The sequence below is a fragment of the Panthera pardus genome, unplaced genomic scaffold, assembly GCF_024362965.1.
Source record: "Panthera pardus isolate Hobbes unplaced genomic scaffold, ASM2436296v1 HiC_scaffold_27, whole genome shotgun sequence".
Lineage (NCBI taxonomy): Eukaryota > Metazoa > Chordata > Mammalia > Carnivora > Felidae > Panthera > Panthera pardus.
Window position 1 is genome coordinate 33,164,344 of NW_026526843.1, and position 72,089 is coordinate 33,236,432.

General features: G+C 41.9%; 1 protein-coding gene and 1 long non-coding RNA gene across 2 annotated transcripts; both read right to left on the reverse strand.

The window, feature by feature from the left end:
* Window positions 1-9,854: 9,854 nt before the first annotated feature.
* Window positions 9,855-12,192, reverse strand: LOC128773929 (uncharacterized). Its single transcript, XR_008418423.1, has 2 exons — window positions 11,670-12,192; window positions 9,855-10,567 (listed from the first exon to the last, which is right to left on the reverse strand). It is a non-coding gene; the product is annotated as an uncharacterized LOC128773929 (long non-coding RNA).
* A 12,268-nt stretch (window positions 12,193-24,460) lies between these two features.
* LUZP4 (leucine zipper protein 4) lies at window positions 24,461-57,679 on the reverse strand. The gene is given in 7 exon segments (XM_053891341.1): window positions 24,461-24,548; window positions 28,395-28,491; window positions 28,494-28,632; window positions 28,805-29,617; window positions 33,526-33,644; window positions 34,780-34,911; window positions 57,615-57,679. Coding segments are annotated over 7 exon segments (1,401 nt in total). The 5' UTR covers window positions 57,628-57,679.
* Between the last annotated feature and the right edge of the window lie 14,410 nt (window positions 57,680-72,089).

Here is a 72,089-nt window from a genome sequence, read left to right on the forward strand (position 1 = left end):
GTCTCTCTCTCTCTCTCTCAAGAATAAACTTTCGGATGCCTTCGGAAAAGGCTGTTTAGAGTAGGGACCTAACCACAGGAGGAACAGAAAAGGTTTCCATGATGGGGTTACACTTAAGAGGAGCGTTGAAAGATTATAAGGAAACAAAGATGGGTAAATACTCCCCAAAAGAGAAAGCGACATAGACAATATCCTATGCTAGGGAGCCCCTGAGGGATTTTAAATAAGGAAGTAATAAAATCTGCTTGGCCCACTGAAAAGATCTACTTAGTCGAAATGGAGAAGGTCGATTGGAAGGGGCCAGAGTGGAGACGGAGAGACTGGCCAAGACACTATAATGAACGTAGGCCACTGCGTCTCAGGTTTTGATTGCGCATAGAAATCACCTCAAGATCTTGTTAACAGGGGCGCCTGGGTGGTTCAGTCATTTAGGCATCCGACTCTCGGCTTCAGCTCGGGTCACGATCTCACAGTCTGTGAGTTCGAGCCCCAACGCTTTCAGCGCAGAGCCTGGTTGAGATTCTTTCTCCCTCTCTCTCTCCCCTCCCCGGCTCGTGTTCTCTCTCAAGAATAAATAGGTGAACATGGGGCGCCTGGGTGGCTCGGTCGGTTAAGCGTCCGACTTCAGCTCAGGTCATGATCTCACGGTCCGTGGGTTCGAGCCCCGCGTCGGGCTCTGTGCTGACAGCTCAGAGCCTGGAGCCTGTTTCAGATTCTGTGTCTCCCTCTCTCTGTGACCCTCCCCCGTTCATGCTCTGTCTCTCTCTGTCTCAAAAATAAATAAACGTTAAAAAAAAAAATTTAAAAGAATAAATAGGTGAACTTAAAAAAAAAAAAAGATCTTGTTAACACGCAGATTGTGTTTTAGTAGGTTTGGAGTGGAGCCTGGGATTCTGCATTTCTATCATGCTGCTGCGTGGCCACAGACTATATTTTGAGTGACAAGGGCCTAGGCTAAGGAAGATGAGACCCTGAACTAGGGAAATTAAAGTGGAGCAAAGAGCTAGCAGCAAAAAAAAAAAAAAAAAAGACAGAATCCACAGGAATTGTTCATTCCTAAGTGTACCATCCCCATTTTCCAACTGATCCTTAGGGAGGATTAAGGTAGCTCAGATTACATACCTGGGCGGCCTGGCTGGCTCAGCCGGTTAAGCGTCCGACTTCAGCTCAGGTCATGATCTCGAGGTCCGTGAGTTCGAGCCCCGCGTCGGGCTCTGTGCTGACAGTGCAGAGCCCGCTTTGGATTCTCTCCCTCTCTCTCTGCGCACCCCCCCCGACTTGTGCACACGCACATGCATGTGTTCGCACGCACACACATGCACTCTCTCTCTCTCTCTCTCAAAAATAAATAAACTTAAAAAAAAAAGATTACATACCTAATTAGCTACTAAAGCGGTGACCAGGACCCAAACCTGCCAACTTCTCACCCCACTTACTTGGCCACCCAAAAGAAGTGACACAATACGGCTACAAATCACTAGTGTTCCAAGTAAAATTGAATGATTCCAAGTAAAATAAAATAAAAAAAAAAAAACAAATTTCGTTCACATTGGTTCCATCTGAAATTTACCCAGCTTAACTATTTCTTCAGCTTTTTGAGCCTGCCACAGTTTGTCTAGCATCAGGCAGAAATACATATACCAAAAAATGATGTATTTAACTCTCCTAGGTTAAAATACAACAGCATTTTGTGGTGTGTTTTTAGTTAAGAGTACTATGATATCAAGGAGTTATGTCACGGAGTCACTGGGTGCTCCCATCCTGAGTTTGACTGAGCGAAGTGTTTACAAGGGGGGCAGGGGTGGGATCCGACCCAGCTCTCAAAGGGTGGGAAGGAGTTAGACAGGCTGAAAGAAATGAGAGACGCATTTGCACGGGTAGAACAGCACAAATAAGATCCAGACGCAGGACAGGGCACCCGGCTGGGTCAGTCGGAGGAGGATGCAACTCTTGATCTAGGGGTCGTGGGTTCGAGCCCCACGTTGGGTGTAGAGGTGACTTAAATCAATAAAACGTGGGGGGCGGGGGGTGGAAAGATCCAGAAACAGGAAAATACATAAAGTGAATCGCATATATGAATTACATGGTAAGCCTCTGCTCACTTTTCCAAAAAAAAAAAAAAAATCAGTCATCACGATAAAGGAGAACCACAAGTGGCCTTCTCCGTACCAGTTGGTTAGGAGAGAAGAATTCCCATTGCAAAATAGAATGCTGCCATTTGAGGAAGTGAGGTGGACGTAGGGCTGGAGGATATGACGTGAGGTGACACCAAAGAGATGAATATCATATCCGTATATCTATCCATCTGTCTGAACGGGCACATGTTTAATGACTATCCCACCGCCGGGGAAAGGAGGGGCTCTCTAGTTATTCTGTTCATACCCTGACCACTGCCCCATCCCCATGCCCAAGAAACATTCGCAAATGCAAGGGCTGTATGTTTAACCATTTCAGGAACTGCCGAACTGCTTTGTGCACCATATTAGAATCCCACCAGCAAAGTATGAGGGCTCCCATGTGTCCACATCCCCATCTGTCTTTTTTTTTAAGTTTATTTATTTATTTTGAGAGAGAGAGAGCATGTGTGCACACGCACGCGAGACTTGGGGGAAGGGCAGAGGGAGAGGGAGAGAGAGAATCCCAAGCAGGCTCTGCTCTGTTAGCACAGAGCCTGATGCGGGGCTCGAACTCGTGAACCATGAGATCATGACCTGAGCCAAAATCAAGAGTCGGAGGCTCGACTGACTGCGCCGCCCTGGTGCCCCTATCTTTTTGATTATACCCATCCTACTGGCTGTGAAGCAGTGTCTCACTGTGGTTTAGTTTTGCATTTCCCTGCCGGCCGATGATGTGGCATACCTTTCTAGCTGGTTCTTGAAAGCTGACTACAGGCATCTGTTTCAAACCCTGGTGACACAGAGTTACCCTATGGCCCAGCAGTTCTACTCCTGGGTACGTGCACAAGAGCATTCGAAACATGTTCGCACACACACAATTATACAGGAATGTTCACGGTAGCATTATTCATAATAACCAAAAAGTGGAAACCACTCAAATACCTGTCAGCTGATGAATGGATAAACAAAATGCAGTATGCAGTGCACCTGTACCAGGGAATGCTATTCCGCCATAAAGAGGAGTGAAGTGCCGATATCTGCTCCGGGATGGATCGATCTTGAAAACATTATGCTCAGTGACAGACGCCAGACACAAAGGTCACAGGATTCCGTTTATACGAAATATCCAGAATAGGTAAATCCATAGAAACAGAAAGCAGATTCCTGTTTGCCAGGGGCCGAGGGGAGGGTGAATGGGGAGTAACTGCTTGATGGATGTGGGGTTTCATTTCGGAGTGATGGAAACGTTTTGGCGCTTAGATGTATGCCACTGAATCGTTCACTTTAAAACGGTTAATTTCATATTAATTTCACCTCAAGGCAGAAAATAAAGACCCGCGGGAAGCTGGCTTAAGCACACCACTGCCTGAATACTTTGTTCCTCCAAAGTCCGGAAGATCCCACCGCCGCCACCGAGGCAATGACTGGCAACTTGAAAGGAAAGGGCGTGAACCCTAAAAGATCGAAGTTCAACAGTATCTCAAGTGTATTCTTCTATATCACCTCTCTGTCCACCTTCCTACTCACATTAATTCTTTAAATTTCTTTAAGTTTATTTATTTAGTTTTGAGAAAGAGAGAGAGAGGCAGAGAGGGGCGGGGAGAAAGAACATCTCAAGCAGGTTCTGTGCCGTCAGTGTGGAGCCTGACGCGGGGCTCGAACCCACGAACCGTGGATCACGACCGGAGCCAAAATCAAGAGTTGGACGCTTAACCGCCTGACCCACCCAGGGGCCCCCATATTCATTCTTATCGTGCTCCTCACAACAATTTTATATATGGGGAAATTGAGAACTGGGAATAATAGCCAAGATCATACACAGCCAGGAAGTGGCAGAGATGGGATTTCAACTTTGGTCTACCACAGCCCATGCTCCATTGGGCTCTGAGGCTGTTAGCTCAGAGCCTGCTTGGGGTTCTCTCTCTCTCTCTCTCTCTCTCTCTCTCTCCCTTTGCCCCTCCCCTGCGAGGGCATGCTCTCTCTCTCCCTCTCTCAAAATAAATAATAAACATACTTTTTAAAGAATGATATGGGGGCACCTGGATGGCTCAATCACTTAAGCCTCCAACTCGAGATTTTGGCTCAGGTCATGATCCCACGGTTTGTGAGTTTGAGCCTTGCATTGGACTCTGTGCTGGCCGTGTGGAGCCTGCTTGGGATTCTCTCTCTCTCCCTTTCTCTGCCCCTCCCCAGCTTGCTGTCTTTCTCTCTCTCATAGTAAATACATAAACTTTAAACAACAAATAAATAATGATATGGCCAAGACCATGGGACTTCTGACTCGAGGCTTCCTTTGGCCTCATTTTGAGAAAATACAAAGAGGAACTTAAATATTTCAGGGTTCTGTAAGGAGCTGAGATATGTATTGCTTTCAGGGCCCTGAAAGGCCATCTTTTCTAAAGACCTCACCAGATAATTGAAACTTCCACAAGAGAAGCGACTTGCCTAAGATCACACAGTTGGTGAAGTCAAGAACCAAGACTAGGTGACGAAGTAACTGGGAGAATTTTCTCCTCATCCTCAGCCTCTCCATTTCCCACTCTTTGCTTTCTGGTATATTCCTTATTTACAAATTACCTATAATGATATTTTACCAACTTGTTATTTATTGCTGGAATATTTTATTTGTTAATTTTTAAAAAATATATATATATATATATATTTAATGTTTATTTTCAGAGAGAGCGCAAACAGGGGAGGAGCAGAGAGAGAGAGAAAGGGAGAGAGAGAGAACCCCAAGCAGGCTCTGCGTTCTCAGCACAGAGCCCAACGCGCGACTCCAACCAACGAACCTCAAGATTACGACCTGAGCCGAAATCAAGAGTCGAATGCTTAACCAACTGAGTCACCCAGCCGCCACTATTGCTCGGGTATCTTAAAGCCAGTCCTAGACAGCAAAGGTATATATTCTTAAAGAAAAGCAGAATGGTATAGCAAAACACAAATAAACACAAAGCTACACTGGGCTGAAGGTAGGAGGCCTACGCCTTGTTTAGTTCTAAATAGCCAACTTGTTTAAGCCCTTAGTCTCAGACCTCTTTCCCTAAGAAAGAAAAAACAACAGGGGCACCTGGGTGGCTCAGGGGGTTCAGCATCCGACTTGGGCTCAGGTCATGATGTTGCCGTTTGTGAGTTTGAGCCCCACATCGGGCTCTCTGCTGTTAGCACAGAGCCTGCTTCACGGATCCTCTGTTCCCCCCTCTCTCTACCTCTCCCCCTCCCCAAATAAACATTAAAAAAAAAATAAACAGACGGGGTGCCTGGTGGCTCAGTCAGGAGAGCTTGAGACTCTTGATCGGGGGGTTGTAAATTCAAGCCCTACGTTGGGTGTAGAGATTACTTAAGAATAAAATCCTTGGGGCGCCTGGGTGGCTTGGTCGGTTAAGCGTCTGACTTCGGCTCAGGTCATGATCTCGCGGTCCGTGAGTTCGAGCCCCGCGTCGGGCTCTGTCCTGACAGCTCAGAGCCTGGAACCTGTTTCAGATTCTTTGTCTCCCTCTCTGTCTGCTCCTCCCCTGTTCATGCTCTGTCTCTTTCTGTCTCAAAAATAAATAAACGTTAAAAAAAAAAATTAAAAAAAAAAAAAAGAATAAAATCCTTAAAAAAAAAAAAACCAAAGAGATAAATAAACAACCTGAAGATCATCTGTCTGAATCAAACTGAGAAATCTGTGTTAGGCTGTTTTTTAGAAATATCCATTTTCTGAAGTATCCAAACATTCCACAGCTTGTTTAACCATAAAGTCTCTTTCTTCTTCCCTTCCCTTCCCTCCCTTCCCCTCCCTTCCCCTCCCTTCCCCTCTCCTCCCCTCTCCTCTCCTCCCCTCTCCTCTCCTCCCCTCTCCTCTCCTCTCCCCTCTCCTCTCCTCTCCTCTCCTCTCCTCTCCTCTCCTCTCCCCTCCTCTACCTCTCCTCTCCTCTCCTCTCCCTCCTTCCTTTTTGTTTATGGAGGTTTGCAGTTTTGTGGAAGGCTGTATTTTAGAAGTTTTATGCTGCCATCTGCTGGGTGAGGAGGCAGCACTCAGCTGGAGCAAGGAAAACTTTCTGCCAGACACACAGCAAACAACGAACAGGAAACCCACACAACTGAAGGCACCAGACGCAAAACCCAAACAGCAACTTAATACTTTCATGGCTCATTAGTTTACTCACAATGTATTATTTCTGACCTGAGTGAAATGTGATTATTTCTGAAAATTTGTAAAATCCGGAAAAGTAGTAATACCAACTTCCTGTAGTTCCCAAATTCTAAAAGATGATGGTGCATTTCCTTCCCAATCTTTGTTTAATACATTTTTTTTTTTTTTGCAATGCTCTTTCAGTCAACAAAGGTTTATTAGCACCTTCTATATACTAGGCACTTTGTTAGGCACTGGAGATTAAAACAGTGAAGAAAAGAGGCACCTGGGTAGCTCAGTCAGTTAAGCGTCCCCGACTTCAGCTCAGGTCATGATCTCAGTTTGTGAGTTCAGGCCCCCGCGCTGGGCTCTGTGCTGACAGCCCAGAGCCTGGAGCCTGCTTCTGATTCTGTGTCTCCCTCTCTCTCTGCCCCTCCTCTGCTCATGCTCTGGCTCTCTCTCTCTCTCTCAAAAATAAAATAAAAACATTAAAAAAAATTAAAACAGTGAAGAAAAAATCAAGAAAGTCCCTGCCCTCATAGTGGTTACATTCAAGAGTAGGGGCAACAATAAACAAATGAAGATATCATCGAATGTTATATAATTATAAATGCTGTAAAGAAAAAGAAAACATGATGGGGGGTGGGGGGCACCTGGGTGGCTCAGTCGTTTAAGTGCCCAAGTCTTGATCTCAGCTCAAGTCTTGATCTCAAGGTCTTGAGACAAGCCCCTCATTGGGATCCTCTGGGCATGGAGCCTACTTAAAAAAAAAAAATTTTTTTTTAAAAGGAAGCATGAGGGGCGCCTGGGTGACTCAGTCGGTTGAGCGTCCGACTTCAGCTCAGGTCATGATCTCACAGCTTGTGAGTTCGAGCCCCGCGTCAGGCTCTGTGCTGACAGCTCAGAGCCTGGAGCCTGCTTCAGATTCTGTGTCTCCCTCTCTCCCTGCCCCTAACCCACTCACATTCTGTCTCTGTCTCTCTCAAAACTAAGTACCCATTAAAAAAAAGAAAAAGAAAAAGAAAGCATGATGAGGGGGCAGAGTGATTGCAGTGCTGTTTTAGATAGGGTGCTCATGGAAGGTTCCTCTGAGGTGGTGGGAAAGCGGTATTTGAGCTTCTCAAATGATCAGAGGGAGGGAGCCATGCCAATGTCTGGAGGAAGAGTCTTGTAGGGCGAAAAGTGTCCTAGGCTGATGGAAACGCAAGTGCAAATAGTCTGAGGCAGGGAGCAGCCTACTGTGTTCGAAGCATAAGAAGGAAGCTGGTGTGGCTGGAAAGGTACGTCGGGGAGGAAAATTGGAAGGAAAAAAGATTAGAGAGCGAAGCCAGGGATCAAATCACAAAGGGGCCAAGTCACGTACAGATAACCCTGTACCCCGTTTAAACCCATTTAACATAGCAGAGCTGTAGCTTCAAGGATGGGCAGGATCCAACAAGGAAGCCCAAGAACCTCCCAGAAAGAGTCCTTCAACCTGCACTCGTATCCACTGGATAGCGTTTCAGAGTGGAAGTGGAGAGGAGGGGAGAGTGCAGGTACTGACATATGTAGAAAGTAATACGCAAAGGGGCGCCTGGGTGGCTCAGTCCATTAAGCGTCTATCCATCTTGGCTCAGGTCGTGATCTCACAGTTCATGAGTTCGAGCCCCACGTTGGGCTCTGCGCTGACAGTGTGGAGTCTGCTTGGGATTCTCCCTCTCTCGCTCTGCCCCTCCCCACCTCTCTCTCTCTCTCTCTCAAAATAAATAAACTTAAAAAAAAATAGTGGGGCGCCTGGGTGGCGCAGTCGGTTAAGCGTCCGACTTCAACCAGGTCACGATCTCGCGGTCCGTGAGTTCGAGCCCCGCGTCAGGCTCTGGGCTGATGGCTCGGAGCCTGGAGCCTGTTTCCGATTCTGTGTCTCCCTCTCTCTCTGCCCCTCCCCCGTTCATGCTCTGTCTCTCTCTGTCCCAAAAATAAATAAAAAACGTTGAAAAAAAATTAAAAAAAAAAAAGTAGTAAGCAGAAAGATCAAAACAGAAGAGAAGGAGATGGGGTAGGCTCTACAATTTCTACCTGGTTGCAGGTAGGAATTTTAGTGACCACTGAGGAGCAGCGTATTGGACGATCTCACAATTGAGCATGCATCACACAGATTGCTGAGGCCCGCACCCGGAGTTTCAGGTTCAGTAGGTCTGGGGGTGAGACTGGAGAGTTTGCAACTTCCTAAGTGATGCTGACCACGCTGGTCTGAGGACCTCCCTTCAAAAATGAATGCTATGGGGGTACCTGGGCGGCCCCGTCCGTTAAGCATCCAACTCTTTGATTTCAGCTCAAGACAGGATCCCAGGGTTCATGCGATCCAGCCCCGTGTCCTGCTTGGCATTGTCTTTCCCTCCCTCTCTGCCCCTCCTCTACTCATACTCTGTCTCTCAAAATAAATAACTAAATAAACAAACATTAAAAAATCACTGCTATGATTGTTGCCAAATGAGGCAAACGTGGAAAGTTCAGCCTGTCTCTTGGTTCATGTACTGAGAAATACCCAGAGTGTTTATCTCTTGGCACGGACCAAACCGGTTGTTTATGCTCCTGTACTTCTAACGTTATTCAAGGCAGAGAGGGAGAGATGTGTGAATTATATGGCTGCTGTTCAATACAGAAAAGAGACCATTTTGGAGCTGGGAAAGTATTACGAAGTTCGTTGACTTATGCCGTTTCTTTTCACCCGATATTATCCATCAGCAAGCAAGACCCTGAAAACAGTACATCTATCCCACATTCTCTGTTGATGAGAGTATGGGAAAACAAGCCTTTTCATCTTCTGTACAGCGATTTATTAATATGTGTAACATTCTAAATCTGTACTCTTTAACCCAGCAATTCTACTTCTAGAAAATGGTCGTATGGAACAAATTGGAGATCTGCTGCAAAGATCTAGCTCCATGGATGGTCATCACAAGTTTCATTTACAAAAACTCAAACTAGATGCAGCCCGAATGTCTAGCAATGGGAAACTGGATACCTACCGCGGAAAGAAAGCTTTGCTACGGCAGAAATCTTTGTGTCAACAAAATACATATGGAGGTAGAGATCACAGTTGTTATGCATGTGGGTTTTTATGGTATTTTGTGTTTTCTAAAATTTCTTCAATGAACGTGTATTGTTTTTGTGATCTGAAGAAACATTCTTTCTCAAATCACTTGCTGCAAATTACAGTATGAAGCTTCATGCACATCGTCATTCTCCATATTCAAGGTTAGACCCTCGGAGCAAAGCTACCACAAAATGTAGAGACCTTGGGTCAAACTGATCATGGCTTTGCTTTTCAACTCAATGTTTCAACCATCTGTTAATTTGGTTCAGAAAACAATGGTATAAATGAGTCCGACGAGAATACAACTATTCTTATATTTCCATATTGCATTTCATTTTCTTTGCACAAATAAATGTGAGGGCAAGATTTATTAAGTGAGGCTGAAAGTCTTATAGAAGTGGGAAATAATAATAAACCAGTATTTTTAACAACGGGCTTAGCTGGACACAGCTGACATCCAAATTACACTTCGATAGTCCGTGTGTATCATTATTCAGGATCATTGGTACTTTGGACTCCAAATATCAATGGAAAGACAAAAAGCCACATTTGTATTTAAACTTTATTACCTTAATACATTCACAGAAAATTACAGTAGAACAATTTGAAATTCTTATAAGTTCATATCAAAAGCAAAAGCATAATTTCCCAGAAAAAGTGAAAAGGCTTGGATACCAATTTATCTTTTTCATGAAGAGTACAGTTCAATCTTACTAACTTTTGAGGCAGAGAATATTTTATCATCAAAGATGCTCATCAATAATCTTGCTCTACTGTTGAAATACAATCTATTTAGGATTCCCAGGTGGGTTCTTGAGCTCAAAGAACAACTTAAAATCAAAGCAACAAAAAATAAAAAAGAAAAGAAAAGAAATATATTCTCTACCATTGAAGACAAGTCATTCTGAAAACCTAGCTGTCTTCCCAACATGTCTCATTCTAAATCATCTTTCCTACTTGTTACTCATTTCTCCGTTCTTTTATGCACACAAAGTAAACATTTTTTTTCTCTTATGTAAACATTGTTGACAGGTTATTTGCATCAAAGCGTACTTAAGAAAAGATACATTAACAAGAGAAGCAAAAAGGTAAATACTGAAAGCATATGTCTATCGTCTAGCATAAACTCACTACAATATCCTTGTTAACAGCGAACCTTTAAGAGGAAAGGACTTTTTGGTCTTCAGAATTGACAACTGATTCTGGCGTTTTCTTCGTTGTCAGCTTAGAGAATCTTTCATTTAGTGAAAGCTTAGTCTGTGAAGGAAAGAAAAGCTATGGCTTTAGTGGTTTAGCAATATTTAAAAATACTCACGAAACTTGATTGTTAAAGTAGACAGGGGGTGGTTGGAGGAGACTGCGAGCGACCAGAGACAAGATTGTGAGTTTGAAGAAACTACACAGCACTCTGCTCTGCGACCCTAAAAGCATGAGAGACTTTGCCTGCTCTGAGGTAGACCACCAAGGCCACCTCTTGGGTTCTTACAGGCTAAATAGTGTCATCAAACGGCTTTAATTGAAGAGGTAGTGAAGAAAGCAATTACCCATAGACTAAGTGGGTAAGCTTCCACAGGATGAGGGTCAGGCTTGCTTCCATGCAGTGGAGACTGAATGCCTTAACTGTGCCCAGGAATTTGGTAATCTGCCTTGTGAAGACACCCCGGGGGCTAAGTGACTTCCAAGTGGTATTATTAGTCTATAACCAGCTGGAATACCTCGAAGATCTCCCAAGACTTAACTTCCAGTTTCTTCCTCGTATAGACGGTCACAGAGCCCACGTTTCTTTCTCCATTTTCAAGCAATACCCTTTTACCACCACCCCGAAACCTAAATCAGAAGCCAGACTGATACTGCTCTGAGGCATAGGCAGTCTATCCATTACTATATATTGCCCATTTTCCAATTCTGAGTCATATATGCTTTTATGCAGAACACAATTAATCAGAACATGAGTGGAACAAGGTCCTCTGGTTAATTTCACATTAGCATTTTTGTTTTTGTTTTTGCTGTAGTATATAGTTTGGTAAACACATTATATCCTTGGAAAGGTGCCTCAACCATGTTGAGCCTTAAGGCCACTACAGATGTGAACACACAGTAGACTGAACTAAATCCGTATCTGACTCGAAGTTCACTTTGAGAATGAATAATTGAGGTCAGCTTGTTTTCTTGACCTTTGTGTCCTTAGCAAAAAAATACAGGGAAGAAATTTCTTGTGTATCAAAGGGCTCCGGACAGGCTTTGTTTAACTACTTTTTTTTCCTATACATAACAGATAATCCTTATATATATTTAAACTACACATGGATTCTTTAACATCTCATGGGCGAAGCTTATGGTGCAATTCTATTACATTTACCTGATGACCAGTTGCTTGAAAGTTGAATTTCAGGCTTATTTCTTTGGGCTCCTGCAGAGAACTATTGGTTGAAGTATTTTTATTTCTTAGGAGTAAAGCTTTAGCACCACATCTCGTGTATCTGTCAATTAAGTATAATATTTAATAAAAATGTATTTGACAGGCACAATTAGATGAGCAACTTTGGGCCATTCAACTTAACCTCTCTAGGTCTCATTTCCACCAGCTACATAATGAAGACGTTTTACTCAAGAATCTTCAAAGTTCCTTTTAGCATTAAGGTTCCAAGTATTGAATTGAGGAATCTTTGCATAGCATCCAAGAAGATCCCTTATATGCATTAATCTAGCCTTTTTTTATGTTGTTTCTTCAAAACCACAAGACGAGTTTTTCTACTCCTCAAATGCCAAAGCAGCTTTGCTATTATTATTTCAGTATGGTCATACCTAGAAGCATTTGGGAACAAAAGTAGCCACAGCCTCTATATATAAAGAAAATGGATTAGTAGGTGCCTGGGGCTGGAGTGGGGAGGGAGGTAAGGGAGTTAAGAGGGAGTGACTACTAATGGGTACAAGGAGTTTCTTTAGGGGCTAATGAAAATGTTCTATAATTAGATTATTGTGATGGTGACATACTCTGTTAATATACCACAAGCCACGGAGTTGTATACTTTAAGTGGGTGAGCTTTATGGTATGGAAATTATACCTCAATAAAGTTGTTACTTAAAAAGTAGCTGGGGGTGCCTGGGTGGCTCAGTCGGTTAAGCATCCAGCTCCCGGTTTTGGCTCAGGTCATGATCTCACGGTTCAGTTCGTGAGTTCCGGTCCCGCATCAGGCTCTCTGCTGACAGCACTGAGCCCGCCTGGGATTCTCTCTCTCTCTCCCCCACTCTGCCCCTCTCCTGCCTGTGTGTGCTCTCTCTGTCTCTCAAAATTAAAATAAACTTTAAAAAACAATTTTTTTTTAAGTAGCTGGAAAAGGTGGATACACAGAAATTAACAGAGGCAGCAGCCTGGCTGTCTCAAGAGTAGCCACCCTCTGTAAGAGGCAGAGAATAACTAAAGCCTGACGGCTAGGGGGTTATCTCGATATTATCAGTTAAGTTGGGGTAGTCAGTGGTTTTAAAATAAGTCAGGTGATTTTCTTCACTGTTGCTCTTTTTTCCTGGTTATAAATATTGTTCTTGCTGGGACCCAACGGGACCAAAAACAGTGTCTGACTTGGAAAAAAGAGAGAGTGTGGGGCGCCTGGGTGGCTCAGTCGGTTAAGCGTCCGACTTCGGCTCAGGTCACGATCTCGCGGTCCGTGAGTTCGAGCCCCGCGTCGGGCTCCGTGCTGACGGCTCGGAGCCTGGAGCCTGTTTCAGATTCTGTGTCTCCCTCTCTCTCTGGCCCTCCCCCGTTCATGCTCTGTCTCTCTCTGTCTCAAAAATAAATAAACGTTAAAAAATAATTAAAAAAAAGATAAAAGAGAGAGTGCTCTGAGTAATTAAATAGATATTGGTTTCCTAATTAACTTTTAGTCACATGTTCTCTTTCCTTTTCCGTAACATTCCACAGAACGTGTAAATGTTTTTTTTATTTACTGAACACAATATATCCCATTGCTAATTTTAAAAGCACATAAGTGTAACATTCTAAATGCGGCAGGCAGAATTCCAAAAATAATCCCCAAAGAACTGCACCAGAACTGCGACTGTGATGAGATAGCACATCCATGAATATATTACTTTATCTGGCAAAAGAGACCTTGTAGATGTAATTCAAGTTCCAAGTCAATGGACTTTATTTTTTTACTTTATTCATTTATTTTTTTAGTTAACTCAATGGACTTCTAAAATAAGGAGATTATCCTGGTTTATCTGGGTTGGCCTAATCTAATCACACGATAAAAGCAAAAGACGGGGCAAAGAGTAAGAAGGAGGGGCACTTGGCTGGCTCACTGGGTAGAGCATGTGACTCTGGATCTTGGGGTTGTGAGTTCAAGCCCCACGTTGGGTATAGAAATCACTTAAAAATAAAAATCTTGAAAGAAAGAAAGAAAGAAAGAAAGAAAGAAAGAAAGAAGAAGAAAGAAAGAAAGAAAAGGACATGACATGCTGTTGCTGGTTGGTAGATGGAGGGGCCGCATGCAAGGGAATTCAGGCTCCCTCTAGAAGCAGAGTGACCCCTGACTGACAGCCAGGAAGGAAACAGAAAACCTCATTCCCACAACCTCAAGGAACAACTAGAAGGAGGTTGGAAGCAGATTCTTCCCCAGAGCCTCCAGACAGGAGTACATCCCAGGGCCAGCAACTTGATTTCAGCCCCATAAGGCCCTAGGTGGAAAACCAGCCCAGCACCCCTGGACGTCCGAGCTACAGAATTCTGAGATCATAGATGAGTGTGGTTTTCAACGGTTTGTGGTCATTTGGTTAAGCAACAACAGAAAACTAATAAGCTAGGCTTTTAAAGAATTTAACCTCGTCTTTACTTGCACTTGTGGAGAGACAATATACCAGAGTAGAAGGCCCACGGCTTTGTAGCCACGCAAACCAAATTTGAATAAATTATTCAAAATCTGAATTACGTTATTAGTCGTATTGCTTCAAGGAAGTTAATATACTCTCTGGAGCTTATTTTATTCATCTGTAACATGGACATGTTCGTACCTACCTCACAGGATTGCTGGGGATTAAATTATATCACAAACGTAAAAGTGCTTAGCACAGGGCCTAGCACATAATCGGCACTCGGTAAATGCTATCTATTATCATGAATCTGCTCCTACGTCCGCAGCTCTTTGAGCCCTTCCGCAGATGCTCCTGGTTAGGCCCATTTTAAAGGTGTATAACAGGACTCCTTCTTTCATGGCTGTAGTTCTGAAGGGTTACACAAACGCTCCTGACAATTTCACCTGGCAAAGCCCTGCATGCTTGAAACCAAGATCATCTGGAACACTGAAATTTACTTAGCATGTCTGGTATATATTATAAAGGGCAGGGGGTTTTAATTTTCAGATTAAATAATGAAAATTCTTCATGGTACCGAATTCTTCAGTCTTCAGGTGACAATTCTTGCACGCGTTAAGTAGAAAGGATATGACACCAAGACATGTATATTCGCCATAGGAAAACGAAGCCAGGACATCTCAGACATAACCGTAAAATCAAGCCTGGCCGTTTTAATCACGAATTTTCTGGTTCGATATTGGGATTATCAAACAGATTGGTATGGATTGTTCAGGATCATTCTAGAAGCCTCTCCCTGTAAGCTACCTGTATTTATCTTTGTTTCATCTTTTCCCCTAAGAAGAGTTAAATTTATTGTACCGATGTCTATCTGCAATTACCTTTCACGTCTTCGATCGCTTTCGCGGGATCTGCGGCCATTTTCTGGTGATATCTAAATGGGGAAAGTGGAGACAAATCATGCAAAAGCCGTCCTTCCTCAGCACCAGATGCTTATTTTCTTTATTTTAAATTGACTGACATTTTCAGTGACAATATTCTTGTTGCTTGATCCTCCATCTAACATTCAATTTCAGATTTTTCTCCCCTATTCACAGATGCAAGAAGGTCAAAGCCAGTGGGTCCTTAGAGATCAAGCAGTCCAACCCCCTCACATAACAAATTAGGAAATGGGGATTTGGAAAAGTCAAATGCCACAGTACTGGTCTGGATCTAGGGGAAAGATAATAATTGTAGATAAAATCCACAAAGCGTGTCCTTATAACCTTTACAGAATAAGCCTGTAATATTGACTGTATTTAAGATAGGGGGGGCCTGGCTGGCTCAGTCAATAGAACGTGCAAGTCTTGATCTTGGGGTTGTGAGTTCAAGCCCCATGTTGGGTGTAGAGATTACTTAAAAAAAATTTTTTTTGAAAGATAGCTAAAACCAGACAAAGACCCCACTAAGAAGGAGAATTACAGGCCCATATCCCTGATGAAGCTGGATGCAAAAATTCTCAGCAATATGCTAGCAAATCAAATTCAACAGTACATTAAAAGAATGATTCACTATGGTCAAGTGGGATTTATTCCTGGGCTGCAGGGCTGGTCCAATATTTGCAAATCAATCAACCCAATATACCACATTAATAAAAGAAAAGATAACCATATGATCCTTTCAATAGGTGTGGAAAGAAGCATTTGACAAAATAAGGCATCCTTTCTTGATAAAAACTCTCAAGAAAGTAGGGATAGAAGCAACATGCCTCAACATCACCAAAGTCATATATGAAAGGCCCACAACTAATATCATCCCCAATGGGGAAAAACCGAGAACTTTCCCTGTAAGATCAGGAACATGACAGGAATGTCCACTCTCACCACTGTTATTCAACATAGTGTTGGAAGTCCTAGCCTCAGCAATCAGACAACAAAAAGAAATAAAAGACATCCAAATCGGGAAGAAAGAAATTGAACTTTCACTCTTCACAGATGACATGATACTCTCACATGGAAAACCCGAAAGACTCCACCAAAAAACTGGTAGAACTGATACATGAATTCAGCAGTCACAGGATATAAAATCAATGTACAGAGATTAGCTGCATTCCTATACACCGATAATGAAGCAGCAGAAAGAGACATCAAGGAATTGATTCCATTTACAATTTGCACCCAAAACCAAAAGATACTTAGGAGTAAACCTAACCAAAGAGGTAAAATATCTGTACACTGAAAACTATAGAAAGCTTATGAAAGAAACTGAAGGAGACACAAAGAAATGGAAAAACATCCCATGCTCATGGATTGGAAGAATAAATATTGTTGAAGTGTCGATACCACCCAAAGCAATCTACACATTCAATGCAATCCCAATCAAAATACCAACAGCATTCTTCACAGAGCTAGAACAGTCCTAAAATTTGTATGGAACCAGAAAAGACCCCGAATAGCCAAAGCAATCCCAAAAAAGAAAACCAAAGCTGGAGGCATCACAATTCCGGACTTCAAGCTGGATTACAAAGTTGTAATCATCAAGACAGTATGGAACTGGCACAAAGACAGACACATAGATCAATGGAGTAGAAGAGAGAACCCAGAAATGGACCCACAAATATATGGCCAACTAATCTTCCACAAGCAGGAAAGAGTATCCAACAGAAAAAACCCCGTCTCTTCAGCAAATGGTGCTGGGAACACTGGATAGTGAGATGCAGAAGAATGAACAGGTACCACTTCCTTAAACCATACACAAAAATAAACTCAATACGGATGTAAGACCTAAAACCTACAGGAGAAAACAGGCAGCAAGCTCTCTGACCTTGGCCACAGCAACTTCTTACTTGACATGTCTCCGGAGGCAAGGGAAATGAAAACAAAAACAAGCTACTGGGACCACATCAAGATAAAAACTTCTGCACAGTGAAGGAAACAATCAACAAAACTAAAAGGCAACCAATGGAATGGGAGAAGATATTTGCAAATGACATATCAGATAAAGGGTTTGTATCCAAAATCTATAAAGAACTTACCAAACCCAACACCCAAAAAACAAATAATCCAGTGAAGAAATGGGCAAAAGACACAAACAGACACTTCTCCAAAGAAGACATCCAGATGGCTAACAGACAGGAAAAGATGCTCAACATCACTCATCATCAGGGAAATACAAGTCAAAACCACAATGAGATACCACCTCACACCTGTCAGAATGGCGAACTAACGACTCAGGAAACAACAGATGTTGGCAAGGATGCAGAGAAAGAGGAACTCTTTTGCCCTGCTGGTGGGAATGCAAAGTGGTGCAGCCACTCTGAAAAATATGGGGGCTCCTTAAAAAATTAAAAATAGAACATCCCTAGGACCCAGCAATTGCACTACTAGGTATCTATCCAAAGGATATAAAAATGCCGATTTGAAGGGGCATATATATCCTGTATACAGCAGCACTATCAACAATATCCAAATTGTGGAAAGAGCCCAAATGTCCATCGACTGATGAATGGCTAAAAAAAAAATATATATATATATACACACACGCATATATATGTACGTATATATATATACATACATACATACATACATACATACAATGGAATACTACTTGGCGATGAAAAAGAATGAAATCTTGCCATCTGCAACAACGTGGAATTAACAGGAGTGTTCCAAGTGAAATAAGTCAGTCAAAGAAAGACAAATATCATATGATTTCACTCTTATGTGGAATTTGAGAAACACAACAAATGAACATAGAGGAAGGGAAGGAAAAATAAGATAAAACACAGACGGAGAAAAACCATAAAAGGCTCTTAAGTACAGAGAACTGAGGGTTGCTGGAGGGAAGGCGGGTGGGGGGATGGGCTAAATGGGTGGTGGGCATTTAAGCAGGGCACTTGCTGGGATGAGCACTCGATGTTATATGCAAGTGATGAATCGCTAAATTCTACTTCTGAAACAAACAAACAAAAGAACAAAAAAAAGCTGAGATGGAGAATTGTATCATCCCAATAATTTTAGAAAGTCTTACCTGTATCCCAGACATTTCATGTGTAAGTTAGGATTTTTTCCAATAGTTACCTTAAATCCCTTAGCCGTGTAATTACTTTGTAAGTGACAACAAAGTTTACACCTACATGTGGTCAATGAAACAAACCAAAGCATAATGAAAACATTCCATTCAAACATGAATTGGTCCAGATCACTCCACAACTGAACTGGTTTCAGTGCAGCCGCTTATATGTAACCGGTGTTTGGTGATCCAACTGTTTTTATATCAAATTGTAACCACAATTACAGTTCGCAAGCAGATTTGGTGCTAACAGCCTTACAAACAATATAATAGCAGCCAAAAAGCCCATCGAGCCAGTAGACTATAAAAGCACCGTAACAGGGGCTCCTGCATGGTTCAGTCAGTTAACCATCTGACTTTGGCTCGGGTCGTGATCTCATGGTTCGTGAGTTCGAGCCACACATCAGGATCTCTGCTGTCAGTGCAGAGCCCGCTTCAGATCCTCTGTCCCCCTCTCTCTCTGCCCCTCCTTTGCTTGCTCTTTCTCTCTCAAAAATAAATAAAAACTTTTTTTTTTAAAAAGCACCATCACACATGTAGTTATTCTTCAAAGTTAATGGGTACAGATCAAATATCCTCTTATCGGAAAGTTCGTGTTTAGGTTGGAAGCACCTATTAGTGTTTACACGTAAATATGCCATGGAAGACAGCCCTGAATTCGATACGGATGCGTGTCTAATGGCAATGACTCCAGGAGTTAAACAGAGTCTCACATAGGCTCACCCATGTTCTATCAGCAACGCCAGTTAATGGGGTCTTTGCCAAGAACTAAAGAAGGATAAGGATGCCTCCAGAATGAAGCTATGGTTTATATGCAAACCAGTCACAATCACAGCAGATTAGTCCGGAGCTTAAGTAGGTATAGAGAAGCCAAAGTAGAAGACAGAAGAATAGGAGGCAATGGGGGGAAAGGAACAGGAATTAGAACTTGAAACTATTGTAAGAAAGGGATTTGAGCTAAATGTGATTATTTCTGAAAATAAATTGGTCAATGCCAGCTCTTTCCATAAGGTCTTTCCATACATACTTCTACACTGCCCTCGATATAAAATCCATACTCCAGCGTGGCACGCAGGCCCTCGGTGATCTGGCTCCTGACACCCTACCTCTTCACGCTCACCTCTCAACAGCTCTGCCCACACACTTTCCACTTCAGCTCAGTGATTTTTCAAACTAATTTTTTAAAGTGGTAGAAAACCGGGGCGCCTGGGTGGCTCTGTCACTTAAGCGGCCGACCTGGTCTCAGGTCATGATCTCACGGTCCGTGAGTTCGAGCTCTGCGTCGGGCTCTGTGCTGACAGCTCAGAGCCTGGAGCCCGTTTCAGATTCTGCGTCTCCCTCTCTCTCTGACCCTCCCCCGTTCATGCTCTGTCTCTCTCAAAAATCAATAGAGATTAAAAAAAAAATCTTTAAAAACAAAAAAAATAAAGTGGTAGAAAACCTAGTTCTAACAAAATCTTAATTTGGTATCCCAATATGCAAAAGCCTGAAAAGCAAAAGTGCCTTCGTTGGCCCCTAAGGCACCTCTTCAAAACCCCTAGACCTCTGCAGTACAAAGTCGGAAAACTGCAGTCTGGTCAAACCAAGCTAATTGCAGTTTACCAAACATGCCGTGCTTTCTTTCACCTCTGTACCATTAATTTTTTTTCTAGGGGATTGGGGAGAGAGGCAGAGGGAGAATCCCAACTAGGTTCCATGCTCAGCGGAGAGCCAGATGTGGGGCTCAATCCCACAACCTGAGCCCCACATTGGGATCATGACCTGAGCCGAAATCAAGAGTCAGACACTCAACCGACTGAGCCACCCAGGCGCCCCACTTCTGTAACTTTAATCATGTTGTTTCCTCTGATCGGAATGCCTTTCCCATCATTTCTGCTTTGCTTACTTCCACTCAGCCTTTAGGATTCAACTCAAACACTCTCTCCCCTCCTATAATTTCCTTAGCTGGTTTGTACCTTGCACCCACCTCTAAGTATTTTTGCTATGCTTCTCTCTCTCTGTCTCTGTATGTGTCTGTCTGTCTCTCTCCCTCCCTCACTCTTTCCTTCTGTCTCTTCCCTCCTTCCTTCTCTCTTTTCTCCCTTTCTTTCCTTCGTTTTCTTTCTTTCTCAAGTACATAGCACATTTCTGAAATGTAATGAGAGCTCAAAAGTGTCAAATAAAGAAATTAAATACCACAAAGAGAAAGAAAGGACCAAAAAAAGGACATTGAATTTGACAACAAAGAAGCACTAAAAATCTTTTGACAGCAAAATTCGTTAGAAAGGTAGGAACTGAAGTCAGATTCAAGAAATGAATGGGCAAACAAAAACACTTACGAGGTTGTAGCTGTATCCATGTGGAAGCCTATTAGAGATTTTGTTCCTATTTTTAAAATATTCATATTTGCCCCTATATTCTCAAGGGGAATTTTTACTTCACACTGAAAATCTCTTGACTATCTATTACATAAAATGAATTAGAATGCAAGGACTTTTTTTTTTGTAATGTTTGTTTATTTTTGAGACAGAGAGAGACAGAGCATGAACGGGGGAGGGTCAGAGAAAGAGGGAGAGACAGAATCCGAAGCAGGCTCCAGGCTCTGAGTCGTCAGCCCAGAGCCCAACGCGGGGCTCGAACTCACGGACTGTGAGATCGTGACCTGAGTTGAAGTCGGACGCTTAACCGACTGAGCCACCCAGGTGCCCCTGCAAGGACTTTATTTATTTTGAGAGAGAGAGAGAGCAGGGGAGGGGCAGAGGGAAAGGGAGAGAGAGAATCTCAAGCAGGCTCCGTGCCCAGCACAGAGCCTGATGGAGGGCTCGATCTCATGACTGTGAGGTCATGATCTGAGCCGAAATCAAGAGTCAGACTCTTAACCAACTGAGCCACTCAGTTGCCCCAGAATGTAAGAACTTTTAAAAAACCATGGATTTTTAAAGTAATCATGTCTATATGGCCATCATGAACATTTGGTAATTATCATGTATAATTCGACATAATCATCATCAGAGCAATAATAAAATAATAAGAACTCCAGTTATGGAACGCTTACCCTAAGTCTCTATCCTAAAATGTTTACACGTATTTCGATTAATCATCACAACAACCTATGAGGTCAATATTATCGCCATTTTATAGCTGAGGAAACAGGCTCAAAGGGACTGGCCCAGGGTACCTCTGCTACCATGCTTCATCGAATCTAAGATACCAATGATTATAAAATGCACTGTTATTTTACGTATCACTGAAAGAGCTTTTATTTTATTTATTTATTTATTTATTTATTTATTTGAGAGAAAGAGACAGAGAGCAGGGCAGACAGAGAGAGAGAACCTTAAGCTCAGCGCAGAGCCTGACACATGCCCGACCCCATGACCCTGGGATCGTGACCTGAGCTGAAATCAAGAGTCACATGCTCAACTGACTGAGCCACCCGGATGCCCCTGAAAAAGTTTTTAAACTTTCCAATTTAACTATGGTATACCATAGCAAATGTAAGGCACTTCCTGCTTTCAGAGATATAAACACTGAAAAAAGCATGGATATCCTGAAATTGATTAGACTGGTACTAAGTGGTAGAAATATGATTCCATCCAAGTGTGAGTCCAAAGCCCCTGTCATTAGTCACCGCACCATACCACTTAGATCTCTTTGGATATCTTACAGATGTCTTTCATGTTAATCTTATTTATAGGGAAAGAAAACTGATACCGAGAGCAGGGAAAGTGACATGTACAAGGTCATACACACAGCTCGTAAGGAGATTAGCCAGGAAGGGAAGTCACATCTCTCAGATCCAAACCAGAACGGTTTACACTGTATCACATTGCCATCTAAGCCACCCTGTCTTTTCCTATAGGTGAAGAGGTATCGGGAAAAATACCAGAGTGGCATGTGTAGGAGTAAGCAAGTATTAGGTACACCTAATTAGTTAATTAATTAATTAAGCTACACCTACTTAATAAAGCTTTTCATCTAAATACTTAGGTCAAACATGTGAGCTCTGTAATAAAGATAGACGTTTCCAGCAAAATAGGTTTAATTAAATGGCTCAGTCAATATACAGCATTTCTTGCAACTGTTACAGCACTCCAAGAAGTAAGTAATAAATAAAATAAAGACAATGCCCTGGGGATTCAAGGACTGTAAAAGAATGTTTAAGGTAACATATGCTACTGGGGTGTCTGGGTAGCTCAGTTCAGTGGAGCATGTGACTCTTGATCCCAGGGTCATGAATTCAAGTCCCACGTTGGGTGTGGAGCCTATTTAAAAATAAATAAATAAATACTACGCATAAGTTTTATTTGTAACCCATCTCATTTTTGTCTAATGCCCACTCAGAAGGTAAATTAAGTAATATAAGGTAGAAATGCGGGTAACGGAAGGGAAGGGGGAACCTTTTGCAAGCACCTGTAGTGCAAGGCTGGAAACATGTAGACACGGTTGACATACAAGGTTTCTTCCTACACTGATGTTGGCAGACGGGTTTTACAACATATTACAGTAATCATCTAGTCAGAGAAAGAAAAATATCGTATGACTTCACTCATATGAGGACTTTAAGACAGAGAACAGATGAACATAAGGGAAGGGAAACAAAAACAATATAAAAACAGGGAGGGGGACAAAACAGAAGAGACTCCTAAATATGGAGAACAAACTGAGGGTTCCTGGAGGGGTGGCGGGAGGGGGGATGGGCTAAATGGCGAAGGGGCACTAAGGAATCTACTCCTGAAATCACTGTTGCACTGTATGCCAACGAATTTGGATAGAAGTTAAAAAAATAAAATTAATAAAGAGTAAAATAACTAACTAACTAAATAACTAAATAAAGTAATCATCAATATAAGCAGATGCCAAAACTAACTACTAGAAGAAAAATGGCTACAAAACAGAAAGCCGGTTCAAATGAAAACGACATAAAAAAATCTACATAGAATCTGTGCTATAAAATCGCAAAGGCTGATACTTACCCTTCGATTCCTGTTCATTTGATCATGTCTTCGATACACCTGTTTCTGGAAGTGTTCACGCCTTTTCATTGTTAAAAACCTGACACAAATCATAAATGGTGACATTGTAAAACAACAACCTTTTATACTGAGTGAAATTATGTAAAATGTATGTCTTCAAGCAATATTGTTTCATTATACATATTTAAACATCTGATTGAAGACTGAATGCTAGATGCGATTAGAATACAGAATAGTGTTTCGCTAAGTGATTTTCGGCTTAGCGGTGCATTTTTATTCACCGCATGCATAGCAAAGATCAGAAGTTAACCAGGCAATTGAATATTTCTGGTTAAATTTTTATTTCAGAGTAACGTCATCAAGACAGCATTTACAGACTCAGTGTTCTGTTTCCTCAAAATTCATATGCTAAAGACCTAACCCCCAACGCGATGGTACCTGGAGGAGGGGTCTTTTGGGAAGTAATTAGGCTCAGGCGAGGTCATGAGGATGGGGTCCCCATGATGGGATTTTGTGTCCTTATAAGAAGAGGAAGAGCCCAGAGTTTGCTCTCTCTCCACCATGTTAGAACACAGAGACAAGGTGGCTAGACAGGAAGAGAGCTCTCACCAGAACCCGACCATGCTGGCACCCTGATGTCAGACTTCCAGGCTCCAGAACTGTGAGAAATAAATTTCTGTTGTTTAGAGTACCCAATCTGTGGTATTTTGTCATGGCAGCCCAAGCTGAGGAAGACAACAGCAGACTAGGAAGCTATAGGCCCTTTTTTGCCTAAGATACACACTCTATTAAAAATAACATACAGGGGCGCCTGGGTGGCGCAGTCGGTTAAGCATCCGACTTCAGCTCAGGTCATGATCTCAAAATTCATGAGTTCAAGCCCTGCGTCAGGCTCTACGCTGACAGCTCGGAGCCCAGAGCCTGCTTCGGGTTCTGTGTCTCCCTCTCTCTCTGTCCCTCCTCCACTCACACTCTGTCTCTCTCCCTCTCAAAAATAAACATTAACAAAAAAATTTTTTTAATAAAAAAGCAATAAATAAAAACAACATATAGACTAGACTACCTCTGTGAGAACTCCAGAGACCAGCTGAGAAACTACAGCACTCTGGCTATTGTAAAACCAAGAAGGGATTCCAGTGAATGGGGGAGGAATGTTCCCCGCGTTTAGTGCACCTATTTTTGTCCCTCCCCCTATGCAATGAGCATAGAGCAACCACAAGGAAACCCCTGGACTAGGGCTCCACCCTTGGGATGGAAACTAAAGAGGGGACCATGTATCCAATGTTCTGGTTTCTCTGGGGGCTGCCTGAGGGGCTAGATTTTTGTTTCACCAGACTCAGAGCATTAATGAGACCAAGGCCAGAGTTTGGAAGCTACTGAAAACAGAGGCAAACAGCGCATCAGAGCTGCAGTTCTGCAGGCAGCTGCCAAGGGGAACAAGAGGTTATAAAAGGTTTGAGAGGTGCTAGAACTCCCCAGACAGATTTCCCCTGCGCGAAGCCAGAACGTAAAGACTGGAAAAGTGTTTGTTTTTTCAAATGCGCAAATCCCGGCAAAAATTATAAGACACACAAAGAATCAGAGACTTGGTCCAATCAACCAAAATACAACTACAGAATTCAACCTTAAAGGAATGCAGATCTATGAGCTACCTGACAAAGAATTTAAAATAATGATCATAGGGGCGCCTGGGTGGCTTGGTCGGTTAAGCGTCCGACTTCGGCTCAGGTCATGATCTCACGGTCCGTGAGTTTGAGCCCCACGTCGGGCTCTGTGCTGACAGCTCAGAGCCTGGAGCCTGTTTCAGATTCTGTGTCTCCCTCTCTCTCTGCTCCTCCCCTGTTCATGCTCTGTCTCTGTCTCAAAAATAAATAAACATTAAAAAAAAATTTAAAATAATGATCATAAAGATGCTCAACGAGCTAAAAGAGAACACAGATACACAACCAAAGGAAATCAGGAAGATGATGCATGAACAAAATAGGATTATCAGCAAGGAGATAGAAACTATAAAAAAGAATGAAACAAATTCCGGAGCTGATAAATACAATAGCTGAAACGAAAAATTCATTAGAGGGGTTCGACAGAAGATTGGATTAGGCAGCAAAAAGAATCCGCAAACTCGAAGAGGTCATTTGAAATCATTTCAAGGTCATTTGAAATCACTGAGTTGGAGAAGCCAGAATAAAAATGAACAAAGAAAAATGAAGAGAGCCTAAGGGGTTTATGGTATATTATCAAGCAGGCCAATACATGCATTATGGGAATCTCCGAAGGGGACGGAGGAGCAGAGAGGGTATTTGAAGAAGTAGAAGCAACCCAAATGTCCATCAACAGATAAATAAAGTATATACACACAATGGAATATCGTTCAGCCTTTGAAAGGAAGGAAATCCTGTCACAGGCTACAAACATAGATGAACCTTGAGAATATTACGCTAAGCGAAATAAGCCACTCACAAAAACAAAAACAAAAACAAAAAGGAACACTACAGGATTCCACTTACAGGAAGTATCTAGAGTAGTCAAATTCACAAAAACAGAAAGGAAAATGGGAGCTATCAGGGGTTGGGGGGAAAGGAAAATGGGAAGTTATTAACGGGTATAGAGTTTCAGTTTTGTGAGATGAAGAAGTTCTATAGGTCTGTTTCACAGCACTGTGAATATACTTAACATCACTGAAGTGTAAAGTTGAAAATGATTAAGATGGTCATTTTATGTGGCTTTTTACGATTTTTTTTAAATAAAAAACCCAAAATTCATAAACTTGTAAGATGTTTCCAGTTGGTCTAGACCTTTAGGCACGTAGCCCAAATTTCTCCTTGCACTGATTAGGGAACTGAGATCCAGAAATATTAAGTAATTTGCCCAATGCCCTTAGTGACAGAATTGGGACATAAAGCCATGTTTTCATATTCGTATGTTGTTTCTACTCACTCCAAGAAGGGCCGTTTCCTTAAAACTCACGGACCAGATTCTCACTGGCATCATCTTCCAAGAAGTAAGAAAAATACTAACAACTGAGTAACAAATGAGACTAGGGAATAGTGAAGAATCTGGGAACAAAAATCGGGAAATCAAGTAGTTAGTCTGAAAAGATTTCTGTTTTTCACAGTGATGCACAGTAAATTAGGGATTTTAGACTCAAAGATCTGATTTGTCAATCATCATCAGGTTTGAATCTGTTTCAAGAATGACTTGGCATGGTGGAGTGGTAATGTCAGTTGTCACTCTGTAGTTGGAGTTTAAATGGCAAGCACTCTGAAACTAAAAGGCTCATTTCCTCTGAAGCTGTTATCTGTATTTAGAAAAGCTTTCATCAGGTGGACAGCCCAGCTCATGTAAAGATAGGTGCACTTTGCCATTCGCTTCATGGAAATTACTTAGCGGAGGGTACAAAGGACAGTTTTTGTTCTGCACGCTTCTCTATTTACGTATCACTTCAGCCAAGAAAGAAGACATCTGTCTATGGATATAATTAGCCATATCAGAAAAGTACTGAAAGCTGAAATCTGGTATTTTTGGAGTGTCACAAATCCAAATCCACATCCTGCTTACGATAAATTCTGTTTAGAGTTTTTGAGAATCATATTGGTTTTCCAGAATTGAGACTCGTTATTGCGAGTCTCCATAAATAAATAATATTCTGAATAGGCTCTCATTCTTTATGCCAGAGATTTGCACAACTACCTTTTATCCAAACCACACTGGGCTTGTACGTTGGTGACGTATGTAAGGCAGAAATGTACTAAACCCTTCTGGTTTGTCTTTATCTTCTGGTCAAGTTGGCCTGAGGGGAAAATTTCACGTGAGGGCATGAAATTACTAAAGTCTTCATTTTATCCTTGGTGCAGAAGCCAACTCCAGGTCTGAAGAGTATTATTACACCTAACTGGTCAACTCATGTACTGTATTAGAATGGAAAATGATGGAGTTGAAGAATTAATCTCCAAGGGATCAATTCTAAGAGTACACTAATTTTCTGTACTTTATACGTTCTTTTAGAATAGTTCTGCATTTGATAACTTTAATGTTAACCAAGCAAATACCCTTATTTGTGCTGAAAATACAAGAAATTGTAATAATAGAAAATAAAGGAGAAACAACGGAACAGAATTGTGCATTCAATTTTAAAATGGACAATGACAGAAATATGTCATCGTAAATGGAATTGCAGCACCTCGGTGGAAGTATTATGCCACTTGACAGACAAAAATTACCATATAAAATAAAGTAAAACATAAAAATCCTGAAGAAATGCAGAAATATTAATTGCCTGTCGCCAATGTTAAGCATATTTTCATTTTTATAGCAAATTATTTGTGTACTGTTAATGGAAGTAGGATGAGGCCGTTAGCATTAAAATAGTGCCTACATCAGTCATTGTCTACATACACAATACCCTACCCCTACATTTTGGGGGGAAAATGAAGCTGAAACTAGCAATTCTGTGCAGTTGTTAATATGTGCTAAAATATCTGACTAGACATTTATGGGCAATGAAAGCTGAAGGCAATCGCTGAGAAGTCTGAACTGAAAATAAACTTTTACTCAATTACCTGATCCTACTACAAGCGTCTTGTCGTTTTTAAAACTCAAATAATTTGCAATACTATTAAATTTCTCTCTCCCTTTCTTTTTTTTTTGCTAGGGCAGACAGACCTAACCTATCCATTGTAGGAGGCAAGTAAATGCACGTGATATATTCTAAATGTATTCAGAAGGTGAGTGTTGCATCTATGCATAGAATAGCATCCTCTCCTATGGTCTGATTCAAGAAAAGAAGACTTCAGCTACCCAAAGACACGCCTATCATTTGTATGCCGAGGACTCTCTGAAGACTTTTCGAGAAGGAGACAGAGAAGGAAAGATAGAAATTCATTGTCCGAGATTATATTATCAGTCTAGCATAGTCTGTTGTTAGATTAGCTGGCCTAGAAACCTGACAGTTTCAAAGGGAATGGGACACCAAGTCAATGTGTTTTTATTGTCGGGAAGTCTCAGTAGGAAAGGCTGAGTACATGGGGCTCTGCCAGGGAAAGCCAACCTGGATGAAACAAGTTAAGGAGGGCACATTGGGAATCTGGATGATCCAGAGATGGGAGCAAGTTGAAAGAGTATTGATGCCATGTATTGGTTACTAACCTTCATTCTAGTAATACCTTAGTCCCAATGCAACATCTATTACAAAAACATATTTACCCAATAAAGTACATTTCCGTATGACTCTACACATTATACTAACGATTAAATATTTATTATGTCTTTACCTGTCAAATTCAGACTCAAATTTGGATGATGTTTTGAATCTTTCTACTGGTGAGTATCTTCGATATCTCCCTGATTGGCCATGGTATCTCCCTGATAGGAGATGAGATCTCTCTGAGGAGAAATAAGATCTCTCTGATGGGACAGGAGATCTCCCTGATGGGAAATGAAATCTCCCTGACGAGACAGGAGATCTCCCTGACGAGAAATAAGATCTCCCTGACGGGACAGGAGATCTCCCTGACAGGAAATGAGATCTCCCTGATGAGACAGATCTCCCTGACCAAACAGGAGATCTCCCTGATGGGAAATATCTCCCTGATGAGACAGGAGATCTTCCTGATGGGAAATAAGATCTCCCTGACAGGAAAGGAGATCTCCTTGATGGGAAATGAGATCTCCCTGACGGGACAGGAGATCTCCTTGATGGGAAATGAGATCTCCCTGACGGGAAAGGAGATCTCCTTGACGGGAAATGAGATCTCCCTGACGGGAAAGGAGATCTTCCTGATGGGAAATGATATCTCCCTGACGGGACAGGAGATCTCCCTGATGGGACAGGGTATCTCCTTGATGGGACATATCTCCCTGATGAGACAGGATATCTCCTGGATGGGACAGGAGATCTCCCTGACGGGACATGAGATCTCCCTGATGGGAAATGAGATCTCCCTGATGGGATATGAGATCTCTTTGAATGATCACGAGACCTCTCTGAGTGACCATGATATCTCTCAGTGTGGCCACGAGATCTCTTTGATCGGCTATGAGATCTTTCTGGGTAGCCATGAGATCTTTTTATTTGGGCATGAGATCTTTCTGGCTTGTCATGAGCTCTCTCTAATCGGGCATGAGATCTCTCTGGCTGGTCATGAGCTCTCTCTAATCGGGCATGAGATGTCTCTGGCTGATCACGAGCTTTCTCTAATTGGCCACGAGATCTTTCTCTTTGGGCCCAAGATCTCTCTGACTGGTCACAAGATGTCTCAGATTGCTCATTAGAACTCTCTGACTGGCTACGAGATCTCTCCGACTGGCCAGAACTCTCTGACTGGCCAGAACTCTCTGACTGATCACAAGAACTCTCCGACTGGCCTTGAGATCTTTCTGAATGATCTTGGTTTTCTGACAGTTGGCCTGGAGATGTTTCCAATTGTTGCTCATTCTCTTCCGACAGGCTCCCACTCCTCTCTGTCTGGGAGTTGGAATTGTCATTGCACTTCTCCTGCAAAAAATCACAATTTTGCAAGACAAATATAATACTGTTTTGTCAAAGCCGTTTCTACGGACAATTTTTTTTTTTGTAAACATTTCATTGCTCCTACTTTTATAAACGGTTTTCAGAACTAACTTGCAGAGAAAACTCAGAGCCCATGTCACTGGCACAAAGAATATCACGCATATAAAAGTTTAATAGAATTAGGGACACCTGGGTAACTCAGTTGGTTAAGCATCTAACTTCAGGTTACAATCTCATGGTTTGTGAGTTCGAGCCCCATGTGAGGCTCTGTGCTGACAGCTCAGAGCCCGGGGCCTGCTTCGGATTCTGCGTCTCCTTCTCTCTCTGCCCCTCTGCTGCTCACACTTGTCTCTCTCACTGTCTTTCAAAAATAAATAAATATTTTTAATAAAAATATAAAAGTCAAATAAAATGTTTTAAATATAGGGGCGCCTGGGTGGTTCAGTCAGTTAAGTGTCCAACTCTTGATTTCAGCTCAGGTCATGCTCTCACTATCGTGAGATCGAGCCCTGCATCAGGCTCTGCACTGAACGTGGAGCCTGCTTGGGATTCTCTCTCTGCCTCTCCCTCTGCCCCTCTCCCGTGCTCGCTCTCTCTCTCTCTCTCTCTCTCAAAAAAAAAAAAAAACGTTTTACATATAGAAAATTTGTTACTTTGCAAATCTGGATATATTCCAAGGTGTTTTATGTAAAGAAACAGATTCTGTGACTTTACAGCTGAAGAGAGACAGAATATTTAATATTTTGTAGTACAAATCCTTCGAACCAAAGGAAAGTATTAAAATCATACTATTTATTCCTCACTTGCTTGGGCTCATTAAAAAGAAACTATCTCTTCAACATAAATTAATACTTCTAGAGAGAAAAACAAATACGTGAGGGGAAAGGTAGCAATAAAGAAAGCAGAAGGTTGACTTAATACCGTTCCATAAATAAATTGGCCTGGCAACAAGTCAGCCTTTCTGCCTTTTCCATTTTTAAAACAAAAGGGCGATAGAATGAACCAGCCACGTGGCAATAATGAAACCTTTCACAAATCTCTACGAGGCTATATAAATGCAAGAGGATGAAACCATATGGACCGTGCTGAGAAATCAAGCTTTCCACTAGGAAATATTGCCTGGCAAACAAAACATGCCCTAGATGTGCCATTATGACTTTCCAACAGAACACTAGCGGAAGCTGAGAGCAACCGTTAAAAGGCAGGGAAGTATTGGTATAAAGAATATTATTCACATAAAACTTAAGTAAAATGAAAAATATGACAGGGGACCCCAGGTGGCTCCAGTGGGTGAAGTGTCTGACTCTTGGGTTTCAGCTCAGATCATGAGCTCACGGTTCATGAGTTCAAGCCCCATATCGGGCTGTGCGCTGACAGTGCGGAGCTTGCCTGGAATTTCTCTTTCTCTTTCTCTGCCTCTACCTGGCTTGCTCTCTCTCCCTTAAAAACTAAATCAACATAACAATTTTAAAAAACAGCTCTTCACTCTCACTTAAAAAAGGAAAAAAAAAAGACAAATTTGTTACTCCGCAAAAGCACAAAACCATACTCACTCTCCAGCCTTTCTACCATAAAACAGAAGGAGACTGGGTAAAATGCACAGGTACCTCTTCCCTTTTCTAAGCGATTAGTGTTGGCAGCATAGAGACCGCAGGAAGGATTGAGACCCATCTCCTGAAGACCCATATGCAGCAAACACCTCCAAAGGAGCCTGCACGATTTTTAGAAATGTTTTCATCCACTTGGCTATGACAAATTTCCCCCCTTCAAAAATGAAACGCATGTTCGTTTTCTTATAAACAACAGGTACTATCAAAAAAAATTGCGCAGAATACATACAATTGTATTCCACTGGTATCGAGACTAAATCTTGTGCGGTATAAAACCAGGTTATTAGAATTTCAACACACGACTGAAAACTATAATTGTTATTCAATTTATCGGTGAAATAATCGTGCTTAAATTTTAATATATTTCTTGGCCTCAGAGTACTTTTTTTTTTTTCTGGTGAGTTCTGCTATAATGACGGTCTCAAAAGTCTCAAAAGTATGAGAGATAGAAAGGTGCTTTAGGGGCACTTGGGGGACTCGATTGGGCGTCAGACTCTTGATTTTCAAGTCATGATTTCACGGTTTGTGAGTCCGAGCCCCGCATCTGGCTCTGTGCTGACAGTGCGGAGCCTGCTTGGCATTCTCTGTCTCCCTCTCTCGCTGCCTCTCTGTCTCTCTCTTTCAAAAGTAAATAAATAAGCATTAAAAAACAGGCTTTAAATTTGAAAATACTGAGAATTTTTGGGTCACTATATTCTGCACCTGAAATTAATATAACACCGTTGTTAACTATACTGGTATTAAAATTAAAAAAAAAAAAAAGGCGGGGTGGGGGGCGCCTTCGTGGCTCAGTCGGTTAAGCGTTCGACTTCGGCTCAGGTCATGATCTCACGGTTCATGAATTTGAGCCCCGCGTCGGGCTCTGTGCTGACACCTCAGAGCCTGGAACCTGCTACAGATTCTGTGTCTCCTTCTCTCTCTGCCCCTCCCCCGCCCCTGCTCACACTCTGTCTCTTTCTCTCTCAAAAATAAATAAACATTAAAAAAAGAAGTAAATACTGTTTTACAATAATTCTCAGTTCATTTATGCACCTCAGACATTAGCAGATATAAACTCATATCCTTCTTTCCAAACGTTATGAAAAACCTCCTCACCCTACAGATTTATAGGTCACTTGTTAAACCAAACTTTCTCAAGTCCTCCCAATCAGAATGATCACAATATATAACGTACACATTAGAACATATATTGCAACTTGCCTGGCACTAAATTCTTTTATCTTTTTCTCCTATCCCCACATATAATATTTGAAGCAGGATTGCTCTAATATCTTGCATAGCACCTGCACAGGGTAGACATTTAATCAGTATTTGCTAAATCAATTTAAATTAACCCTTTATTTGAAAATGCAACATGATGCCCTCCAAAAAAGAAAAAGACTGGCGTTTATGTAATCTGACCCAAAATGGTTTAATTTCCCAGCACCACCATGCTTTTTACTAAATGGCCACATAATGCCTTAAGAAGAATCAGCTTAGAGGCCCAGCCGAAAGAGTGGCATGAATGTTAGCTCATGAATCTGGATATGAAGATCTCGCAAACTCTTGTCCAGTGACTGGCTCACTTACACAAGTTCAGAGATGATGAATTTGTACAACTATAGTATGTCCCACCAGTTGGACCCAGAGTGTATTTCATATCCTGTATCACCTGACTTCTCGGTGTTTTTTTGTTTTTTTTTTGGTTTTTTTGTAAGTAGAGTTTTTCATTTTTTTTCAGGTTTTTATTTATTTTCGACAAAAAGAGAGAGCATGCATGAGCTGGGGAGGGGAAGAGACAGAGGGAGACAGGATCCAAATGGGGTTCTGCGCTGGCAGGAGAGAGCTTGATGTGGGGCTCGAACTCACAAACTCAGCCGAAGTCGGACGCTTAACCTACTGAACCACCCAGGCCAGGTGCCCGACTTCTAGTTTTTATGATTCATTCGCAAGTCTACTAAAGCTGTTTTATACTATACCTAAAGATCAAAGACTCTAGATGAGGGCAAAAATGAGAATGATTATGCAAGACAAGTCACAAAACCAATCATCTACTCTGGCATTTTGTAAATTCAAAATTTCTAGCCATGATTGAAAATAGCAAAAATTAAGTGTTTATTACAACAGTTACGGAGGACAAAGATCAATGAACAAATATTGGGTTTCAATTATGTTCAAGGCGCCATGAGGGAGTACTATGAAACAATCTCTGCTCTCAATGGAACTGAAAATAATCTTTAATATTAAGAATTATATTAAACTTAGGACCTTTTACATTGGTTAATTCTCAGCATTTACATTTACCTGATTATCTACAGGCTGCTCGTTTGAAGCACTTTGTTCAGACTTGAACTCAGAAGATTCTTGGCAAGGTTTTTCGTCTTGATTTCCTTCCTCAACGTTGTTTGTGAATTGTGAGAGTCCTTGAAAAATGATTATTTGCTGTATTTTCAGTCAGTAAATTCAACATATTGTTCAGAAGTATTATCTGCAATCTCACTGTTTCAAGGCTATGCCCTGGGTTTTGCAAAACTTGACATTTCATTAGTCTGATATCATCTGAGAGTCTCACTGAATTCTAGAACAGTCTTTGCCCTACTGTTCCTATTTGCATATCTTAATATAGTAGTCTTCTTTGTATGCAGTACCTCAAATTTGTTTTCATATGACAACAAAGTTGGGGCATGGTATCTGAAATTAACTGGAAGAATACCCTACTAGAAGAAGGAGAGATGGAGAAAAACTATCTGCTTTGTATTAACCATACGAATATTCGCCTCAGTTGTCTGCTGTGCTTTGGGTGTAAAGATAGTTGCAGAAACAAAGAATATGGATCTCCAAAAGGCTCACAAAGATCAATTTTACATTTAGTTGGAAACAGGAGAATGGGCTACCTCCCCATTCTTAGCAGATTTGTTCCCATAATAACCACCATCCCTCCTTTTCTCAGAACCCATTAAGCCACTGAAAGTTTCAGACAAGGACTGTAATGACGCTGGGTAGGAACTGGCGGGGGCTTAGAGCATGCACACTGTCAAGATGGTTCCAGGCTGCTGACTAAACCATGGAGATCCTTAACCGTTGAACAGACTTCTCTACAATGGCAATCTGCAGCACGTTCTTATGCACTAACCAATGGGATTGGCAATACAAAAAGAAGACTTTTTTCATGCTCTTCTGTACTCTGCTGTACGAGCGTTCATTTTTTTCAAAATGTGGATGCCATGGTGCTCAGGTTACTAACCATGCCTTTACGCCTCCTGTGTTACCTCCCAAAAGTAGAATGGGACCAACAAGCCAGGCTTGTGAACTGGCGCAAAGTATTTCTTATTCTCATCGTGCTCTCCCTTAAGGAAGTAACACATAGAAATTAAAAATTTGTTTTCATTTGTCATGGCATACGTTCTTACCGAACCAGCATGCCTACGTTTTCAAGAAAAATCAAACTAGCAGAGTAAGGCAATTTTAGAATACATTCCAAGTTTGTGAATCTGCTTACCTAGTTATTCACAAATATTTCAGACTCTTTACAATGTTTGATTTTTAGTAAACTTTTACCTTTCTGCTGGTGACATCTGAGAGCATTTGATGGCTGTCTTGAAGTTGGGCTCGTTTTCTCATCGCTCTCTTCCCCTTTCTTGCTTGATTCACTGTTTACATCTTCTACCTTATTAAGTGTTATAATGTCATCTGTGTTAGAAAATACAAAAAAAATGAAGACAATAGAAAAAGCCGAATTACAACGTGTCTCAAGTGAATAATCTATATTCTACCTCATCATACGTTAGAACATTGTAAAAACTGGAAGCCCCAAACCATGACACCTGTATAATAAGGAACTTATAAAACCATAACAAAGATCAAACAATGCAGACATTTTAGAGTCAGTTTCCTGACACAACAAAGATTCCCGTTAAACAGAATTACAGTAACATCATTTATGCAAAAATAAAATTCCTTCACAGTAACGTAGCCTAAAGGGGAAATCATTTAAATGAATGATTTTACTAAGTGTTATTTTAGCTTGAGAGAAACACAGAGCGGTAGAGTCATTCCTGATTAAATGTCAGTGCTAGACAATTAGTTACATTCATTTTTGTGAATTGTAAGAAAGGAAGTAATAGTGATGGACGTTCACAGGAAACACCAAAGAGGCAAGGAACCAAGATTAGCGTAAATAGCAGGGAGCAATCAGACTTTACCTTGTAGTCAGGCATGTTCTTAATGCTCTCAGATAGACAGCACTTACATGGCACGATTTGAAGGATGAGAGACACATACAACCTGCCTTAAAATCTCTCTCCTGATATCTGCGATGGGAAGATTCAAAAGTTGGATGTTCTATCAATGGATGCAAGCTTACTTAGGTCAAGTTATCTTTAGAAATGGGCACGAGCTGGGGCACCTGGGTGGCTCAGTCGGTTAAATGTCTGACTCTTGGGGCACCTGGGTGGCTCAGCTGATTGAGCGTCTGACTTTGGCTCAGGTCATGATCTCGCGGTCCTGGGTTCGAGCCCCATGTCAGGCTCTGTGCTGACAACTCAGAGCCTGGAACCTGCTTTAGATTCTGTGTCCCCCCTGCCCCTCTCTCCACCCCACCCCTGCTTGTGCTCTGTCTCTGTCTTAAAAAAATGAATAAACATTAAAAAAAAAAAAAAACCTCAACAATCGAGTACCATTTCTTGACAAACGGGTTTTAAGCCCTGGTTCTGTCTGCCTGTCAGGAGCCAATGGTTGTTAACGTCTTGCAAAGACATAACCTTTAATTTTCGGTTCCTTTTATTCCTTCTGCATTCTCTTACCTTCTCTTTTTTTTCCCCTCCGTTCTTTCCACTGTATTCTACATTTAAAGTCTGTACAGATCTCTGGGCAGAGTTTTTTTTCTCATTACAGAGTAAGCGAGTGCACGAATCAAAACATCTTAGAGGACACTGCAGGAAGAGTTTTTCATTTCCAACCTCTCGCCCTCATCAGCCCTAAAACGGCTGCCACCCAGCTCTCAGGGACCCAGTGCAATGGGTGACTTCCTAAACAGGAGAGCAAAACTTCAGAGAGGAGAAAGGGAAGAGCAAGCTCCTTCCTGAGTCAGAGGTACTTTTCACAATGACACGAGAGAGTGCTCTGGGACCAGTCTGCCTAGTGGCACTCCTGGACAATTCTCAGTGACTTAATTTTTCCTGGACAATTCTCAGTGACTTAATTTTTCCTGACCTCCCAGTCACCAAAACTAATGGCAAGCTCGGTCTTAGAGTCACAGAAGGATTAAACAAGGCAGAAAATGTCTTGGGGCGCCAGGGTGGCTCAGTCAGTTGAGCGTCCGACTTCAGCTCGGGTCATGATCTCGCGGTCTGTGGGTTCGAGCCCCGCCGCGGGCTTTGTGCTGACCGCTCAGAGCCTGGAGCCTGTTTCAGATTCTGTGTCTCCCTCTCCCCGCTCATGTGCCTTGACACTCACTCTCTCTCTCTCTCAAAAATAATGAATAAAAAAAAATTTTTAATATCTTAAAAACTGAACAAGCATTTGTTGAGTGTCTCATGTATGTCAGGTCCTACAACCCGGTGCCCCTAAAAAGCATAATTATATTCCTTTGTATTTTAGAACGTGTTGAAATCACTATTTTACTCTTTGTGAACATTTAAAATGTACTCTGGTTTTTGTAGACACTGTCCTGTCATTTTTTAAATACTTAGAATACTAGAAACCTCAAAACGCGTGACTTAGGTTCCCCTCCATTTCTGACGGACTTTGCATATGCTTCCAGAACACTTAACACAACACAGAACTGCACATATGTACTTAGCTGCCACTGCAACTGAATCATGAGCCACTCGAGAGGAGGCCATTGTTTGTCAGGGTACCCAGTGCCCAGCCCAGGGCTCAATACAGAGTGGATGCTTTATAAACGTTTATGGATCTGGGACCCAATACATCTAGCAAGCAGAAAGTAGTCGTCACTACTTTCTGGCCATATTTTTGGGTGACCTGAGCCAGCCAGGCGCCCCATATTTTTGCCTTTTATTTCTTAATTTTTTTTTAAATGTTTATTCGTTTTTGAAAGACAGAGGGAGACACAGCACACGCAGGGGAGGGGCAGAGAGAGAGGGGGACACAGAATCCGAAGCAGGCTCCAGGCTCTGAGCTGTCAGCACAGAGCCCGACGCCGGGCTCGAACTCACAGACCGTGACACCATGACCTGAGCTGAAGATGGACGCCCAACCGACTGAGATACCCAGGCGCCCTGCCTTTTATTTCTAAGAAAACACTATAATACGTTCTGAAAATGTTTACTGGGACAAGGACAAAAATAAATTTGTACAGCCTTTTCCTATTTTATCACATCTTCTTACAATGAAAGTAGTAATCTTGCATTCAGTATACATGATACAGATAATATAAAATTATATATAACATGTGAATGATATAAATAACATAAAATTTTTCTTTTTTTATTTGTTTTGAGAGATAGTAAGTGCGAGCAAAGGAGGGACAGAGAGTGAACGAGAGAGAGAATCAGTAGCAGTTTCCGTGCACTGTCAGCTGGGAGCCCTGTGTGGGGCTCGATCTCACGAACCGTGAGCCCGTGACCTGAGCTGAACACGAGAGTCCACACCTTAACCGAGTGAGCCACTCGGGTGCCCCAAAACTGCTTTTCTAATATACAGGTGCAGCTATCCAAAGCATTGCTAAGAGTAATATTTTCACCTTAATAAAATCATGGGGACATGTACTAGAAAAGTATGGATTTCTCGGTCAACTCATAGAAGCAACATGTATTTGCTCCCTCATGATGTATTTTTCTTGGCTTTGAACTGGAAGGGCCTTTCATGACTAACCAGTTTTGCCTGTTCCGTCTGTCTGAAATGGTATAAATATGGATCTGGGGAACCAACTTATACTCCTCAGAGTATAAGACAGCGAAATCAACAGCGAAAAAAGCACAGGGAGCATTAGGTTTGATTTCAGTGCTATAGATTCTCCTTGGCTCTGGAATTTCCCCCCCATTCAGGCTCCCGGTGACAGGGCAGAGCCTAGACTAAGGCAAATGAAGCACTCACCTCATGCATAATTTTTAGGACGCTCCAAAAAAAAAAAACAAAAAAAACCTTCAGTATTTATAACACAATATTTTTAAAAATAAAAATTAATGCGGGCGGGGGTGGGAGAGCTCAGTTGGTAAAACATTCGACTCTCGATCTCGGGGTTGTGAGTTTGAGCCCCACATTGGGTGTAGAGATTCCTTAAAAATAAAATCTTAAAAATGTTTTTTTTTTTTTAAATCAACACAAGAACAATCCTTGATGAATAAAATATCAACAACAGAAACCAGATCAGACCGTGTGCGTGCAACCTTGCCCCACTTACTTCATTCCAGTTCCTTTACTTACAGAAATACATGACCAGCCAGAGGGCTGAAGTTTGTCCATTTGATTTTTTTAAACATTTCATTAAAAATATTATCTCAATCGTCAAATTTGTATTGCCTCCCTAAATTTTGCACCTTTGGCAAGGGCCTCACTTGTCTCACCATAGTCCCAGCCCTGCCCGGTGACCCGATATTCTTTTTTAAAAGTCATTTTAGGGATGTCTGGGTGGCTCAGTCAGTTGAGCATCCAACTCTTGATTTCGGCTCAGGTCCCAGTCCCAGCATGGTGGGATCGAGCCCCACATCAGACTCCACACTCAGTGTGGAGCCTGCTGAAGATTCTTTCTCTCTCTCTCTCTCACATCAAAAAATAAAATTAAGGGGCGCCTGGGTGGCGCAGTCGGTTAAGCGTCCGACTTCAGCCAGGTCACGATCTCGCGGTCCGTGAGTTCGAGCCCCGCGTCAGGCTCTGGGCTGATGGCTCGGAGCCTGGAGCCTGTTTCCGATTCTGTGTCTCCCTCTCTCTCTGCCCCTCCCCCGTTCATGCTCTGTCTCTCTCTGTCCCGAAAATAAATTAAAAAAAAAATAAATAAATAAAATAAAATTAAATTAAAAAAATAAATAAAAGTTACTTTAACACCACAAAGTATTTCAGGACTCACAGTGGAGCCTGTGGTGGAGGGCAAGAAGCCAGAATCTGCAGTCTGGAATCCACAAGGATTATGTCTTAGAAGAGTAAAGCTTACCGATACCCATCATTAAACAGATTGTTAAAAACACTTTAAAGGAAAAAAAGCAAGAAAATGTCTTAGGTACTATTCTGGGCCATTTCCCCTCAGGGGTAAAGGGGGGATGGCAGAGAATAGGAAATTTCCTCAACCTTATAAAAAGCATCCAGGAAAAACCCACAGCTAAAATGATGATTAACAGTGAAAGACTGAAAACCTTCCCCCTAAGATCAGAAACAAGTCAAGGATGTCCACTCTTAGCACATCTATTTAACATTTCATTGGCAATTCTAGCCAGGAGAATTAATCCAGAAAAAGAAATCAAAGGCAACCAGATTTGAAGGAAAGAAGTGGAAATATCTATATTCTCAGATGTTATTATCTTATATAAAGAAAATCTTAAAGATACACACACACATACACACACACACACACACACACACACACACACACACACAAATTAGAGGCAATAAACAAGCTTGGCAAAAGTGTGGAACAGAAGATCCATACACAAAAGTAAATCCTATTTCTATACACCAGCAATGAACTATCCAAATATGAAATTTTTTTTTCCAAATATGAAGTTAAGAAAGCAGTTCTAGGGGCTCCTGGGTGGCTCAGTCAGTTAAGCTGACTTCAGCTCAGGTCATGATCTTACGGTTCATTGGTTCTAGCCCCGCATCGGGTTCTGTTTGGACAACTCAGAGCCTGGAGCCTGTTTCAGGTTCTGTGTCTCTCTCTGCCCCTCCCCTGCTCGCATGCGGTCTCAGTCTCAAAAATAAACATTAAAAAAAATTTTTTTTTTAAAAAAAGAAAGCAATTCTACCAAGACCACCCAATAGAGGAAACAATAGTCTTTTTTTTTTTTTTACCAAATGATGTTAGAGAACCTGGATACCCACATGCAAAAGAATGAAGTTGGATCTTAGCTCAACCATTTGCAAAAAAGCAACTCAAAATGGGTCAAAGATGTAAATGTAAAAGGCCAACCTGGAAAACTCTTAGAGGGAAACCTAGAGGTAAATCGTCATAATTCCTTATCTATGATACCAAATCATGAACCACAAAAGAAAAAAGCAAACTGGACTTCATCCAAAGTAAAAATTCTTGTGCTTCAAAGGACACCATCAAGAAAGTAAAAAGCCAACCCAGAATACAGGAGAAGATATTTATGAATTGTATACCTGAGAGGGGTCTAGTGGCCACAATATGTTAAAAACAAACAAACAAACAAACAAACTATTACGACAATAAAAAGGCAAACAATCCTCTTTCATTTCAGAAGTCTACTCCGCCGGCTCCCTGCCACTTACAAGATCCTCCCTGACTGATCGTTTGTGGTTCTCGGCATTTCTAACAATTGCCCTCACAGCTGCTCCCTGTCTCAGATTTTAGATCTGAACCCCTGCTCCTTCCTCATTTCTGAAGTCCCCCCTACCTCCCCACTTACAATAAGGTCACCTCTCCCCTGCGCTGTGCCTTTCCATTTCAAAGTTTCACCCTCACTGCGCCCCAGCCCCCCACGTCTAGAATCTTTCATCCCTGCTCTACTTCTTCCGTTTCTAAGGTCTTTTGCTTCACTCCAACCCCACTTCTAACGTGGGCTTTTCTTACTCCTCCCACCCCACTAAGGTCCCCCCCCCTTCCTTGCTCCGCTTTCCTCTCTTGTTTTGCAAGCCTGGGTCTCTTTTCTCCTACTCTACCCCCCTCATCTCTAAATCCCCCCCACGACGTGTTCTGCTCCTCCCACGTGTAACATTCGCCTCTCCTCTTCTCCACGCGCATGGCTGTCCCCTCTACTAATAAGGCATGCCCTCCCTATCCTTACCCACCTCAGTTTTTTGGCATGCTCTCCTCCCCTGCTGCTTCCCCCCCCCCCCCCCCGCTGCAACCCCTGCGCTGCATCTACCCTCCCCCTTCCCCCACCCCACCACTCCCCCCATACCTCCCCCTTCCCCCACCCCTCCCCCTTCCCCCACCCCTCCCCCTCCCCCCTCCACTCGACCCATTACCCCCTCTCCCCTCCCCACCCTTTCCCCTCCCCCCACCTCTTCCTCCTCCTAATCCCTAACCCCCCCCCCCCGCCCCGCTCCCCGTACCGCACCCGACCTGCCGCCATTTTTAAGTTTAGCGCTCCCTGCTCAGCTCTCCAACTTCATTTACGAAGTCCGCCCATCTCCCCCTCCCCTTCCCCATTTCCAAAGTGGGTATTAATCGTGAAGAGTTTTGAGGTTAGGAGGTTCGAGGGTGCCAATGGAGAGGAAAGGTGCAAGCGAAGAAACAAGAAACAAGCAAGAAACAAGCAATCGAATACACCACCCCTTTTCTTGCTGCCCATTATCACTCTTCGAAAACTATTCCCTAGAATCCAGTAATTTGCGACAGGCTCTCGGACTTCCAGGAGCATGTGGCCCCACATACGAAGTGGGCAGGTAGCTAGCTATCCACCCTTAAGAGAACAAAATATATGGAGACGCCTGGCTTTTTTATTTCCCTCAGCCTGAACCTTTGCAGCAATCGTGCCACACACAATTTCTGTCAGCTTTCGCCAACTTCCCACCTATTGGCTCTGTATAAAATGGGAGCAGAAAGGTCTGGGCTTGACCCAACGTACTTTACTTGGGGGCCTGGAACGGAGCTTTACCCAACTGGGGACCCGGAATGGGGCTTTACCCTCTTGGGGGCCCGGAATGGGGCACAGAGCGCTAGCTTCGTCTCGCCCAGCGGCGTGTGCCTCATGGCGCCACTCGAGGTCTTCTGTCCAAAACCAGTGAGCCCTGACTAGTTGGGGCTGGGGGCTGGGGTCTACATACCTAAAGACATATCAAGAAAAGCCATCTTTCCCCCATTGTCAGGTTCTTCCAGCACAATTCCAGAAAGCGTTGTGTTGAAAACCGAAGCCATCTTCACAGCATAACTGCACACGGCTCTCAGCTAGGCTTACGTAGTGAGTGCGCCCCCTCCCTGCTCCGTAGGGTTCTGGTGAAACTTGTCACCCAATCACAGTCCTTTCCGTCACTGTTGCTAAGGCTCAGGGGGTGGAGCTTAGCAATTACCACCCCTTCCCCCACAGATCTCTGGACGGGATCTTGGCTCATAACAACAACAACAAAAAAAGACCCTGGCATTTTTTTACCGATCTTTCTAAGAACCGTCTCTTGTCTTGTGCGTCCACCGTCCTGTCAGGAACAACTCTTTTTCTTCTGTGACACCTTGACCTTCGCTTTTCAGAACTCAGAAAAACCCATTTGTCCTCTGTGCTGTTGGCATTCTTGGTGAAGACAACGTTATGTTCTTGACGTGATAGGTTCACCGCTTCCCTCAAATCCGAAGAGCTACCACAAATTTAGCAGTTAGGATCCATCCACAGGCTTGCAGTACCACATACCTTTTGATGACTTCCCTAAAGATGTGGCCGTGACATTTCTTAAGAAAAAAAAAAATGTAACTATTCTTCTTATCACCTCAATACTGCTCGGTATACACTATTTTTAAGTGTTGGAAGAATCCGGGGTGTCACTGGTTCTTCAGAGGAAATAAAAATAAAATTAATACATTTTGAGAGCTGAAAACGTGTTCAAGTTGTCACAGAAATCACAATATAAATATCTGGGTTCCTTACTATATTAGTCTCTGAGGATACAGGTATCTATAAAATATATGTGAGACCTACAGGAGAAAATCACCTAAGGTATCCAGAAAAATTCATTTAAGACTTGAAAAGATAGGGAATAATTCTAAGGGTGGAAAGGGTATTTCCTGACAGGGGAAACTGCTCCCAACACTCTGAAAAGGTCAAGTCACTTCATGTGGTGAGGTACTGAAAGACGAATCTGAAGAGATCAGCAGAAAATAGATTATGGAGAGATTTGTATACAAACGGTTTGGAGCATTTTTTAAATTTTTTCTGAAAAATATTTATTTTTGAGAGACAGAGAGAGAGAGATTGCGAGCAGGGGAGGAACAGAGAGAGAGGGAGACACAGAATCCAAAGCAGGCTCCAGGCTCTGAGCTGTCAGCGCAGGGCCGGACGCAGGGCTGGAACCCACGAACCGTGAGCCCATGACCTGAGCCGAAGTCGGTTGCTCAGCTGAGCCACCCAGGTGCCCCTGGAGCATTTTTTAATATCGGATTTATTGCATTATAGAATAAGAAGGGAGGAGGACCAAAGACAGGCTCCCAAGGAAATTACAAAGGAAATTGAGTAGACAGTGTCAGAGAGCTATGGTTAGAACTAGCAAAGAAGCATCCCGGAAATAAAGGGAAAATTCTAAGAGGGACCTAGTGGTCCACCAAGTCAAGGATTGCTGAATGATCAAGTTAGCTAGGAACCAGAGAAGTCATTAAATTTAGTAATTAAGAGCTGGTTGGTTGTTTTCCTAACCTTCAGCAGACTTTTAACAGGACACAAGTTGAAGACTGATCAATTAATTATTTTTTATTTAATGAACACATATAACATTTGCTATCTGCCAGGCACTGTTTTAAGAGCTTTACAAATATTCATTTGTTTAAACCTCTGGGCACCTAGGTGGCTCAGTCAGTTAAGCATCTAACTCTTGGTATCAGCTCAGGTCAGGAACTCATGGTTTGTGAGCCCTGCATTGGGCTCTGGGCTGACAGCGCAGAGCCTGCTTGGGATTCTATCTCTCCGTCTCTCTTTGCCCCTCCCCTGCTTGCATGTGCACACATGCATGTTCTCTCTCAAAAATAAATGAATGAACTTAGAATAAAAAAAAAGAGAGAGAGAGAAGCACCTGAGTGGCTCAGTCAGTTAAGTGTCCGACTTCGGCTCAGGTCATGATCTCGTGGTTCATGAGTTGGAGCCCCGCATGGGGCTCTGTGCTGACAGCTCGGAGCCTGGATCCTGCTTCGGATTCTGTGTGTCCCTCTCTCTCTGCCCCTCAGCCATTCACACTCTGTTCTCTCTCTCTCTCTCTCTCTCTCTCTCAAAAATAAACATAAAAAAATGTTTCTTTAAATCAATTGTAGAACATTTGGGTATCTTTTAGTCAAGGATCTTTTGATGGGAAACAACAGAAGTCTACTCCAACTAGGTTGAACAAAAAGGAAGATTTATTAGAAGAATCCAGGGAAGGTCAACAGTGTGAAGTTTAGTTTATCCTCCCAAAAGAGCAGAACTGGTTAATTTATTTGATACACCAGCAGGATTTGATGTAGTTGATTACTTTTTCCTCCTTGAAATGCTTTGTTCACTTGACTCCTAAGATACCATTCCCTCCTGGGTTTCCTTCCACCTTACTGGCTGCTCCATTTATGTTTTCTTTTCTGGCTCCTCCTCATCCTGACCTCTAAACCATTGGTGCTCAAACTTTAGCATACATTTGAATCACCTTACTAAAACACAGCTTGCTGGGCTCTACCCCCAGAGACGCTGATTTCAGTAGGTCAGGAATTGGGAAGAAAAATGTGTATTTCTAGCAAGTTCCCATGTGATGCTGATGTTGCTGGTGTAGGGACCATGCTTTGAGAAGCAATGCTTTAAACACAGGAGCCAAAGCCCAGTCCTTAGAGAGTTTCTGTATTTACGTATATACTGCCTCAATGATCTCATCCAGTCTCCCGACTTTCAAAAGCAGCTGTACAGTGATGTCTCCTAAATTCGAATCTCTAGCTCAGACCTCTCCATTGAAAGTTTGTGTAACTGATATACCTACTCAACATATCTACTCAGATATACAATGGTCATCATGATCCTAAGTTTTCAAGACCAAATTCTTAAAAAAAAAAAAAAAAAGTGTATTTATTTTGAGAGAGAGAGAACAGGCACGTGTACTAGAGCAGGGGAGGGGCAGAGAGAGAGAGAAGGAGAGAGAGAATCCCAAGCAGGCTCTGTGCTGTCAGCTTACAGAACCCAACGTGAGGCTTGATCTCATGAACAGTGAGATCATGACCTGAGTTGAAATCAAGACTCAGACGCTGAACTGACTGAGCCAGCCAGGCACCCCAGGACCAAAATCAAATCTTCCCTCACAAAACCTGCTCTTCCTATGTTCTGTCTCATTTCGGTAAATGGCAACTCCATCATTCTTTTTCTTTTTTCCAAGTTTTTATTTAAATCCCAGTTAGTTAACGTGCAGTGTAATATTAGCTTCAGGTGTAGAATTAAGTGATTCATCACTTACATATTACACCTGGTGCTCATCACAATAAGTGCCCTACTTAATCCCCATCACCCATTTCATCCATCCCCCCTCCCCCCCTTCCCCCCTCCCCCAGCAACCCTCTGTTTGGTCTCTATAGTTAAGAGTCTGTTTCATGGTTTGAATGGCAATTCTATTCTTCTGTTTGTTCGGGACAAAGGATTTGAAGTCATTCTTGACTTTTTTTCTTCTATCACGCCCTATATCCAATCCATCTGCAAATTCTGTGAGTTCTACCTTCAAAATATATCCAGAATCTCATCATCTCTCACCACATCGACCATTACCATCTTGATTCAAGCCATCATCATTTCTTGCCTCCATTATTGAAATAGATTCCTAACTAATCTTCATACTTCTGTCATGGTTCTTATGTTCATTCCCCACACAGAAGCTAAAATGAGTCTTTTAAAACTTTAGTCAGCTGCTCAGCAAATGAAGTCCCTTCCTATTTTTTGCGAAACTCTCAGCATTGGAATCTTTTTTTTAATAATTTATTGATTTTTTAATTTATATCCAAGTTAGTATATAGTGCAACAATGATTTCAGGAGTAGATTCCTTAATGCCCCTTACCCTTTTAGCCCATCTCCCCTCCCACAACCCCTCCAGCAACCCTCTGTTTGTTCTCTATATTTAACAGTCTCTTATGTTCTGTCCCCCTCCCTGTCTTTATTTTATTTTTGCTTCCCTTCCCTTATGTTCATCTGTTTTGTATCTTAAATTCCTCATATGAGTGAAGTCATATGATATTCGTCTTTCTATGAATGACTAATTTCACTTAGCATGATACCCTCTGGTTCCATCCACATAGTTGCAAATGGCAAGATTTCATTCTTTTTGATTGCCGAGTAATATACTCCATTGTATATAGATACCACATCTTCTTTATCCATTCATCCATTGATGGACATTTGGGCTCTTTCAATACTTTGGCTATTGTCAATTGGTCTGCTATAAACATTGGGGTGCATGTGCCCCTTTGAAACAGCACACCTGGGGGCGCCTGGGTGGCTCAGTTGGTTAAGCGTCCAACTTCGGCTCAGGTCATGATCTTGCGGTCCGTGAGTTCGAGCCCCACGTCGGGCTCTGTGCTGACAGCTCAGAGTCTAGAGCCTGTTTCAGATTCTGTGTCTCCCTCTCTCTCTGACCCTCCCCCCATTCATGCTCTGTCTTTCTCTGTATCAAAAATAAATAAACATTAAAAAAAACTTTTTTTAAAGAAACAGCACACCTGTATCCCTTGGATAGTGCAATTGCTGGGTCATAGTTAATTTTTTGAGGAACCTCCATACTGTTTTCCAGAAAGAGAGCCTCTTTCTCTGCAACCTCGCCAACATCTGTTGTTGCCTGAGTTGTTAATGTCAGCCATTCTGACAGGTGTGAGGTGGTATTTCATTGTGATTTTGATTTGTATTTCCCTGATGATGAGTGATGTGGAGCATTTTTTCATGCGTTGGTTGGCCATCTGGATGTCTTCTCTGGAGAAGTGTCTATTCATGTCTTTTGCCCATTCCTTGACTGGATTATTTGTTTTTTGGGTGTTGAGTTTGATAAGTTCTTTATAGATTTTGGATACTAACCCTTTATCTGATATGTCATTTGCAAATATCTTCTCCCATTCCGTTGGTTACCTTTTAGTTTTGCTGATTGTTTCCTTTGGTGTGCAAAAGCTTTTTATCTTGATGAGGTCCCAAAAATTCATTTTTGCTTTTGTTTCCCTTGACTCTTGAGTAAGAAGTTGCTGCAGCTGAGGTCTGTCATAGACTCTAAGTCTAAAGTTCTCTTTTGGCCAGCAAAAGAGCGGACACAGGATTAAAGCAAGAGATGGCTAATGTCCAGGAAAAGACAAAAGCCCCGTATAAGGGTCCTTGTCCCATATTTATTCAGATCAGAAGGCTTACAAATATGATGGGATGGGTGTGCACAAAGAGACAAAGAAACAGTGAACGTTAACTTGCGGACGTGAAGGAAAGGGGGGTTTTGAAGATATACGGTGTCTGGGGTTTGGGTCAATATAAAACAAAATCCTGGAGCCGGGCAAATGGGCAGATAGCTGTTAATGGCAGACATGAGGCAGCACCTCTGTTTATCTTAGCTAGCCTAGGGGATGAGACAGATAGGGGGAATAACCTCAGGGTTAATAAGGCACCTTTTCTTTTGTTAACCATCTCTTCTCTTTGGGCTGCTTCGCCTGCAGCTCAGTGGTCCATAGTCCAATTCACCAGTTTACCTAACCTGGCCCTATCCTCCTGTGCAAGCAGCTTTTCTGCTATAGTACTAAATTGGGGATGCTTCCACCCTGAACATCTAATCTTGTTTATTTCATATTCCTATGTATTGGGCACCTTTGTGCCTGTTCCTTTTCTGGGCCTTTGCCTCTTCCTCTCTATTCTGCACCCCCTCTCTATTTTGGGGTGCCGTCGCACCTCCCTATTCCTGGCACCTTTGTACCTCGCTATTCTTGGGGTGCTTTTTCCACCCCCATATTCTTGGGGTGCCAATCTGGTTTATCCAAACTTGGTTGTGAGTATTTTATGACTTTGTAATTCTTTATGCCTTGTTGGTGTAAGGCATAAAGTGGTGTTTATGTAAGCCCCAGGGGATTCCTAAGCTTATCCCCCACAGAGGTCAAAGAGGTTTTTGCCTGCTTTCTCCTCAAGGATTTTGATGGCTTCCTGTCTTACGTTTAGGTCTTTCATCCATTTTGAGTTTATTTTTGTGTATGGTGTAAGAACGTGGTCCAGGTTCATTTTTCTGCGTGTTGCTGTTCTGTTTTCCCAGCACCATTTGCTGAAGAAACTGTTTTTTCCCCCACTGGATATTCTTTCCTGCTTTGTCAAAGATTAGTTGGCCATACGTTTGTGGGTCCATTTCTGGGTTCTCTGTTCTGTTCCATTAATCTGAGTATCTGTTTTTGTGCCAGTACCATACTGTCTTGATGATTACAGCTTTGTAATACAGCTTGAAGTCCGGGATTGTGATGCCTCCAGCTTTGAGGTTTTCTTTTTCAGGATTGCTTTGGCTATTTGGGGTCTTTTCTGGTTTCATACAAATTCTAGGATTGTTTGCTCTAGCTCTGTGAAGAATGCCGGTGTTATTTTGATAGGGATTGTTCAGCATTAGGATCTTATTGGGAGGCAGAGCCTGTCTCCAATTACAAACCAAGAAAATTTCCGAGAAACTGAGTGGAAACATATGACGTAGACTTGGCCTGCATGGAAGCTGGTATTAGTACAACACAGAAGCAGAGACAGTGTAGAATTCATTCTGGCCACAATAAGTCAATCTCTAGGGGCATCAGTGGCAGTGCTGTGTTTTCAGCAGCAGTGTGTGGCACTGGTGGCCTCATCAGATTAATTCTGAGGTATGATTTTAGTTACAACTCTGAATTTCTTTTTTTTATTAAATTTCTTTTTAATGTTTATTTTTGAGAGCAACAGAGAGACAGAACATGAGCAGCAGAGGGGAAGGGGTAGAGTGAGAGGGAGACACAGAATCTGAAGCAGGCTGCAGGCTCTGAGCTTTCAGCACAGAGCCTGACATGAGTCTCGAACTCACAGACCGTGAGATCATGACTGGAGCCGAAGTCGGACGCTTAACCGACTGAGCCACCCAGGCACCCCAGCAATTCTGATTTTCTAACTATTCTTGGTTCCTGTCTTTTTTTCTTGAACCTGGTTCTCTAGAGTCTTTAGCTTTCTTGAGGTACCCAACTGATTTTCAGTAAATTCCTTCCATTCTTAAGACAACCAGAGTCAGTCCCATTCAACTAAGAACGCTGCTCCTGCTGGCATCAGTTGAACATCCAGTATAAGAGAAATAATACATTGAATTTTGCTTTAGTATTGGCCACCATATATTAACTGACAAACTAGAATGAAACAAAGGAACTCAACTAAATTTGCGGGGAGATTTAAATCATGTCCTGTGAAGCATGATTGAAGAAATTGTACACGTTTAGTCTGTAGAAATACCAGGGGACCATAACTGTTTTCAAATAATCCTAGGAAGAGGGAGGAAAGTTATCACTTTGTGCAGCACTAGAGGGCAGTACTAGCCCAAGTTACAGGAAAATTGATTTCCGCGTACTATGCAGAGACACTCCAATAAGTAAACCACAACAGTGGGACAAAACTACAACAATAGGATAAACCGCCTTGAATTGAGGTATTGACACTGGAAGCATTGAAGCGGAAGCTAAATTACTGACTACTTCAGTGTGTTACAATCAGTGATCTCTGAGGTTCCTTCTAAGTCTGAGGCTATTGGAAAAACAAACACATGGTGACCTCTCCGGCCAATGATTGCAGTCATATGATTTAGAGACCATTGATCGGTCCCTCAGATTTTTAAAATAATAGGAAGAGGGGTGCCCGGGTGGCTCAGTCGGTTAAGCGTCCGACTTCGGCTCAGGTCATGATCTCACGGTTCATGGGTTCAAGCCCCGTGTCGGGCTCTGTGCCGACAGCTCGGAGCCTGGAGCCTGCTTCAGATTCTGTGTCTCCGTCTCTCTCTCTGACCCTCCCCCGTTCATGCTCTGTCTCTCTCTGTCTCAAAAATAAATAAACGTTAAAAAAAAAAATAATAGGTAGAGATGATAATAGAAGAAAAAATAGGTAATCATTCCCACCTAGAGAAGTGAGAGCAACATAGGTTTTATGTACCTAGAATGGAGATTAAGCACTATACTTTAGAACAAAATTAGGTATTAATTTACATATACTTAACTATTCTTTCTTAGGCAAATTTCTCTGGCAGAGTACCGTAACAATTAATTAATTTATTTTTTAAATGTATTTATTGATTTGAGCAGGGGGGGTGGTGCAGGCAGAGAGAGAGGGAGACAGAGAATCTCAAGCAGGCTCCAAGATGTCAGGGCAAATCCCGAAGTGGCGTTGAACTCACAAATCGTGAGATCGTGACCTGAGTGGAGAGCAAGATTCTGATGTTAAACCGACTAAGCCACCCAGGCGCCCCAAAAGTTATTTTGATTTAAAAGTTAAGTGCTTTATGGGAAGAGTTCTGTTATGATGTTTTCTTTTTAAGACTTTATTATCAAGTAATCTCTACGCCCAATGAAAGGCTTGAACTCACAACCCTGAGATCGAGAGTTGCACGCTCTTCCACCTGAGTCAGCCAGACACCCCTGTTATATTGTTCTTAACAGATAATTTTGAGAATGCGATGATTCCTATTACTTGTGTTAAACAAGTTACATTCCTGGCATGGGGCACCTGGGTGGCTCAGTCAGTTAAGTGGTTAAGTGTCCAACTCTTGATCTCAGCGCAGGTCACGATCTCATGGCTCATGAGATTGAGCCGGGCTCTGTGACAACAGAGCAGAGACTGCTTGGGATTCTCTCTCTCCCTCTTTCTCTGACCCTCCCTTGCTCGCTTGCTCTCTCTCAAAATAAATAAATAAAATTTTTAAAAAGACTATATTCTTGGAAAAGGCTGAAACTCCAATTAGATTAGGTATTAAGTCTCCGTTTGGTGATGTGGGACTTAGCATCAGTGACTCCATTTTGGGCAGGTTGCCTCTTTTTTAACCATCTTCAGCCCCTTTGATCAAACTCTTAGCTAAGCTGAGAGATGTGACCAAATTTTAAGGTTTTAGTGCCACTTCCAGCCACCCCTCAAGGTCTCCCAGTTTTTGTTGATTCTTTGTGCGGTACTCACAGGTCATGACGATTTTGCTGACTGTGATATTCACAGGTCACAGCATCAGGCTCACAATTTTTTAGTGGGTGATTTTCTTTATTCTTTTCCTGGCATTCCAGTTTTAGGGACGTCATTTTTGGGGGGTAGTGAGCGGCTGCAAACATGCATTTAAATGTTTGAGAGAGTACGGCACACCGAGGAGATTACTATGATTATTACAAGTGAGATAATTACCGATGTCTGGAGTTCCCTTCAAGCCATGGTCTCCAAGCCCCAAACCAATTAAAATCAAGTAAGTCAAAGAAAGACCACATTGAAGGAGTCACCTTTTAAAGCCAAGTGGCTTGCTCAGTGAGCTTATGTAACTGAGTTCCAACTTCCCCAGAAGTATTAATCCAGGTACAAGAGGTGGTATTGGCCACAGCACAAACACCTCCTTGTGCAGCTAAAACATAATCAAGGGTTATCCCTACCCACAAGAGCAATTTTGGCCAGAGGGTCTAAGGATTTTTGTCAGACAGCTATTGCGTTAGCAACAGATTCTGTAATATTTTCAAGAATTAAGGAGAGGTTCCTGATCACAGCCTTATGTACATTTATTCCTAAACAGGGAAGCTGGGACCCACCAAAGGGAGCTAATTTTCAATCTGCCTCTGGTAGAGACGTGGGGGTAAGTAAAATGTAAGGGTCTATGGACGACACAAGTGGTTTTATTCTCTCTTTTTTTTAATGTTTATTTTTGAGAGAGAGAGAGAAAGAGTATGAGTTGGGGAGTGGCAGAGGGAGACAAGGACAGAGGATCCAAAACGAGCTCTGTGCTGACAGCAGAGAGCCTGATTCGGGCTTCAAACTCATGAACCCTGAGATCGTGACCTGAGCCGAGGTCAAGAGACACTTAACCGCTTAACTGACTGAGCCACCCAGGCACCTCCAGGTGGTTTCCTTCTGATTACCTTTGCTTGTCTTCCTTTCTCTGTATAGAGCCCAGACCCAAGGTTCCCTGCATTTGGAGTTGTTAACTAGAGATGGGGGAATGGATCCCCAGGTTAGAAAGTGTGACACAAGAGTGAAAGGGCGGAGTTTGTTCTAGAGAAACTGAAGCAGGGGCATCGTGCAAGCCCAACAAAGGTTGTTCGGAGGTTGGATTACCCTTATTAGCAACTGCCTGGGGGCTACAGATGATGGCATTATCTTTTCAGGCCAACGACACTCTAAAGGAAAGAATGAGAGAAAAAGAACAGTTTCATGTTTAGTTAAAGTATTCAGTCTTGATCTAGGGTCTTGGGAGGGAGCAGCCTGCCTTGAGGTCAGCTACTTCTTCTGTTAGCCAATTTGATTTCGAAGTCTCCGGCTGTGTGGAGGAACAGCTATCAGGTGAAGACTCCTTTAGCTGTGAAATACCTATCCGGGGTTCAAGTCCCTGAAATTCAGCTCCCATCCGGTTAGTGGGGAAGACCTGGTCTAGTCTTTTCCAAGGAGATTAAAGGGCAGTCTTTGTTCTGAGCGATTCCAAACTCGCAGGATGGGAGAAAATGGGAAATGTTAGTTTGAAAATTTATAGCCAGATATTTGAGGAAACCAGAAGAATTCAGGACCCAGTTCTGTTATAGGTCTGTAACAAAACCCTAAGGCAATTAATAGGATTAGAATCTAATATTAAAAAGGTGCTAGCATAATTCTTCTTAATACAATCACCCCCCCTTTTTTTCACCAAAGATAATTTGTTTACACTAAATATGCTATGATTATTTACACAAGTGCAGCAAGAATAGTGATCAACCATGTAAGCTCTTTTTTTTTTTTAATTTTTTTAATGTTTATTTATTTTTGAGTCAGGGAGAGACAGAGCATGAACGGGGGAGGGTCACAGAGAGAGGGAGACACAGAATCTGAAACAGGCTCCAGGCTCTGAGCTGTCAGCCCAGAGCCCGACGTGGGGTTCGAACTCACGGACCGCAAGATCATGACCTGAGCTGAAGTTGGATGCTTAACTGACTGAGCCACCCAGGCGCCCCCTATGTAAGCTCTTTTTAAGACTGCTTTGCTGAAACCTCATAGGCAAGGTACCAGGCCGATTTTTTCAAAGGGCATATTGGTTTCATAAAGTTAACCTCAGTTTTTTTTAAACTCTCTGGTCATTTTTGAGTCTGCACATATCTCTGTCCAATATGGCATTTCAAAAAAATATGACATTTCAGTCAACGCCTTGGTAATATAACCAATGTTTCTAATTGTGTCTTGTTACAGGGAAAACAGATTCTTATTGAACTTAGGTAAATTACTATTTTTGCCATAAAAAGACCCAGGAATCTCTGGATTTTGGAGGAATCATGTAGGAGAAAAAGGACATGTGTCATCATTGTTTACAAAGGTCTACTTTTATTTCTGGAATACTTATATACCTATACAAATACAACATAAAGAAAATATTTGTTTTAATTTCAGTATAGTTAACATGCAGTGTTATGTTAGTTTCAGGCGTACAATATAGTGATTCAACAATTCTGTACATTACTCAGTGCTCATCATGGTAAGTGTACTCTTAATCCCCATTACCTATTTCCCCCATCCCCCCACCCTTCTGCCCTCTGGTAACCATCTGTTCTCTGTAGTTAAGAGTCTGGTTTTTGGTTCATCTCTTTTCTATTCTTTGATTTTTTTGTTTGTTTCTTAAATTCCATATATGAGCGAAATCATATGGTATTTGGCTTTTTGTTTCTGACTTATTTTATTTAACATGATGCCCTCTAGTGCCACCCATGTTGTTGCAAATGGCAAGATCTAATTCCTTTTCATGGCTGAGTAATATTCCACGGCTTGTATGTATATACACCACTTCCTTATCCATTCATCTATCGATGAACACTTTAGCTGCTTCTGTATCTTAGCGATATAATATTGATGCAAGAAACATAAGGGTATATACATCTTTTCAAATCAGTGTGTTTTTGTTTTCTTTGGGTAAATAGCCAGAAGTGGAATTACTGTTTTTAATTTTTTAAATGGTGTTTTCCACAGTGGTTACACCAATTTACATTCCTACCAATAGGATATGAGTGTTCCCTTTTCTCCACGTCTTTGTCAACATTTGTTTCTTGTGTTTTGGATTTTACCCATTCTGACTGGTGTGAGGTGATATCCCATTGTGATTTTGATTCACGTTTTTTTTTTTTAACAGATTATTTGTTTTCTTGGTGTTCCGTTGTGTGAATTCTTTATATATTTTGGATATTAAGTGCTTATTGAATATATCATTTGCAAATATCTTCTCCCATTCAGTAGGTTGCCTTTTTTTTTTGTTAATGGTTTCTGTTGCTATGCAAAGAATTTTATATATATATATATATACACACACACACACACACACACATATATATATATATATATATATATATATATACATATTTTTAGTCATCTCTACACCCAACATGGGAATCAAACTCATGACCCTGAGATCAAGAGTTAGATGTTTTACCCACTGAGCCAGCCAGATGCACCTCTATGAATTTCTTTTTTACATTCAGATTTTGTCCTGTTTTTACTCTTTCCCATTCTGAAATAGCCAGCTTCACTTTAGGACAAATTAAATTTCTTTTTCTTCAACAAAATGCATCTCATACCTTTTCTTACTGAAAATACAGATTCTACTTTCCTTGAACACGGAGATGCTTCCCCTATAATTTCTAGTAGCTTTAATTTACATATATTTATATGTAAATATATTTTACCTGCATTGAAATTAAATGAAATCCTTTAAATTACATATATTAAAATTTTTAATCCTTAAAAGCCTTATTTTCTACTGAAAATCAAGATGTGAACAATTCTGGACTATCTCTTACACTAGCATTCTGTGGCTTGACAAATATAGAAATACTTTTTGTAATTTGTAGAAACACATGCTTTCTCATAGTACATTTTTCAGTATGGCACAAAACATGTTTACTAATGGGCTCAAATATCACTAGTTCCTCTGTAAAGGAAGCCAAAAGTGGATAAATCTATTTTTAGTAATGTTTCAGTATTTTATTTTATTTTATTTGGAGATGACCTAGATATTCAATATATTTGTTCTAACGCATCATTTAACCTAACTTGCCCAAACTTTAACTTTTTGAGTAACCAAAAGATTTTGGGAACTATTTGCTGGAAAGTTCACCTAGAAACTCTTATGCATTTATGTCCATTTAAAGCATTTGCTCTTGATAATTATGTTTAGATTACTTATGAAAGCGTTATTACACATTAGACAAAGTCATTCAATATTCCCCGCTGTTTTTCTGACTGACAAATTTTGTAACAGAGGAAACATCTACTTATGAGGTTAGGAAAGCCAGGTGTAATAAAAGTTGTATGTCTGTATTACATTCATTTAATGTTGATAACTCTACGGACAGTCCATTTTGTTTAAAACACCAACTTAAAGTAGCTTTTATTCACTGAAGATTGTCTTAGGCCATGTGAACTTGAAAAGAAACCCAAAACCTTTGGCTCAGTTTTCCTAGTTTTAAAAACTTTTTGTAATGTTTACTCATTTTTGAGGGAGAGACAGAGAGATAGAGAGAGACAGAGACAGAGGGCAAGTGGGGGAGGGGCAGAGAGAGAGGGAGACACAAAATCCGAAGCAGGATCCAGGCTCCGAGCTGTCGGCACAGAGCCCGACATGGGGCCCAAACCCACAAACTGTGAGATCATGACCTGAGCCGAAGCTGGTGCTTAACCAGCTGAGCCCCTCAGGCATCCCTAGTTTTCCTATTTTTAAGAGCTCTAGGAATCCTTCCACAAAGGCTTTAGAAAGCTTTATTTTTCCTCTGGTTACATAGTTTTGTTTTAGTTGAGGGGAGAGGGCCTGATAAAAAAAAAGTTCCTATCAGGTTCTGAATATCAGCTTCCAATTTAGCCAACTGCTAAAAATAAAATAAAATAAAATAAAATCTCTTTCAATATCTCATTAGTTTCCAGCTGGGACGAACAGTAAATATTTCTGGCAGTATTTAACAATCCCTTGGACTCAGATATTTAGAAAGAGGATGCAAAAGATATTTTGTTTTCTTTTCTCTACTGGGTTCTACTGCTAAAGATCTGGGACAGCCAAGTCTGGTAAGCATTCTCACCCTTAGCCAGTTTTCACTAGCTTCCCCAGGATCCCATCTATGGGCCAAGTGGGGTTTAGAGTGTAGCTCCAGTATCTACTAGAATTCACCAAGGTTTCTCATTAATTTTTAGTTTCCCTTTCGTAGTTTAAGAGAATAATGTCGCATTTTACCATCAGATTCCTGAGTCTCATCCACTCTAGAAGGGGCCCATATGAAGTCCCTTCTTTGAGGGTACAGTTAGAGCCCCACATCGGGCTTACTGCTGTCAGCCTTTCAGCACAGAGCCCGCTTCAGATCCTCTGTCCGCCTGTCTTTGCCCCTCCCCTGCTTGTAGTCTCCCAAAAATGAATAAATATTTTCTAAAAAAAAAAAAAAAAAATAGTGGGCGTACCTAATTTGAACCTTCCTCAAAATGGTCGCTGTAATTCCCCCTAATGGCTGGAAGTGGTTAGGTAGGAACCCAGCCACAAGGAGAATTTAGCCCACATTTTGGTCCAGTCATATCTAGCCACAAATAGGGTACAACTCACATTTCTGTCTAGCTATATTTTGGAACCCTCAGCCTCGCAGTTACCAAGCCCAGTTCTCAGGACACAAAAACTTAGCAAGATTTTGCCATCTTTGTAGCTATTTATAGCTTCTGGAACCGTAGTTCTTAGATATACCTAGTCTTGGGGAGGTATGCTGGAAGGTGGTGCCCTTAATTCTTTTGATTTTAATAATCTCATTTTTTTTTTTTTTTTTTTTTTGGCTAAGTTTTTGGGTCTCTTGGAGCCAACCTAATACCTAAGAGGGATGTGCCCCTGGATTGGGAATTATGTGGAATTTTACAATGTACTTTGTTGCCCGGAAATTCTCGTAAAGTTGGCGGGTGACCTAGTGCCCATCTAACCTGTTTTGTGACCGACTTATCTAACATGGGAGTCTTTGAGTTAGGTGCCAGGCATTCTGTCAGCTTCTAAGTGCTTGACCCATGCTGTCTAATTTTGTAGCTCCTTTTTTTGGCCTCCAAGATTCCCATTAGCAATAGCCCTTACTTAAAACAAGGCCTCTCACTGTACCCTGTCCAGTGTAAATTGAGCTCAGTCTGGTTCCAAACCCAGTCTGGTTTGTAAGTTGGGCCCAGTCTGATCCTGGACCAAATCCAGATTTCAAGTTGGGCTTGGCTCAACTCAACACCCAATCTGGTAACCACAATCAGTTCCCAGCCTGAAGTTTGGGAGAGTAGGGAGGGATTCCATTCACATGGGGGAACTGTGGAAAGTCACTTAGATCGGTAGCTCCATGCAAAGAGAACAGAGCTCAGAACTAAGAAGAACTTATCCATGGCCCTCAGAAATAGCAAGAAAGGAAACTCAAAAGGGTTTTCAGGTATCATACCTTTGACTCTCATTGTCTCTGAAGGTGTTGGAAGTCTCCTTCAGCCCTGGCTGCCACGAAACCTGTTAAACAACAAAACTCAACTAAGTAAATTTAAAGATAAAATTGGTTTATTCAACAATACACGAATCAGGCAGTATCCCATCTAGCAAATAGAAAGGAGGTCTGAAGGACTGTAGAAAAAGAAAGGTTTTTTAAAGGGAGAAAGGGGGGGATAAATGGCAGTTTATTAGCAAAGAGTGCATTGTTTCAGGCAAGGTTTCCTTCCAAAGAGGGATGGGAGGTTTATATCAGGCAAATTTATTCACTAGTGCTGACCAGGGAATTCCAGATTGATTGGTTAAAGGTTACATTCCCAGGAGAGGTTGAAACTGCAATTAGATTAGGTAGTAAGTCTTGGTTTGCTGACATGAGGCTTAGCATCAGTGACTCCATTTTGGATTGGTTATCTTGTAGCCAGCGTATAGGGATGCAAAAGCACTAGTTTTGGGGACCCTACGCAGACTGACGTTGGCCACTCGCCACTGACAAAATCCAAAGGCAGAAAAACGAGTGGTGGTGAAACCGGAAAGGATTTTATTTCAGTGAGACCAACACTGGGAAGACGGTGGACTAACCTCTCAAAACTGTCTCCCAAGGGCTGAAAATACCTCTAGATTTATATAAAGAAAATGTGGGACAAAGGTTGGTGGGTACAGGCAGGTGGGCAGTAAAGGTCAGGTCAATCATTGTCTTGAGGGCAATCATGAGTGGGGTCTTGCTGACTTAGGGCAGTCCTCAGAGCTGGAGGGGGTCGTTTTGGTTCCCATCAGGTGATGCTATGCCCACAGGATCTTTTGCCTGTGTTAGAGATTAGCTGGAAGGAAGAACTTAATCAATTAGAAAGTTTGAGGACATAATGGAGGTAATCCTCTGTCAATTCCTTTTTTACCACCAGGTTATGTCTTTTTGAACACAGTGTAATTTATTGTTTGGTAGGTAATTAGTTGATCCCTGAGTAACTAAAAATATGTTTCAGCAATATTTAAGGCAAGCTTAAGTTTCTTCTTCTTAAATAGACAAAGTTTAAAAATTCATTTGGGGCACCTGGCTGGCTCAGTTGGTAGAGCAATGCGACTCTTGATATCAAGGTTGTGAGTTCGAGCCCCATGTTGGGTGTAGACATTAATTAAAAAATAAAATCTTAAAAATATTGTCTATTTAAATTTTCAGTTTCATCCACATATTTGTAGACACAAAAAAAGGAAAGAAAAAAGAAAGAAAAGAGAAGAAGAATAACCAAATTTTCGAAAATTACTCTAAACATTTTGTATATTTCCTTCTAGCTATACTTTCTTTCTTTAAATGCTTATCTATTTATTTTGAGAAAGAGAGGGAGAGCTCGTGGGTGCCCATGTGCAAGTGGGGAAGGGGCAGAGAGAGAGAGGAAGAGAGAGAATCTCAGGTAGGCTCCATGCTTAGCATGGAGCCGACACAGGGTTCGATCTCAGGACCATGAGCCAAAATCAAGAGGCTTAACTGACTTAGCCATCCACACGCCCCTAGCTATACTTTCTGTGTAAAAACTTTTGTGTAGTTAAAAGTTACATGGTTAAAAAAATATATGTGTGTGTGTATACATATACATATACATATACATATACATATCATATACATATACATGAATATATATATTATAGGGGCCAAGTACAGGCTGCCCCAAGAAGGGCTACTTTGAAATGAAGATTATTTTGAGTTAGAAGCAATCAAAATCCAGCAGATTCAGGAAAAGCTCTTTACCACCCCCTCAACTGCCTAAATTTACATTGAAAAGGAGAGCCTGTACCAGAAAGAGAGCTATTAAAAGAGATTCCTCTTTACCTAAGAAACTTATTTGCATAAGAGAACACCCTTTGTTTTCCAAACCTCTCCACTCACCTTCTTCCTGTCTTCTTCCCCTGTTTATCCCCAGACCCCTAACCCTCACCTTAGCTCAGGATGTCATAGAAGTCTCCTGTTGCCTGACTTGTCTTTGGCAATTCTTGTTTGTATGGATTTCCTGTACATACAAAACTAAAATTTATTTTCTCCTGTTAATCCGTCTCATGTCAATTTAATTCTTAGTCCAGTTACAAGGACTATATATATATACATATACATATATATGTTTATACATATATATATGTTTCTATACATGTTTATATATATATATATATATATATATATATATATATATATATATAGTTAGTTAGTTAGTTAGAGTTATAGTTATATAGTTACATATATTGATAGGGAAAAATCTGTTATAAGATGGCCGACAGGATTGATAGGGTAATTCCAGTCCTGCCTGAAGACTCCCCTTCTGGGTTCTTCTTCCTTGCTTGCCACTGGCTCCAAATTATGACTAATGAGGAATGCGGAAGTAACAGACTATAAATTGTCCCCTCTGCTTATGCTCTGGGCTCAGACCTCTGGAGAATGATCTCTTTTGAGCCCACCAGTGTAAAATAAACCTCCTGCCTTCCAAGATCTCCAAGTGCCTCTTGGTTCTTCTGCTGGCTGATCCAGACCAGTTTCCATAATAATATAATTATTAGGTACACAAGATTATTATATATAGTTATATATATATAATTATATACTCATGTTTGTTATATATAAAATTATTGCATTATACATTTAGCATATTTTGTCATGTAAATATGTTTCCAGTGTAAGTTTTCTAACAAGACTTTCTTTTTTTTAAATTTTTTATTTTTTATTTATTTATTTTGAGCTGGAGAGAGAGAGCATGAGCAGGGGAGGGGCAGAAAAAGAGGGAGAGAGGGAGTCCCAAGCAGTCTCTGTGATGTCAGCACAGAGCCTGACACAGGGCTCCATCCCACAAACTGTGAGATCAAGACCTGGGCTGAAACCTAGAGTCAGATGCCTAATGGAATGAGCCACCCAGGTGCCCCTTTTAAATTATTATCATTTATTCATTCTTTTAAGAAAGCTCTACACTTAAGGTGGGGTTTGAACTCACAACCCCGAGCTCAAGAGTCACATGCTGTACCTACATAGTCAGCCAGGCACCCCCCTGCAGAGACTTTCATTAGAGGTTAATATTTCTTTTCTTTTTCTTATTTCTTTTTATTTTATTATTATTTTTTTTTAGAATGGGAGGAGAGGGGCAAAAGGAGAGAGAGAGAGAGAGAGAGAGAGAGAGAGAGAATCCCAAGCAGGCTCCACACTCAGCACCAAGCCTGATGTAGGGCTGGATCCCACAACCTGGGAATCATGACCCAAGTCGAAATTAAGAGTGGGACAATCAACCAACTGAGCCACCCATGACCGCTAAAAGTTAATATTTCTAACACGATTACTAATTATACTGTTAGATTATTTCAAAAAACACTTTCTTCTACTCTTTTTTGCGGTATAGCCAAATATATTCCCAAATATTTAGCAGTATGAGTATACAATCATGTAAGGAGAGGGTCACTTAACTTTTAAAGAAAATAATAGAATTTTTACACTGCACTCTGAAATTTTATCAGAGCTTGTGTTCATATTTATCAAAATTGTACAGAGAGTATTTTCCTGGAGAGTAAATAATCTGTTATTTCCTGTTATGTTGCAATTCTAGATTGCGAGCCTGGTTAATGGTAGATAGCAAATACAATAGACATAAATGAGGAAAACATTTAATACCTAGAGGGTTTGTTTTTTTTTTCCTGTTCCAGTTTCTTACTTTTTCTGACATTCCACTGAGGGCATGAGGGCATTAGTGGTAGGGGAATTTAAACTCTAAAATACAAAAGAAATGAAATAATTTCTGTAAAAATGCTATAAATTTATACAAGTAGAAGTTGCAAAGGAAGAGAACTCAACCTCTGCAGCTGTGCTAATTTTTTTCACACAACTGAATTGAATGTAACATATACTGAAATTTGCAAAGGAAATTGGTGGGGGGGGATTTCATCCAAATTCCACTTGACATTTTCAAATGTCAGTTGCACTTTTTTGAAACTTTCAGAATGTTGTGTATCACTATCTTGAACTCAAAATATTAAGCATGGCAGGAATGTCTTTGAGGCTAAATACAAAACAAAGGATTTATTCATTCGCTCATTTAACATTTGCTGACTACTATTATCTCCCATGTACTTGATTAGATTATATCGTGCAAAGAAAGCTGAAACACAGTAGGGAGAGAGACAGGTACAACATCATAATAGTGATGGCGAATTGTGACAAAAGATATAATAGACCAACGAGCATTATGCTATGCCATCACAATTAGAAACACACATGCATTGGGCACCTGGGTGGGTCAGTCCGTTAAGCGTCCGACTCTCATGATCTCACAGTTGGTGAGTTCAGGCCCCACGTTGGGTTCTGTGCTGACAGCATGGAGCCTGCTTGAGATTCTCGTTCTCCCTCCCTGTGCCCTCCCCTGCTCATGCTCTGTCTCTCTCTGTCTCAAAATAAATAAATAAATAAACATTAAAACCCAGAAAGAAACACATATGCATTTAAGAACAGAGCCCCCAAATAGTTGAAACAGAAACTGATGAAACTCAAGTGAGAAATAGACAATTCAACAGTAACAATTGGAGGTTTCAACACCACACTTTCAATAATTGATATAATGTACAATTTAAATGAATGAATTCTATGGTATGTGAATCATATCTCAACACATCTATTTTTTTTTAAGATGTGGAAGGGCTAGGGCTCCTGGGTGGCTCCATTGGTTAAATGTCCAACTGTCCGACTCTTGCTTTCTGCTCAGGTAATGATCTCATGGTTCACGGAACGTAGCCCTGTTTTGGGCTCTGTGCTGACAGCATGGAACCTGGTTGGGATTCTCTCTCCTTCTCTTCCTGTCCCTCCCCCACTCTCTCTTTCGTGTGTGTGTGTTTGTGTGCTCTCTCCCTCTTTTTCCCTCTCTCTTTCTCAAAATAAATAAATATTAAAGAAAATAAAGATGTGGAGGGGCACCTGGGTGGCTCAGTCGGTTGAGCGTCCGACTTCGGCTTAGGTCATGATCTCACGGTCCGTGAGTTCGAGCCCCACGTTGGGCTCTGGGCTGATGGCTCAGAGCCTGGAGCCTGCTTCCTATTCTGTGTCTCCCTCTCTCTCTGCCCCTCCCCTGTTCATGCTCTGTCTCTCTCTGTCTCAAAAATAAATAAACATTTTAAAAAAATTTTTAAAAAGTAAGTAAAATAAAATAAAGTAAAATAAAATAAAAGAAAATAAAAAAGAAAATAAAGATGTGGAAGGGCTTTGGTAGGAAAGACTTCATAGGGCAAACGAGCATCTAAAAATAACTCAGCATTTCTGATTTTCTAAAAGAATATTATCACACACCTAAAAAAATTTTTTTTATATTGAGACAGACAGAGAGTGGGAGCAGCGGGGAGCAGGGAGAGAGAGGGAGAGAGAAAAATCCCAAGCGGGCTCTTTGCTGTCAGCACAGAGCCCAACTCGGGGCTCCAACCCACAAACTGTGAGATCATGACCTAAGCCAAAACCCAGAGTTGGACCCTTTAACCACCTGAGCCATCTAGGGGCCCTTCACACACATCTTTAAAATGACAGAGGTAGGGGCGCCTGGATGGCTCAGTCGGTTAAGCGTCTGACTTTGGCTTAGGTCATGATCTCGCCATTCCCAAAATTTCTCAAAAGTAAGCAATAAGAAAACTATAAAAAATAAAGTAGGAAAAGGGTCCTTGACTGGGTCTGAAAGTTAGACTGCAAAGACAGATTAACAGGAGAAAAGCATACAAATTTATTTAACGTAAATCTCACATTATACAGGAGTCTTCGTAAGGAAATGAAGACCCAAAGAAGCAGTTAGACGCGTATTTTATGCTACAATTTTTTTTAAATATGTAGGCATTTTAAATTATTTTTTATTACTTTTTTTTTTATTTCTGAGAGGCGGAGAGAGACAGAACATGAGCTGGGAAGGGGCAGAGAGACAGATGGAGACACAGAATCGGAAGCGGGCTCCAGGCTCTGAGCCGTCAGCACAGAGCCCGACGCGGGGCTCGAACCCACGGACCATGAGATCATGACTGAGCTGAAGTCGGATGCTCCACCGACCGAGCCACCCAGACGCCCCTATTTTATGCTACATTTGATGAGAAGTGGACAGTCATGGAAGAATATGTTAGGTTAACGAATAGGTAGTATGGAAAGGTACGTTGAGGCATATTAAAATTTGAAACGTTTATTTGAGCATTTGTCTTTTTGAATCAGGCAGCACCAAACCAGGAGTGGTTAAGAGTGTTCTGCTGACCAAGACCAGGGGAAATACATACAGAGAAATCACGGAAGGGAAAAAAAAAAGGAAATCATTTGATGGTCTCTAGCAGAAAGGCTACTTGGCTGTTTGCGATTGGTTGCCCTTAGCATTTTGATTTCATAACCTCGAGGCAGTTAAAGGCTTAGATTGTGGTTTGCTTAGGTACACGGGGCAAGCGGTAGACCCACCTGAGTCTAACAGTTTCCTTGTTTCATTAATTTAATAGGACATGATTATAGTGGAGTGGGGGAAATTTAGAGAGGCCTGGTAGAATTCTTCTTGGTGTCCCTTTATCTTCTAAGACAAGGATGGTCCTTTCCACTGGGTATAGACAAGGCATATCTCACGGGAGGGTTTTATGCGCTGTTTGGGGTGGAGGCAGGGTGAGTCCAGAGTGAGCTTCCTGCTTCTGTTTTCAAACTCCTTCAGCTGAAAATATTCCATTTGTCAAGATTCCACATTTTGGGGTAACTTTTCAGAATCCCATCAGTTAGGAATATTCATTTACCAATACAAGTTTTCAAAATAACATCTTTGTAAACTAGTTAGAACATATAACACGTTTCAAGCCAGTACTGTTTTTAAAATATACTTTTCTGGGAGGGGAGGGTGGGTGATGGGTAGTGAGGAGGGCACATTTTGGGATGAGCACTGGGTGTTGTATAGAAACCAATTTGACAATAAATTTCATATATTGAAAAAAAATAAAATAAAATAAAATATACTTTGCCAACATGTCTCATGCTATTTTTTTTTTTTTTGCATAATTAACATAATGGAATACCCTGGGTGCAGAATAGCAAAAATAAGGTTTCATAAGTTATGTTATATTTCATTTTATTTGATCCAATTTGTATTGCAAACTACAGATTTTAGGGGTTCCTGAGTGGCTTGGTCCGTAGAACACGCGAATCTTGATGTCAGGGTTGTAAGTTCAAGCCCCATGTTGGGTGTAGAGATTACTGAAAAATAAAATCTTGGAAAAAAAGAACACTACAGATTTTAAACATTAATTTTCAGCACATCTCCTTTGTCCATTCATCTACTGATGGACACTTAGGTTGCTTCCATACCTTGGCAATTGTAAATAATGCTGCAATAAACATAGGAATGAATATATCTTTTCAAATTCGTGTTTTCATTTGTCTTGGGCAGATACCTACAAGTTGAATTACTGGATTTCATGGTACTTCAATTTTCAATTTTTGTGAGGAACCTCTACACTGCTTCCTATAGTGGCTGCTCGAATTTACATTCCCACCAACAGTGCAGGAGGGCTCCCTTTTCCCCATATCTTTGCTAACATTTGTTATTTCTTGTCTTATTTTATTTTTCAGCTTTAAAAAAAAATTTTTTTTTAACGTTTATTTATTTTTGACACAGAGAGAGACAGAGCATGAACAGGGGAGGGGCAGAGAGAGAGGGAGACACAGAATCGGAAACAGGCTCCAGGCTCTGAGCCGTCAGCCCAGAGCCCGACGCGGGGCTCGAACTCACGGACCGTGAGATCGTGACCTGAGCCGAAGTCGGACGCCTAACCGACTGAGCCACCCAGGTGCCCCTATTTTTCAGCTTTTAAAAATGTATTTATTTATTTTGAGACAGAGAGAGACAGCAAAGAAACAGGGGAGGGGCAAAAAGAGAGGGAGAGAGAGAATCCCAAGCAGGTTCTGCACTGTCATTGCAGAGCCCGACGTGGGGCCCAAACCCACAAACTGAGAGATCATGACCTGAGTCAAAACCAAGAGTCAGACGTTCAACCAACAGAGCCACCCAGGTTTCTTGTCTTATTTTTTTTAAAGTCCATTTGTTTATTTTGAGAGAGAGAGAGAGAGGCAGGGAGAGAGAGAAAATCCCAAGCAGGCTCCGCACTGTCAGCACAGAGCCCGAAGTGGGGCACAAACTCACGAATCTCGAAATCATGACCTGAGCTGAAGTCAGATGCTTAATTGACTGAGCCACCCAGGAGCCACTTCTGTCTTTTTGATATTAGTTGTTCTGACAAGTGTGAGGTGATATCTCATTGTGGTTCTGATTTGCATTTCTCTGATGATTAGTGATGTTGAGCATCTTTTCATATGTCTGTTGACCATTTATATGTCTTTGGAGAAAGGCATATAAAAAAGAATGGAGTCTTGCCATTTGTGACAGCATGGGTGTGGACCTAGAGGGTATTATGCTAAGTAAGATAAGTCAGACAGCGAAAGGCAAATATAATACGATTTCACTTATATGTGGAATCCAAAAAACAAATGAACACCCAGCAACAAGAGGAAACAGCCTCATAAATATGGAGAACAAACTAGTAGCTGCCAGAGGAGAATGCGGTATGGAGATGGGTGAAATAGGTGAAAGGGATTAAGAGGTACAAACTTACAGTTATAAACTAAATAAGTCACAGGAAAGAAAAGTACAGCATAAGGAATATAGTCAATAATATTTTAACAACTGTATGGTGATAGATGGTAAGTATACCTATGATAAGCCTATCATAACGTACATAATTGTCAAATCACTATCTTGGACACTGGAAATGAAATATGTCAAGTATACTTCGATTAAAAATTAAAAAGAATTTCGGGGCGCCTGGGCGGCTCGGTCGGTTAAGCGTCCCACTTCGGCTCGGGTCATGATCTCACGGTTCGTGGGTTCCAGCCCCACGTCGGGCTCTGTGCTGACAGCTCAGAGCCTGGAGCCTGCTCCTGATTCTGTGTCTCTCTCTCTCTCTGCCCCTCCCTTGCTCACGCACTGTCTCTCTAAAATAAATAAATGTAAAAAAAATTTTTTTTAAATATTTCATAAAAATTAAAAAGAATTTTAAAGTCTAATATTTACTTATTTATTTATAAAAATTTTAATTTTTAGAAAATGACACTCCCCAGGGACATACTTACAAGTTGTTTTTCTTTATTTAAAAAATTCATTGAGAGAAAGAATGAACTATGGCCTTTTGTAGCAATGTGAATGGAACTGGAGTGTGTTATGCTAAGTGAAATAAGTCATACAGAGAAAGACAGATACCATATGTTTTCACTCTTATGTGGATCCTGAGAAACTTAGCAGAAGTCCATGGGGGAGGGAAAGAAAAAAAAAAAGAGGTTAGAGAGGGAGAGAGGCAAAGCATAAGAGACTCTTAAAAAGTGAGAACAAACTGAGGGTTGATGGGGGGTGGGAGGGATGGGAGGGTGGGTGATGGGTACTGAGGAGGGCACCTGTTGGGATGAGCACTGGGTGTTGTATGGAAACCAATTTGACAATAAATTTCATATTAAAAAAAATTCATTGAAATCGTGCAGACAATTTAATTAAGTTACCATTATTTCAATCGATGTATTAGTTTTATTACTTCAATCTTATATTGGAAAAAATAATTTATTCAACTTATTCCTTTTGGCATTATCCGTTTTCATAATGGCAAAGGAGCATTTACTTTCATTTTATTTAAAAATTCTTATTTATTGGGGCGCCTGGGTGGCTCAGTCGGTTGAACATCCGGCTTCGGCTCAGGTCATGATCTCACAGTCTGTGAGTTCGAGCCCTGCGTCGGGCTCTGTGCTGACAGCTGGGAGCCTGGAGCCTGCTTCGGATTCTGCGTCTCCCTCTCTCTCTCTCTGCCCCTCCCCCGCCATGCTCTGTCTCTCTCTCTCTCTCTCTCTCTCTGTCTGTCAAAAATAAACATTAAAAAAAAATTTTTTTAATGCTTATTGATTTATTTCGAGAGAGAGTGTATGCATGGAGCACACAAGCAGGGGAGGGGCAGAGAGACAGAGGGAGAGAGAATAACAAGCAGGTTCCACTCTGTGAGCACAGAACCCATCATAGGGCTTGAACTCACCAACGGTGAGACCGTGACCTGGCCTGACATCAAGAGTCGGCCGCCTAACCGACTGAGCCACCCAGGGGCCCCCAGGGTGGATATTTTAAGAGAGGGATTCTCGGGGACCCCTGGCTGGCTCAGTTGGTAAAGCATGCCACTCTGGATCTTGGGGTCACGAGTTCAAGCCCTTACGTAAAAAAAAAAAAAAAAAAATGAGAGATCTTGGTCATCATATGTAGAGATGGGCATAAGGTCATGCATGCACCTTATGGAAAAATGCCTATACATACATTGTGTGTTATGTAAATGAAGCTTGTGCCCCTCCTTAGGTGGAGATTTTAGTATTGTAAGGATGTAAAGGTAATTGTCATTCGTTCTAGAGGTCACTCCATGGTCCATGTGAGCAGGTGCAAGTCACGGTGGGGAGGGGGGCGGAGTGGGGGAGTGGAGGGAGGTTTTTATTCATACTGGTCAGGGCCTGTTGGAGTTCTTGTCAGGGCAGTTGCTATCGCTTGAGGTGGGTTTTCATTTGCCTGAGTTACGAGGTAATTTGTCAAAGCAGAACTTCAGGAAAGAATGTGGGACGAAGGTTGGCGAGTACAAGTAGGGGGGCAGTAAAGGTCAGGTCTTGGGGTCTAGCTGGTGACACTAGGAACATGAAAAAGCAATTCTGGGGGCGCCTGGGTGGCTCAGTCGGTTAGGCGTCCGACTTCGGCTCAGGTCACGATCTCACGGTCCGTGAGTTCGAGCCCCGCGTCGGGCTCTGGGCTGACAGCTCGGAGCCTGGAGCCCGCTTCGGATTCTGTGTCTCCCTCTCTCTCTGCCCCTCCCCCGTTCATGCTCTGTCTCTCTCCGTCTCAAAAATAAATAAACATTAAAAAAAAAATTAAAAAAAAAAAGAAAAAGCAATTCTGCCTCAATGTTGCTACTGGTCACTGATGTGGGAAACAAAGACAGAGGAAAATGGCAGATAAAATTAAATTTCTTTGTAACCTGCAGCCCACTGACAAATACTTGAGGCTGGCAGACTAAAACATTCCTCCAGGAGCTCCCTACTGTCTTAATGCTCTGCTAGAGGGAAACACCACTTTAGCTTGACAATAGCTAGGCCTCAGGGAACCTGGGAGTCCTCTTTAACACATGAAAATTCTTCAGAAATTTCCCCTTTTCCTCCCCCAACTCCCAAGTATATAGCCAGTCTCTCCTCACAATCCTGGGGCAGCTCTTCCTGCCCACGGGTCCTGTTCCGGGTTTTGATAAGACCACCTTTTTGCGCCAAAGATGTCTCAAGCATTCTTTCTTGGCTACCGGCTCCCAACCCCCCCAATTTTGCCACACGAGTTTGGCACCTTCACATGAGGTTAAGCTCTCTCATCTGGACTCTGAACCCCAACACTTCAAACCACAACCTTTTGGCGTCCTTGCGTGGGGCTTTGAGTCTTTTTGTGTGGACTCTGAGCCTCATGCAAACGTGGCGAGTACTTCTTCTCTCCCTGTACTCTCATTTCAGGGGATTTTCGAGGAGTACAGTCTCAATTGGGACACTTCGGTGTCCATTGCTCAGGCTGCAATCCTCAAGCCCGTGGCTGTTCTACGGGGAGGAGAAAGCTTGCCTTTTGGCTGGAAGTTAGTCATGAGTGAGCATAAGGCAAGGTGACAGGCTGCAACCCCCCACCCCCCCAGGTGGGATCCGGGTGATGTTCCTCTGGCACTCCTGGTGGCCCAAGAACAAAGGAAAGGGGAAAAAACAAAGGGTTAACTGATAAGGATCAAAGTCCTGCGGGACCTGAGTCTCCATCACCCCTCCACAGCGATGTGGGAAACAAAGGCAGAAGGAAATGGCAGATGGAACTCAATTTCCTTATAACCTGCAGCCCGTTGGCAAATACCTGAGGCTGGCAGAGTAAAATGTTTCTCCAGGAACTTACTGTCTTAATGCTAATTGATGCTTTGCTAGAGGGAAAAACAACCTTCCCTTGACAATAGCTAGGCCTCCTCCATCCTGGGAGTCTTCTTTAGCATATGAAAATCTCACTGGAAACTTCCCCTGGACCTTACCTCCCCCCAACTCCATAGTATATAACCAGTGTCTCTTCATGGTGCCCGGGCAGCTCTTCCTGCCCACGGGGTCCTGTCCCGGTGCTTCATTAAAATCACCTTTTTGTACCAAAGACGTCTTCAAGAATTCTTTCTGGGCCGTCGGCTCTGGACCCCATGAATCCCCCTATCACCCCCAAAAACCTCATCAGTTAGCACCCTGTCTGGAATGGTAATAAGAGCTAGAAACTTGAGGCCCTCTCTTCATCTCTGTCCTTATATAAAGTTGTCTGTCTTGGGCAAGGGACAGCCAACTAAGTCACCAGGAGAGCAGCCAAACCGAAGGCCCCCTTGTGAGGTATCCCACTCATTGGTCGATTGGGATCTCCGCATCTCTGGTCTAGCTGCTTCCGGCTGCCAGACCTCTGTCCAGAGCTGGTTGAAACCAGTACCGGACTGAAGGAAAACCTAACTGGGAACCGTTTCCTAGGAAGTGAAGATGACACGTGTTGGAAATGTCACTTAGACGTTTCTTAGTACTTAGTACTAGTACTAAGACCATGTACTTAGTACGAAGTACTAGTACTTTACTAGTACTAAGACCATAGTACTTAGACCATGTTGCATTTTTATCTTTCCTGTTTCCCGTTAATGTCTTCTACTAACTACTTCCAACTACAAGATGGGGTAATTTCACCTTGTAAAACTTTTCCAGCATTTTCCATGGGTTAAAAATGGCAGGTTCTTCACGGCCTTCTCAGCAAGGCAAACTCGGTCCATGTGTGGGCACCCATTGTAGTCAGGAATGCAATGGGGAAGCCGGAGGAGGGCCGGCCTCCCTCCTTTATGGCAAGCAGTAATCATAGCAATTTTGTTCCAGGGACACCTCGGGTTGCTTTTGATGGGGTTCTTCAGCAAACGGCTAAAGAAAGAATTCTTGAGATGTCTTTGGTACAAAAAGGTGATTTTATTAAAGCACGGGGACAGGACCCCTGGGCAGAAAGAGTTGCTCTGGGGTTGTGAGGCGTGACTGATTATATACTTTCAAGTTAATGGGGGTTAGGGATTAGGGATTTCTTTTTAAAAAAAAATTTTTTTAAATGTTCATTTATTTTTGAGAGAGAGACAGAGTGTGAGCGGGGGAGGGGCAGAGAGAGAGGGAGACACAGAATCTGAAGCAGGCTCCAGGCCCTGAGCTGTCAGCACAGAGCCCGATGTGGGTCTCGAACCCAGGAACTGTGAGATCACGACCCGGGCCGGCCGAAATTGGATGGATCACGACCTGAGCCGAGATTGGATGCTTAACTGACTGAGCCACCCAGGTGCCCCCAGGGATTAGGGATTTCAATGGGGGTTAGGGATTTCAAACTCTAAGGAATTTGAAAGCAAGGCTTTTAGGACCTTGGAGGGCTAGCTACTGTTAAGGTTACTTTTAGTCTTTAATAAAACAAAAACATTAATGCAGTAAGGCAGACATGAGATGCCTGAGAAAGGTCACACTCTGCGTGTTTCAGGTGTCTATCAGTGGGCTGCAAGCTGTGCGGAGATTTAATTTCAGCTACATTTCTCTTGCCTTTTTTTCCCTCATCATTTCCCCCCCTGAACAACGCTGACCAAGTCTTTAAGGTTTTTGAAGGTGGAAAGTCTCATCTTCTGTACCTTCTTCTTGTTGAAAAGGGGCGTAGGGATGTTCCTACCTATGGGCCAAGGTTGGTCAGTTGAGAATTTAATAGGAGTTAGGAAAGGCTGAGGCAGCTGTATCTAGAGTTGATAACGTGTAACAAAGGATCATCTGTTGACTTGCATTTAGGGCCCTGAAAGAGTCTTGGCACCAGATAGAGAAATGTGGGAGAAAACAGCAAAACATGATTAAAATAACAAAAAGAAGCTCAAATAAGAGTCCTTCGATAGTCAACAAATAGCTTTCTTTGGTCCAGGAATTTAACCAATTAGTAAAGGAAAAAGAGGGATCATTTAAAGCGCCAATTTGAGCATTTGTCAGAAATCCAGAAATATTTTGATGATGATCTGGAATGTATACCCAGCATTCTGTTTTTATGAGAGCTCAAGTTCCACCTTGTGCAGCAGCTAAAACATCTAATGCCATTTTATTTTGTAGAACTGTTCTATGCATTTGAGTTATTTTAGTGTTTAGTAATATAATGTCATTTTGAGAGTCATTTAAGGCCTTGATTGCATGGTAGGAGGTGTTAACCATCATATAGACTCTGTTTTGCTTAGTAAGCAATCAGTTACTTAATATGAGGCACTTTAAAGAAACAAGAAAAACATGGGTTAATGGTTAGAGCAAAATTATAAATTGAGTGTCTGAGTCTCAAGCATCACC